The 58,581-nt window shown below is 34.1% G+C and overlaps 3 protein-coding genes across 5 annotated transcripts; all 3 read left to right on the top strand.

The window, feature by feature from the left end:
* Positions 1–1,123: 1,123 nt before the first annotated feature.
* LOC133857977 (putative E3 ubiquitin-protein ligase XBAT34) lies at positions 1,124–7,988 on the top strand. The gene is made up of 9 exons (XM_062293376.1): positions 1,124–1,354; positions 1,945–2,059; positions 2,377–2,457; positions 2,577–2,665; positions 2,770–2,861; positions 3,096–3,177; positions 3,654–3,756; positions 5,464–5,549; positions 7,087–7,988. The coding sequence occupies exons 1-9, from the start codon at positions 1,235–1,237 to the stop codon at positions 7,768–7,770; spliced, it is 1,452 nt and encodes a 483-aa protein (XP_062149360.1). The 5' UTR covers positions 1,124–1,234; the 3' UTR covers positions 7,771–7,988.
* A 12,101-nt stretch (positions 7,989–20,089) lies between these two features.
* LOC133857230 (U-box domain-containing protein 3) lies at positions 20,090–25,862 on the top strand. 3 transcript variants are annotated; one of them, XM_062292413.1, is made up of 5 exons: positions 20,090–20,321; positions 22,002–22,282; positions 22,695–22,811; positions 22,997–24,886; positions 25,395–25,862. In XM_062292413.1, exons 1-5 carry the CDS (start codon positions 20,312–20,314, stop codon positions 25,458–25,460), a joined length of 2,364 nt encoding a protein of 787 aa, XP_062148397.1. In that variant the 5' UTR covers positions 20,090–20,311; the 3' UTR covers positions 25,461–25,862. The 3 variants fall into 3 exon arrangements, with proteins under 3 accessions (XP_062148397.1, XP_062148398.1, XP_062148399.1); XM_062292414.1 differs by having other exon boundaries at positions 21,997–22,282; XM_062292415.1 differs by lacking the exon at positions 20,090–20,321 and adding an exon at positions 21,774–21,805.
* A 13,606-nt stretch (positions 25,863–39,468) lies between these two features.
* LOC133858064 (protein LIGHT-DEPENDENT SHORT HYPOCOTYLS 3-like) lies at positions 39,469–41,181 on the top strand. The gene is made up of 2 exons (XM_062293489.1): positions 39,469–40,341; positions 40,433–41,181. Exons 1-2 carry the CDS (start codon positions 40,094–40,096, stop codon positions 40,764–40,766), a joined length of 582 nt encoding a protein of 193 aa, XP_062149473.1. The 5' UTR covers positions 39,469–40,093; the 3' UTR covers positions 40,767–41,181.
* Positions 41,182–58,581: the final 17,400 nt, after the last annotated feature.

Genomic DNA, 58,581 nt, shown 5'->3' with positions numbered 1-58,581 from the left:
GTTTATAAATCACTATGCTGAATAAGAAGGGACTTTACTCTAAGATCAAACACCAACATAAAAGGTCCTTTAACTATGATACTACCTGCCATGAAGCCTATATAAATACAATAAGAAGAAAATATATGCAGATTTCTGAGAACAGTTTAGCATGATTCTTCAAATCATAAAGATTTTCATTGCTTTTGTTCCATTATAATGTCTTCTGTATACATATACTAATTACTTTAAGAACAGCATTCTCAATCAGCCAAACCAGAAAAACATAACCAAAACTCCAAAATCCCCCCTTCTTCCATTCACTGATTCTCTCTCCAATGAATAAAGCAAGAAAACAAATGCATCCCTTCTACAAACTAATTCTTCCACATAAAACACTACTTCAAAAAGTAATCTTTTTTTTCTTTTTTTAGAAACAAGAAAACTTCTAAAATGTTAATAAAAAAAAAAAAAAAAAAACCTAACCAGTTAGGGGCATTTTGGACAGGTTCTGATTCCAATCTTCCACACAATACACTATTTAAAAAAGTAATCTTTTTTTTTATTTCAGAAACAAGAAAAACTTCTACCAAAAAAAAAAAAAAAAAAACCAAAACCAAAACTAACCTGGCAGAGGCATCTTGGACGACGTCTACGGCGGGAAAAAAAGGTTCTGATTCACATTCATGCAAACTCGATCCCATATCTGCTTGTGTTCACAATAATGTTCAGAAATTCTTCCGCACAATATCTTCTGCTTGCACTTCTCTGTAACCTTAAATGTTTTGTTGGAATTTTGTTTTCTTTGTGATTAAGACTGAAGAGGAAGCCAGAACAGAGTATAAGCCAGTGGGATCAGTAAGCCAGGCGTATAAAATTCTCCTTCCCGCGTTGTTGAAAAGAGACGCTCCCGCTACCCTCCTTAACGGCTTAACGGCATCAAACAGTAAGGATGAGAAAGTTGGGTTTCATTTTTACCTTAGTTTAAAACGCCACCGTTTGCTTTAATGAAAGTCTGAATCAATCTTAGCCATCCATCAAATTACAGCACCCACAGAAGCCGGATCCTATTTTTTTAACAGAGGATCCAAATATTTGCCACAGAGACCATAGAAAAATGATAAATTCAATGATAGGGTGCCACGTCACCCTTTCTTCAAGGAATCCAAAACGTTCGAAGAACATCGGAAGTCTCCTCTCAGAAAGACATCCCTTCTTCGCTAAGTTTCTGAGAACACTGCTCGGTGAGAGAATTATGGGCCAAAATCATGGTTCCATGAGCCAACGATCCAGAGCCGAGTTGCTCTATGAAATGGTCTGCACTGGAAACGTGGAAGCCGTTAAAGCTCTATGCAGAGAAGGTGCTAGCCTTGAGGTAAAGCTGATTCATTCATGTTCGTTTTTCAGCACCTTCAAAGCCACTGATTTACATCTTGTTCTTGATTTTTGTTGTGTTTAGGACATTCTAGGATAATGGGTTTTCGCATAGTTATCAAGTGGAAGCATTAAGTCTGGTTATTGGGAATTGAGTGTACAAAAAGGCGACTATAACCAACAATTTTTGTGCAAGAATAAACCATAAATAGTAAATTTGTCAAGTCAGGATATGTTGTGGAAATGGGTCTTTGTATAGTCATCAATTGTGTTGCAATGTACGTTTAAATCTGGTTATTGAAAGTGAAGAACTGATGGACATGTCATGAATGTTAATCACATGAACCCACTGGCAAATTATGATGTGATTTGTAGGATAGTTCTTCCTCCATTCATAAGAAAACAAGTTGAGTGTATATAGTGAACTGCTTATTTCAATCACAAAGAAGCCAGTTATTAGCTTCGAGTCTTTGACATTTTTTTTTTTTTTTGATAAGAGCTTTGAGTCTTTGACATTGACAAGTATAACTGATGGAAGCAATCATCTTGATTTTATCTGTTTTGAAACTGAACACTTCTTCTTGGTCACAGTGGATTGACAGAGAAGGAAGGACCCCTCTCATTGTGGCGTGTATGAATCCTGAACTGGTTGATGTTGCCAAAACTCTGATTGAATTGGGTGCTAACGTCAATGCTTATCGTCCTGGTATGCTTGTGAAAGTCAGACGTTGTCCGCTGGGTCATTGATTGTTATCTTACAAATGGTAGTGGCTAATTGGCTATAAGTCATATTTTGGAAGTCAAACGCATATCTTGTGCATAACACAAAGTCGTTCATGTTTAATTTATTCCACATCTGTATCTTGAATCAGTAAGAAGTTATTTATAATAATACCAATAAAAATAATAAAAAATGTAGTAAATTAAAGTTTGTATGGAAGTTTAACCGATAACTGTACTATGAACATGCAAGCTTGATTCAATCTTCTTCATTATTTTTTGTAATTTATTAATTTCTGGCAGGGAGTCAAGCAGGTACTCCTTTACATCATGCAGCAAAAAGAGGCTTGGAACAGTCTGTTATGCTACTTCTTTCCAATGGAGGTTTGTCTTATACTCTTAATCTGGGTTGACTCTTTGTTACTGAGAATAAACCTTGAATCGTATTTTAGTATAACAATTACTTGGCCATGTCTGAAGAACTAGTTTGATTGCTGTTTCAGCAAATGCCCTGGTGAGGAATGATGATTGTCAAACTCCACTTGGTGTTGCTAGAACAAAGGGGCATGCCAATGTTGTTCGTGTCATTGAGGTATGCTTGACAAATTTAGAAATCAGAACTACTCAAAAAGTTCTCTATCTGTATCTGTATAGTTTAGCGTGGTCGAAGTTTTACTTTTCTTTTTTGCTCTTTAGAATCATGTTTGCTACTTCTCTGGCTGGCTGCGGGAATATTATGGTCCAGGCTTTCTTGAAGCATTAGTGCCTCAACTGTTATCAAGAAAAATGTATGTATAACATCCAGTTTCTCTATTATCAATGCATTCTCTTTTATGCCCTTCCCATAGAATCATTTTCCTCGCAAAAACGATATTATGTTATTAATATTTTCCTACAGCTCTGGGGCATCACAAATGCAAGTTATACATAGAAATTGAAGTGTTTTATCATTCAAAACAATGCATATATATGTGTGTGTGTGTGTGCGTGCGCGCGCGCTGATTCGAGTTCATTGCTTGCAGTTGGGTTGTTGTTATACCTTTTGGTTCCAGTAATTCAACAATGCCCCTCAAAATGGAGCTCATCACATATCCTACTTTGCAGGTATGGCAGAACATAATCGGTGAAGTTGTTTATGGAATTGTGATCTGAATTTCTCTGGTTGATGAAATATTCTTTTCTTTTTGGTTGCCATAACCTGTTATGAAACTGGATGATGAGAAAAGATAGAATGAGAGAGTACCAAAGAGAATGGCTGGCATTTCTCTCTCTATCTCTCTCTCTCTCTCTCTCTCTCTCTCTCTATCTATATATATATATATATATTATTGTTTATGAAGTGATAGTACAATATGGCATTGACTAATGCATAATTCTGTTAACATTCCCCCTAAAACTGGAGCATAGATGTCCATATGGCAGTTTGTTCCAAAAACTTGAGAAATAATTCTTGATTAACACCTAAGAATTGGGTAATATGACTTATAGTTTGTACTTTAAAATATTGAAACTGTTTACACTTTCATATCCTACACATTTATTTGTACATCTTTCGAACAGTAATTTTGGCCAATGAACAGGATGCACGGCCTCGTTCGGTCATTGCTCTTTGGAAGGCCAAAATTGAGGAACCCAAATTTCAGCAAACAGATCCAGTGCTTGGTATATTTGACCAGGCTACCAGTAAGTTCATCCTGATGAAACTGTTATCCTCTAGTAGAAACACCATTTTCGTTACATCTTACTCTGAAGCTTTTCTTGTTTTCTTTTTATGGATTTTTTTTTTTGGGGGGGGACGCATGTGAACAAGGCATGTATTGAGCCTTTAATGTCTCTAAATTTTGCTGTTTGAATCTTTCCTTTTAAGTAGACATAAATTTGTGTCTGCATTTTAGTTCTCTTCAAGGACCTAACTAGTTGAAGTGTCAGCTTGGTTTATTAAATTACTTTCTCTTGCTTTTCTCACTTGTTCATTGTGACATCTCAGAAAGTTAGTCCCTTTTCTGAGTCCCACATTAGGAAGATGAATTGCCCGCATTGAGTGGGTGAAATATAAAGGTGCTCATGTGTAAGTCCTATATTGGTTCCTTATTGGGTGAGACTAGACTTTATAAGTGATTTTAGGGAGCTTCAATTGCAACTTGATTAGTACTTTTGGAGTGATATCGCAGATGGGGCTTCCTTGGGTCGTTATAAATGGTATCAAAGAAACTTGGTAACTCCATGTGACTCTGAAGCACTGCATGACATAGACCTCGACAAGGGCGTTGGGGTTTTGAGTAGGGAAGATTGTGACACTCTAGAAAGTTAGTCCACATTGAGAAGATGGATTGCCCACATTGAGTGGGTGGATTATAAAGGTGTTCATAGATGCTAAGTCTCACATTGGTTCTTTACTAGGTGAAAGAGCTTTATAAGTGATTCTGGAGAGTTCCAATTGCAACTTTATTAGTCATTTTGGTGTGGTAACGCAGATGTGGCTAGCGTTTTTTTTGGGTCATTACACTTATGTTCCCATGACTAAAATACTAGTCATTAGATGTGCTTTAGGGATGGATACATTGGTACTTAAAATATTTGCCTTTTTTTTGGGAGGGGGGGGGGGGGGGTGTATTTGATATTATTTTATAGTGGAAAATCCAGTCCTTTGGAATGTATCTATCTCATTATGTGTCTTTTAAATTTTGCATTCCTGGTTTATACTTTTTAAGTCATTCCTATGACATTATTATATAATAAGAGTTATTCACAAACTGCCAGTATATTATATATTTGGTGGTGAGCATATGGGTCTGAAGCAAAACAGTGTTGTAGCCAACTGCACCAATACATGGAACTCTTAAATACTGAATTGGTAGTTTTTTTTTTTTTTTTGAGTGGTAATAATCATGTAAGTGCCATGTGACCTCTTTAGTGCAGTCGTAAACCTCACTTACCATTTGTGTCTAACTACTGTGTTTGCCACTCTGATGCGCTCTCTCTCTCTCTCTCTCTCTCTCTAATGTCAGCAAAGTTAGAAGTGATCAGCATGCAAAGAGTTAATCAACTATTTCATACTATGTTTGCACAAATGTTTTAATGTTCTTTGTCGACTCCTGATTTTACAGTCTCCTTTAACCATTGGTTTTCTTGAGTGGAAAAGTGGGTATCATGATAAGCTCATTTAGCAACTTTAAATTGATAGAATAGGCTTTACTAATTTACTTGTTTGAGGTGGATGTCCTAGATCATCGTTAGTTGAGTATGCAACGATTAAAATATGCACAGTAAAGAGACATGTTCTACTGAACACCATTTTACTCTTGTTTTGTAATACTATATATTTAATGTCTGTTCTCCTTGCTGTCTTGTTGGGCTGTTTCTGGCTAGTGATCATATCTTTCTTATCAGGAACTCGGTATAAGCTTGCGTCTGCCATCGAGGGTGATAAAGAGCAACTTCAACGGTTATATAATGCATGCATAGGAATTCCTCAGGTATGCCATCAAAAAGCGTTTACAGATTGTAGTTCAACTCTATGGTCTGTTCATGTTGCCACTATTCACATGTCATACAAGATAGGAAGCAATTTTTTTTGAAATTTGTTGGGTATGGATGACTGCATAGAGAATTGGAAACCATCTGCTTGCTTGCAATAAAATGTTTGTAGTGGCTTGTTAAGAATAATTTGTCCTGTATGGTATAAAAAATATTGTTATTTCTTTCAGGCACTTGTTTAACCAAGATAAGCATATATTGCATGAATGCGGATTTTGAAGTTGAAATGATAGGAAATGGAGTTCGTTTATTACCTATAAGAAAAAAAAAAAAAAAAAAAAAAAAAAAAAAAAAAAAAAAAAAAAACAATCTTCTGATACATAGTAATGACAAATTAATTTGAATACTGGAAATTGCTGTCAGCTTTAACTATGGGAGAATCTGCTTGCACATTAACAGTAGCTAATTTTATGGAAGGATGACGGGTTGGTTATAGATCGGTCAACTGGGCTGGCTGGAGGCTTGCCTAAGCTCAGCCCAAAATAAGTTCTGAAGTGTGCAGGGGAAACTTACCAGTGTTTGGAAATCTTCATCAAGCTCAGCCCCACCCAAAATAAGTTCTGAAGTGTACAGCCTGCGCTCAGCCCATTGTGTTTGGAAATGCTTCGGGCTGGGTTTGGGCTGGTCTATGATTAATACAATTAAAAGTTAATATAGATTTTATTATGAAGTAATGCTAGCAAGGTGTTTTAGATTTTCATCAAGGTTAGCAGAGCGTTTTGATCCCCAAGCAATTTAGGTTAGTATTATGTTTCTTGACCAGCAAACAAAAGCAATTTTTGAGATCCTAGGGACCAATTTAATGTTTATTAGATATCTGGAAGGATACTATATGTAGATATCCTTGATAAATCGGGTGGGCTTCCTCTTGGGTTAGCTAACCCCAGCCCAGGTTTGGAATGAACTCAAGTTCTGGCTCATCTTTTACCAAAATCAGCCCAGCGTGGAAAATAACAGTAAGCTTAGTCCAATCTCTTCTGAACCAAACAATGGGGCGTGGGGGCTAGCTCACCCCTAGTTGGTTATACTCAAATCTGAACAAGTACTTTATTTTTTGTTTGCACCATGATCATCTTCCTGTAAATAGAAATCTTGAAAGCACTGTATTAGACTTTCAATGGATTATGAAATTCACCTTTGGTTTACAATTTGTTCTAAAAGAACTTCAGGGTTTTCTTGGTTTAGACCTGTGGAACAGGGGAAACTTATGCTTTAGAAAAGTTATCCTGTATGTTGTGCTTTCTTAGTGTATTTTTCCAAGAGAATTGACAGCGATGCTATTCTTTTTTGTTAATTGAGCCTGGGGTTGGATATTTAGAAGATTGAAGTAAGTAAATGGAAGTGTACAAGTACTTGAAGAAGGAACCTTAAGCAATTTAATGATTTCTTTTGCTTCATCCTTTTCAAGATCCAATTGGAGCCTAAAGATCTCACGAGACACTGCTTAGTGTATGTTATAATTTCTTTACTTTTCAGGTTATGCCTCGCCCGGTGCCTTATAACACCTTAACCTCAACTCCAGAAGCTGCACCTCAAACTGCTGCAGCGGATAGACCACTTCCTCCAAATACTCACCAGAGCTCTGAACCAATTAGCACAAATGGTTGGGGAGATTCTGCTGGGAATGCCAGTCACAATGGGTGGAGCACGACTGTAGGAACTACAACTGTAGATGCAGGCAGCAGTGGATGGATGGATAATCCATCAGAAGAAGACTACAATGGATGGGGTTTGCCTGATTCAGGGCCAGTTGGCCATCCAACTCAACAGGCCCGAACCAACAACAATGTTTCCCCCGTTGTTCCCACAAACAATAACGTTTCTACACCCATTTCGTCAGCTTCGGTTCCATCTGCTCCACCTATTCCTGATGAGGTTTTGGACGAAGGGCCAATCCACTACCCACCCATTGATTTCAGCCCAGTGGAATGGTCCATTCCAGCCAGAGAGGATGGAGGTTCTGTAACAAATGATGTGAAAGATGAAGGCAGTTCTACCTCATGTGTGATATGTTGGGAAGCTCCAATAGAGGGAGCATGCATTCCCTGTGGTCATATGGCTGGTTGCATGTGTTGTTTGAATGAGATCAAAGCCAAGAAAGGTGCTTGCCCTGTATGCCGAGCCAAGATAAATCAAGTTGTAAGGCTTTATGCTGTCTGATAAGTGAACAATTACAAAAGGAGCTGGGATTGGTTCAAGATTCTGACATATTTGTCTTAATATTATTTTTGGTTTACGAGCTTGTGACATACGTGTATTGGTTTGTGGACATAATTGTACAGACTGCAACAAGGTGATTGTTTTGAATGTACAGTATAGCAAGGGGAACTGCTCAAACTACATTTATTTAACTCCTTTAATAAAGCTGTTTTTTTTCACTCTTACTGCAAGTACAAGGTACATAAAAGTAGCAATATGACAAGGAGCTATCCGATCTGTTGCCTTTATGAATCTGCTCAAGTGGTGTCGGTGGTGTGTAATCTCTCGCTTAGAGTGGAAGCAGAGGAACTTCATCCTTATATCTGACTATAAATGTTGCTCCCTCTCTGTCTCTCTTTCTCCACCTCAATAGTATGCTATGCACATGGTTGCTTATGTTCCAACCTTGGAGATAACAATTGATTATTGAACTTTTCTTTTTCCTTATTCTGGCCATAATTTATATGAAATGAGGGGTTATTAGTTCTTACAAATGATTATTTGCTATTTGAAAGTTGATGCTGAAGATAAACATTTTGTTCCCCGTACAAATTGTAGTCAACGCAAAGCTTATGTTTAATCGTTTGTTTTCTGTTCTCAAAACAAAAACATTAACAAACAGTTTAAAACATAAATTATCCAAAACTGTACGTGAGAACAATTTTTCAAACGAAAAACACCCCTCCACAAACATACGAAAGAAGTACTTAGATGTTTCATTTGGTGTCTTATTATGTGTCCAAAACTTTTGATGATGTCTGCTCATAGCTATAGAGCCCACAAATAACAATTGCAAGTCTGCAAGTGACCCTACTTTCCATTTATATGAAAACAGACCAGCACATGGCATGCTTCATAGAATCTCACAAAAATCTTGAAGTTGTCTTAACTTGCTCGAACATTTGCATGGGCACTAGTTCTGTAGACTTTAGTTGATCACATGAAGCAAATTGCTCTACTGCATTTCACTGTTCATAACTTTACTCAGCTGGAAAAGCTCAAGCTTAAACCTTGGCCTCAGAATTTCTGATTAGACTTCATAAGTCTTTTTGGTCTTTTCCTTTTTCCCCAAAGCTTCACCCCCCACATGGGAAACATATCTTTAATGAATCTGTCCTTTGAACCAGCAACATGACGTACACGGCAAAATTGGTATATGCTATCTAAAATTTATCAAATCAAGGAAAAAGATATTGTTTAAGTAATACTATATTGTAGTACCCAATTAATTAGGTTAGTTGACCTGAGAATATAAAACATTAAGAGCTTATCAAAGTTCAAAGGGATGAGGATTGATTGCAATTTCACTGGCATAGAGGGCGGTGTGTGAGGCCTCTTGTTCTGAATAGGTGAGTTCTGCACTTGTCCGAGACTAGCTAAATTTTACTCTAAACCAGTTTGGAGTGCAAGCACATTCTTTTAAGAAAGAATAATATTATTTAATAGACTATTATATAATTATCATATAATTAAAATATCATGACAGTAAAAATTAGTCATTTCTTTATTAATTCAATAGCTTTTAATTTTTATTGTCTTATTATTCAAAAAAATTGTACTTGAATAACGTTACTCTTTGAAAAATGAACATGAGGTCAAATTGTGGTTAAGGAATTTATAAACTAATTCAATTTTGAACTTTATCTTCATTAATATTTGACTAGACCTAGTGTAGAATTTTTTTTAGCCCTTTGCTTTGTTTTGCTGAAGGGGTAGGGGGCCTCCACCAGAAGAAAAAAGCCAAAACAAGAAAAAATAAAAATAAAAAATTGGGGCACTTTAATGATTCAGCTGCTTTATTTCAATGAAAATGGAAGGTGTGGGGTGCCATTGATGGAACTAGCTAGAGAGGAGTCAGGACACTAATCAGATTTCAGCTGGCAATGGATAATTTTTTTTTATATATTTTTTTTGTAAGCACAATTAAAGTTAATAGAAGGGTAGGTTGTGATCAAAAGTTAGGGAAGACACTCAACTTTGTCAGGCGTCAGAAATAATGCTTTGGTGTCATATATAAAACTTTATGTTACTTCTGCTTTGCCGATGGATTAAGACGTGTCATTATTATTATTATTATTATTATTATTATTATTATTATTTTTAAATTTATAATTTTGTACTTAATATAAATTTAGCCGAGCAACGTCGGGAGATTTAACAATTTAATTAAATGAGTCGAATTATGATTGATTAATATAATTTTATATTTATGTATAAATACGATTTGAATTTGACGCACGACATAAAAATTAATAATTTTTTACACGACTCGTGAATCCGATATGAACCCAACATAAAATTAGCTGGTTAAAGTTGATGGGTATAATACGTTTAATTAAATTGGACGATTTAAGGTTGACATGTATATTCTTATATCCATACTTCAATACGATCCAAACTCGACACGCGAACACAAATTTTCACCATTAGATTTTGTGCATAGATAACATATATATCTATTGCAGTAACGCTCCTTTACGACATGCAGTTTTGATATAATTATTATTAATGCTATCATTCCTACCGTGGCTTCTAAATTTTTTGGTAATTGCAGTAGGCATTTATTCAGACAACCCATCTTCTAGATTGCCTAAAAAACTGCCGTTTTAAACAACCATTTTCTTGAACTATATGCTAAGAAAGTTAAAGAAACTATTGGACCTGGACATTAATTTGGTCCATTTCAAAATAATATTAAGTTTTGTTTGTATTAAAGTCTGTATTGGGGTGCCTCACCTCCTCTTATTGTATTATCTTTTCTTTTATTAATGCAATCTCACTTGCCCACAAAAATAAAAAATAAAAATAAAAATGAAAGGCAAGAAAGCTTGAATGATGCTCCTTTTGATCGACTGGTATCTCATTTATATTATTTCTTTGGGATAATTTCACAAAAATGTATCGAATTATACATTGTTTTGAGATAAGGATACTGAACTAGCAAACGTCTCAAATTGGGGCATCCACGTTTCCAAACGTCTCACTTAAGAGTACTCTGTTAGGATTTGCTGTTAAATCCTACCAAAATTTTCAAAATACCCTAGTTTTTTTTAAAAAAAAAATTATAAAAATTTTCAAAGATTCAGACATTGGTATTTTTGCAAATTTCGTTAAATTTTGACCAACACTTAAATCCTAGCATTTTTTTTCTCTTTTTTTTTTCCCTAAAAAAAAAAAATATGAGTATTTTAGGTACTCTGTTAGAATTTAACAGCAAATCCTAACAGAGTACCCTTAAGTGAAATGTTTGGAAACGTGAATATCCCAGTTTGAGACGTTTGTTATTTTAATATTATTGTCTCAAAACCGCGTATAATTCAATACTCTTTTGTGAAGTTATCCCTATTTCTTTTTCAAAAAAACACCCTTACCCTTTTTTGGGAGTTCAGATAAGAGTTGAATTCACATAGACCATTCGGTGCTAGTTCCCAACAAATCTTCACCAATTCACCATGACCACTGGTTAAGGAAGCTGTTAATTAAGATGGACCTACCAATTTATTTGCTTTAGAGTAATTGAGAGACAGCCAGCACAGGGTAGGAATTGAGACATTCTAGTTTGACATCTTTCCGTGAGTAATTGGATCACAGTGCTGCGCCCAACCACCACATGGGGTGAGGTGAAATGAGATAAGCCTAGCTTGAAGAGAGTCAAAATAGTCACTCAATTGTCCAAATGATGTGGACTCTTATCTTAACTAAAGCAACAGTCTTTGGTGACCTAATTTTGCAACTTAATTGCTTTGAAATAAATACAAGTGATTTTGCAAGGTTATTTTATAGGTCATAGATCTCTTGTAATTTGGGACCCTTTCTCTTACCCATGATCCTTCTTTTTTGGGTCAAGGCTCTTCAGCCCGCGAGGGTAGAAGCTCGGATCTCATTATACAATGTATCATACAAACAACATCTAACTAGAGATGGTTTTGGCAGCCTCAAAATGTTATAATTGTAAGTGTCCCACATGATTTAAGTATAATCTTAACTGTGTATATATAAACTTTTTGACACTTTTTTCCTTAAAAGTCGGTTTTCAAATGTGAGTTTTATCCAAAATTTACGTTATTTGGGCCGAGTATTCTCAGCCCGCACAGGCAGGAGCTTGGATCCCATTTTACAATGTATCATACAAACAACGTCTAGCTAGAAATGGATTTAGCAGCCTCCAAATGTTAGAATGTTAAGATTTTAAGTGTCCTACATGATTTAAGTACAATCTTAACTGTATGTATATATAAACTTTTGGACACTTTTTCCTTGCAAGTCGGTTTTTGAGGATAAGTTCTATTCAAAAATTACATTATTTGGTATCAGAGCCTACCACCACATCGAGTATGCTTTTGAATGGGTTATAACTTTGTAGTCGAACCACATACATGGTGACTTATAGGCTAGATTAATGGTGGTATATATGTTATGATTTTAATGATGCGTTTGGTTCGAATATTATTCAATATTCGAATCGGGTTTTTATTCAAAAACCCAGCTGACTCTTGAATATTGTTTTGAATGCGATTTGAATTTCGAGGTGATGAAATTATGAAATTGACGCGTGAATTTCGAGCAGAATTTTCTTTCAACTAGCAAAAGCTGGCAAATAAAACTAAAAAAAAAAAAAAAAAAAAAAAAAATTCTAGAAAAATAGGAAAATGGGGTGGCCTACGAGCCACCCCCAGAGGTGGCCGGCGCCACCTCTGGTGGTGGCTCACATCCACCCCAAGGGTCGAGGGGTGGCCGCGCGCCACCTTGCGACCCCCTGGGGGTGGCTTTTGAGCCACCCGCGTGGATTTCGGGGTGGCCCGAAAGCCTTAGGAGTGGCTTTTGGGCCACCCCTAGGGCCGAGGGTGGCCGCACGACTACCCCCAGTGGTCTGGGGGTGGCACTCGGCCACCCCCCCTCCCAAGGGGTGGCTACCAGCTGTCCCAAAACCAATTATTATACACAACTTTTCATACAATCAAATCACTTTCTACCATTATAAAACACTTTTTTTCAATCTCAAAAATTCAACACCCAAACACATATTTGAAAAGAATCTGAATTATATTCAACATTCAAACACATTTTCATTGCCTTAAAATCTGCAATCAGATTCAGAATATTATTCATATTCGAAATATTCAATACCCAAATGGACCATAAATGTTTCACATAGTATAAGTATAATCTTAATTATATATATATATATATATATATATATATATATATATATATATATATATATATATATATATATATATATATATATATATATATATATAAATTTTTTATTACCTTCTCTTTACAAGTGTTTTTAAGAGTAAATTCTATCTAAAATTTCCATCACATAATCTCGAGCATTGACTTTGAGCCTAATTTGCCAAAAAATAATAATAATAATAATAATAATAATAATAATAATAATAAAAGAAGAAAAAGAGAGAGAGAGCATCGTTTTCGAACATGTTAATAGTGTGATGTAACGAGGGCTGCTTGTCCTTTTCTGCTTGAAGTTGTTCAGAGAGAATGTTTGCGATCATAAAACGTGCAGGAAATGGTCATTTGCAGTTGAAATTAAACGCAACTTTTGTTATTTGAGTGTTCTTAATTTGGGCTTTGACTCTTAATTTCTTCATGCGAGCTGTCTTTTTCTTTTGTCTTGCTATTTTCAATTAACACCATCATTGTACCTTTCGTCAAATCGGCTTATGGATAAAAGTTTTGATAATCGGATATAACACGTGCAATACATTGATTCTTTTTGGAAAATTGTCCCAACAATCCTTTGAATTTTGACTTCGTGAATAAGGATATGAATTTATAATTTTGACGATCAAAGTCATGAGCTTCGCCCGACTAACAAATAGGTCCATTTGTTAAATTTTTCGTCTACCTTTTAACATAAAACATGTTATATTGTCCACGACACATCAATAAAAACAAAGGCAATTATGAAGAGAAGGGTCGTGGAAGTGGCTTCAACTCTGTCCACTTCACAAAGGGCGATAGGAGTAGATATCCACCCCATAGACGAGTGTGAGGGTTGAGAGCTCCTCCCTTGTACATATCTACGAGGGTGGAGAACCATCTCCACCGAGCGGGAGATGGGGTGACTTCACTCTTGCTTACCTTTGCGGGGTTGAGAATTACGCCTTGAGGGGCAATGGAGGTAACTCCACCCTCAATGCCTTTGTGGGGTGGTTCAACCCCCACAAAAAGTGCGGTGGGGTCGTTCCCCACTCCTATATAAGTTCACAAACAAACAAAAAAAGAAAAAAAAAAATAATAATAAAAAAGAATTTGTCGGTCGACGCGTGGTCAAAACCTCACACGACTTTAACATTAGATCTCTATTTTTTAAATTAAACTAGAATGGATTAGATTGGATGGCCTATTATATTATATAATATATACAATTGTTAATTAATCATTTGAAAACTGTTGGGGTTTGGAAATATCTAAACAATCGATTATGCTCCGGAATCTTTATGACTTCATGGATTTTTAAAAGAGCAATGATTAAATGGTCCCCAATAAAAGTCAACAAAAAAAAAAAAAATTGTTTAGAAATCGGAAAAGTTGGAGAATTCATGCACACTGATTATGAAAATTAACATATGAGATAAGAGTACGGCCATAGAAGTATTACATTTATGGTCGATAGGTTTGGTGTGAGAGGTTATTTCTTACGGTTGGTTTAAATAAATTTTTATAATATTTAGCTACCTTGTCTTAGATCTTGTCTGCTCGGAGCAGATCTGCTCTTTAACTATTTTTATACATGAGTTAGCAGAAGATGAAAGTCATAAATATTACTTTATTGTAAGAATTTTGTTTATATCTATATGACTATGTAATCTCGTAGCATGTAGCTATGATTTTGCAAAGCTTTATACGTTGTGATGTAAGAGCTTTATGCTCGTGATATTTGATCAATGAACTACTCAAATCTTTCGTTAAAAAAGAAAAGAAAAGAAAAAAAAGTATACATTTATATCAATTTATAAAAATTGATTTGACAATTTACATAATAAATGGACTGTCACATGATAGGTAACATTACATTTAATGTTGGAACAAGTGTCTCATTTCTATTGAGCATAGAGAGTAATACGAGAGTATCAGTATAGTAGCCAGTTGGTGGAGCATCGCAGTACGGTACAGGGTATTTTAAGATTTTTCATATCTATCTGTACAATAGGGTTTTGTTATAAATATATTATATTATAACTCTAAATCATTATTGAATATAGTCGCACTCCTGTGGACGCAAGCACATTATCGAACCACATAAATCTGTGTCTTGATTTTCTCATACTCTCTCTTTTTTCATTTTATATTATTCATCATTGTTGTGCACGTTAACAACATTTATCATATTTATAATATGATGTTGCGCACTTTCATATGATATTTATCATATCAACTATTAAAAGATTAATTATCTCATATCAGTTCACGCAACACTTACTTTAATAAAACATAGATTACCATGTGAATTTATAAAAGAATTAAAATAAATATTGTAGTATTCCAAACATCATTCATGATAAATGAGAGATCGATGAGAGATAGGGATACTTTCTAACTAATGTTTAGGGTTTTGATTATTTGGGTAAGAAAATAAATTATTGATCGATGAGATTATATATATATATATATATATATATATATATATATATATATATATATATATATATAAATTAAAAGAATTCAAATACTGTACATGATGTCCCTTCATTGTTAAATTAACATATAAGCAAAAATAAAAAAGTATTATATTGATTCGATATAATCCTTCACAGTTAGATGTTAATGATTCAATGGTCCAACGCCATGAAGGTGCTATAACCTTTCATACTGGTTGGAGTGACGCAAATTGCCAACTTTTTGCCTGTCTTTTTATCTAGCTTTTCAGTAGAAGAAATAAATTATTATTATTATTATTATTATTATTATTATTATTATTATTATTATTATTATTATTATTTTGTTGTGGCTTTTAAGATAAAAAGAGAACATTAACCTGACGTAAATATAATATTTTCTCAAGCATTTGTGTTTGCAAATGATTAAAAATATTGTAGGATTTCTATAAATATTTATAAGATTTTCATGCTTGATTTACTCTAAGCATCATGTAATAATTATTTATTCTTTTTTAAAATATTTTTTATGAACCTTTTGTCCGTATTATTTATACAATTTGCACTTCTTACTATTAAAAAATAAACACATCTAAACATTAATTATCTTTATTGGCATTATCTTCGTTCGCATCCGCCTTATTTTTCGTATTTACATCTTCGTTCTTGATCTTCATTACCAGAAAATTGTGACAAGGCGATCGCCATCGTTGCAAATACTTTTTTTGAAAACTTGAATTGCTATATTGTATTTTCAATTTATTATGATGCCAAAATGTTTTCAAGCTCCACTATAACTTGGTGTGATAAATAAGTGCAAATATTAGCACATCTATAGTGTTACTATTATTAATTTATCTTTGCAGATACAATTATCAGAGTTATTATTAATTTAATTAATTCAAGAAAAAAAAATCCCCACGATTTCTAATTTTCTATATTATAATTTATGTTTGTCTTAATAATAGGAGTTCGGGTGGTGACATTGTGTGTCCCATTGGATCGAAAGAAAAGCTTTGGCATTTGTGGGAGAGAGGCTTTCTTGGTTGGGATTGGTAATTTGGACAAAGTTTTTTTTAGTGGATTTGAAGAAATTTATTTTTCAATATAGTATATTAAATTGACATAAAATACATATATCGATTTAATAGATTGAGTAGTGTAATTTTAGCTAGTTCAATTTAAAGATAAACTTTTTCCAACTGTAAATTTAGTAAAAAATTATAATGACATCTTTATCACTGAATAAATTTATTGAACCTGAAGAACCAACTTTTGTTGCATAGCTCATAAAAAAGTATTGCTCCTTATGTAATTATTTGATCCTAAAATCCATTTTAGAATTCATTTTTTCATAAACAGTAATGTTAATTTAGGAATCGGAGCGAGATTCTTGGAATTGTCTCTTGATTTTAGTTGTTTTGTAGTGATTGAGGAAGCGCGAAGAATATCGAAGAACGTGCAGTTCACACAGTACAAAAAAAATCCCAACAGTTTGGCGCCGTCTGTGAGAACGATTATTCGTTTCTCATATAAAAAAAAAAAAAAACCGATAGAGTAGAATCCGACCGGAGCCGGTTATTCAACCAAACTCGAATCCAAGAGTTCATAACAAACCACAACCTCCACCGTTCCCTCCCCCGGGCGGTAGAGACCAGGATCGCATAGCAGTATTGGAAGCCCAGATTGAAGCCTTAACACAATAGAATGCAGAATTGGTGCTCAGAATTCCGTGACAATCCCATCCTGAGGTAAACCGAGATGAGCATGAAGAAGAGTGCAATAGCCATGCCAACGGCCACGATCTTTCGGAGAAGGATTGTTAGGAGGACAATCACCAAGAAGATAATTTCCGGAAGGATAATCATCGGGAACAAAGGAACGGAAGGATCAATCGTCATGGAGATCGAAAGGAAGATGCAGAAGATCTGAGCAGAATTGTTGCTGAATTAGAGAGAATGTGCACGTACATGAATATGGAAAGGAAGGATAAAAGCAAATCCATAAAGGTGGACAAGCTCTTGTTGGGTACTGGTTCACCATTCACTAGAAGGGTAGCAAACTACCGACTACCTAAGAAGTTCAAAGTCCCTCAGATCCTGAATTATGCTGGAGGCGGGGATCATTTTGATCACTTGGATAATTTTTGAGCTCATCTAGATCTCCACGGGACACTCGATGAAATGGCGTGCCGGGCCTTCCCTCTTACTCTCTTTGGGACTAGTTCGGAAAGCTGCCCCCGAATTCAGTTGATAAGTTCAATGAGTTGTGCAAAATATTATTGACGGAGTTTTTGGCTTTGCGGATATGAAAGAGCCATCGGGATACTTGTTAACATTGTATCAATGCAACAATGAAACTCTTAAGGAGTTTATGGCCCAGTTCAACCAGAGAAGATGATGGTTGAAGATCAAACCGAGGATATAGTCTTTGCTGCCATCTATCAGGGAATTTCACCCGATGAGCCCCTTGTGAAGAAGTTGCCTCAGAAGCAACCAAGTACCCTGTAAGGCTTGATGGATAAGGTAGAAGAATTTATCAATAAGGAAAAGTCGCTGAAGGCTATGGCTAGTTCAAGGCTACCCAAAGAGATAGCCTCGGAAAAGAAAATTAAAGAGTTTAGGAAAGCCGATGGGGAAGAGCAGAGGCAGGCAAAGAAGTTTAAGGACTATGACTTTACATCTCTTAATGCCGGGATATCAGAAGTCCTCATGGAGATAAAAAAAGATCCAAAGTTTCCCTGACCACTAAAGATACCAAGTAATCCTCTTTACAATAATGAAGGCAAATGCTGTGATTTCCATGAACAAGCAGGTCATTACACCAAGGGGTGCATAGCCCTAAGGTTGCTAATCGAGGAGCTCATACAAAAATGGCAAGCTGGTTCAGTTTTTGGGAGAGCAAAGGTATCAACCACGGAATAACAAGCCCCATAATCGTTGGGACTAGCAGCATCAGGATTATTATCCATGAAACAATCCTCAACGAGATGAGAGGGATTGAGTGAATGATCCCCATCAGGATATAGATAGAATAGAGGACCGAAGAAGTAGTAGTTCACGACTTAGAGAAACAAGACAACATGAGATTATAGCCAAGATCAGATAGTGGGGACCGTCAGGAGTCCTGAGCAAGACTCTTATTTTTCGCATTTATATTTTCAAAGAACTAGATTATCATTTTTGAACTCAGGCTAATTATAATAAAGACAAAAGATTCCCTAGATTTTGGGAATATGTATATTCTAAATAAAAGAATATAGTTGACTTAAGCATCGGAGCGTTCTCGGTCTAGACATCGGGAAACGTTGATGTCACTTCTTTAACAGGAATGAGGTGCGGAGAAAACCCTACTAAAAAACAAGGAGACCAGGGCCCAGCCGAGAGACAGGGAGACAACCCTGCAGAGAAAACCATAAGACAAATCCAGAGAGACAACCCTGTGGAGAAAACAATGATGTGAGAAAACCTTAAGGCAAATCCAGTGAGACAACCCTGTAGAGAAAACAAAGAAATGAGACAACCATCGGTTGTCAAGTAACTCCCGATTTGCAGGTTAGCAAGTTTTCAGGAGGCACGAGCCATCTCCAAAGATAGGGAGAAAACCTTAAGGAAAAATAAAAAGGCAGGGGGGTAGGTCGGTATCCATAAAGATAAAAATGCGTGTCTTGAGTGTGATCACACGCCCAGTGTCCCCAGGAAGTGTAGCAGTTAAACCCGAGACATTCGAAGGTAGGAAGCTAAAGATTGTTCAAGCCTCGGAACAAGCCAAGGCTCGGATTTCCCGAAACATAAAATTTTCATTATCCGAGCATGCTTCGGATAAGGGAATTGGAGGTAATTGTTGGGAATAACCCTACTCCAAGTCGAATTGAAGTTGTAGTCATAATCCGGATCTAATAAGGATTCTTTGAATAATTTGATCAACAGTCAAACTTCTAGTTGAATGAGAATAGGACTCAAAGACTAAATCAAACTCCAGAAACTCAAAATTTAAGTGGAAGTACACCTCTTTGCTTATAACGGTCCGTTTGGGTTTGCGATTCAAAAAGTGCGATTTGAAAAAATGATTTTTAAAAATGTAGTTAAGTGTTTGGCAAAATCGCAGTTTGGCTTTTAAAATCGCAGATTAACCTTTAAAATTTCACGTTTTCTAAAATGTATCTTCTTGGCTGCGATTTGAAAAAACAATTTTCTACGTTTTTAAAGTGCAATTTTTTAAAAACGCAATTTTAAAACGATTCATTTTTTGTGATTTGGTTTAAAATTTCACTTTTTATCTACGAAGTCGCAATCCCAAACGCATCCTAAATAGGCCCATACTCTAGGTATAAACTAAAGACTGATTATTTTATGTATTGAATATACTTTTCTCTTAGAAGCTAATTTAGGCATCGGAGCGAGACTCCTGAAAGAATTTCTTAATTTTAGTTATTTTGTAGTGATCGGAAGGGTGTGAAGGGTGTAAAAAAAAAAAAAAAAAAAAAAAATGCCCTCCACACTGTACCGAAAACTATTCACACATTAATATTGTGCAATATAAAAGTATGGTATATATTAATCATCCCACTGTTTAATATTATCTTCTTGATTAAACTTTCCCCCACAAAGCCCAACAAATCTGCAACTACATTGGACCCCACCAATTTAACCTTTTTTAACTTTTCCCTAATTTTTTTCATTTCTAGTTATTGCACCTCTCTCTCTCCCTCTCTCTCCCTCTCTCATATTTAGCTTTGCGAGGAAAGCAGGGCTGAAGGCTTGTACTTGTTATCAAAGATTAATCTTAATCTGTTATATATAGATTTTCATGTTGAAGTTTCAAGCTTTGGGGTTCATCAAGATCTGTTCATGCTTTAACATGCAAGCTTGAGCCACATGCATAAAGGTATGCTTCAATTCAAACTTTCTGGTTTTTGTTGATGAAATGTTGCATTTTTCATAAATATGTGAGTGTTTCGTGAAATATGTTGATGGGTAGAATACCAAATGAGCTGGGGTTTCCTTTTGGTATTGGATTTAAGCCGTAAGGAGCTCTTCTGGGTCGTGTGTGAAATTTTGAGGGTGTGATTGAAGAAAGTCGGTGTTCTAACATTGACACTCCTTTGATGAGGATTTTTTTGGGTTGGTTTTACAATGTTATTGTTTTAGCTGTTTGAAGCAACAATTGTTGGTTTTGCAAATTTACATACCCTCTGGTTTGTTGCTGAAAAAAGTTGGAAGTAGAAATATGTAATATTTGGAATCTTATTATTTATATGACTTCCCATAAATGGGAGATTCTGTTCAATCTATCCAAATTATGGTTCTTATTTTTCTGGGGTAAAAAGTGAAAACTGTAAAAATTATATATAATTCTCCCCCAAAGAAGCTTTTCTCAGCTACTAAGGGTAGGGTGAACAAGATGTCAGTATAAGCTCCAAAGGCTTCGCTTAAGGCAGCAATGGGTGGGGAATATGTAAATCTTCAGGAAAGTTTGTCTTCTTATTTTTCAAATTTGCAAGAACAGTTAGACACTTTCTGCAAGCACCAATAATGAATGGTCTGGTCAATTTGAGTTTCCTCATTCTGTGCCAAAAACTCAACATTTTACTAGTAGCGAAGGCAAAATTTCAAATAAGCTTAGCTTCATGTCCCTGGGGTGCTGTATTTCAGGACTTGTGGCTCAAAGTCATCTTGTCATCAATGTCATGTGCACAAGTCCAGAAGCTCTGTGCCAAAAGGTTTAGGTCACCATATATCTTCCTCAGTTTAATATAAGATACACTTTCAAGCGATATGAGTAGTGATTATATGCTCTATGCTTGCTTCCATGGTTCCCCATATAAGAAAAAGTGGGACACGTAAATGGTATTGAGCAATTGCATTATTTAGTTCTGTGCAAGCTTCTGGTGTCTTTTCTTGTATATCAGTACTCAGTTCAAAAGCAACCAACAGTGGTACATGACGTAGTCAGGATGCCTCAAGATGCAGCATAGCACCTAGCAGGCTAGCACTAGATGATAGCTGTACTTGACATCAAGGTTGAAGTAGCTTTGTAAATGCTCTGTTCTATAAATAATCACTCATTTCAGCGCCATAGTGAATCTAGATATGGATTCTTCCTTTACTGTTTCGTGCTTTCATATTACAGTTGCTTGAGCTGCCAGGAAAAATTCTGTTTTTCTTCATCCTTAATGGTTTAAAACAATATTTATCGGTAAAATTTTCTTTAGCTCTTGTATGCTATGTATAAGGATAACCACTTGATAAGGTTTTTTTTTTTTTTTTTTTTTTTTTTTTTTTTCTTATCTCTCCAAAGGAAAAGAATACATAGCATGAAATGTTGGTCACTAGTCTAAGAAATTCTTCAAGCTCTGGAGTCTATAATAGGTAAGTGGACATTCTGTCCTCTAGAATCAGCAAACCCCTTGTTATAACAATGAAAACCTAGTCATTGTCAAAGTGAATTCTTATAATTGTAGACTACTTTTACCAAGATGTTCTAACAATGATTTTATGCTCACAAATTTGCTTTATTTTATTTTTATATTTGTTATTATTATTATTATTTTTTTAATCAGAACAGGTCAGATGGACACAACATCTGTAAAATGTCTTATCAACAGCATTTCTCGGTTCATTCTTCTAGTTTCATGCCAGACAATGAAACCTTTGCCTATTCAGAAAGATTACAGAGATCTAGTTGGTGTATTAAAGCCTTTGAAAGCAGTTCTTGATGAAGTCGTTGATTCCATAATTCCTTCAGATGAAATCCTATATAAACAGTGTGAAGAACTGGACATGGCTGTTAATGAGGCTAGGGAGTTCATTGAAAACTGGTCTCCAAAAATGAGCAAAATTTGCAGTGTAAGTAACCTCTTACTAACTTATTTTCCAGGATCAATTGTAAAACCCCACCCCCCCCCCCCCCCCCCCCCCCCTTTAAAAAAAAAAGTGCTACTTAAGACAGTATTCAACAGTAGTAGTATTACTGGTAACCTAGTTTCTGGCTCATGCTCAAGGAATGTCAGCTATGAATTTCATGAAATTATGTTCTGGTTTATTTGAATTATGAGAAATCATAGGGAATAGAAGCAATTTTAAAATATTGCAACAGCAGTTGAATCAGATCGCAAATGTCTATTTTCTATCCCTATGTGCTCTGGAAATGCAGTGGAGCATTATAAAGTATAGTGTAAGTTTTTGGGGGTTGGGAGGCAGGTGGTTTGATGACTTTCCATATGTATTTGTTTTAATTAGTTATGTGTTATATCTCCAGGTTCTGCAGAGTGAGCCGTTGCTGATGAAAGTTCGGAACTCATCTCTCGAGATTTGTCACATATTATGCAGATTAATACAGTCATCTCCATCTACTTTAAGTTTAACTAGTGTTCAGGTAGTATGTCTGCATATATTGTTTTTATATTGGTTTTAGTTGACAAACTTTCTGTTTGTTATTCTTTTTTTCGCAAATTTCATATTTCCTTTCAAAAAGTGTTTATGTACTGGCTTTAAATAGCTATCACTCAACTAGTTGTTCATGTAAGGCAATTGTGAGACTAATTTCTGGAACTGTTTCAGCACTGTATGCAGGAACTTCAATGTCTGAAGCCGGAAAGAATAACAGAATATATAGGAGAGGCTCTTAGAAGTCAAAGAGATGATATGGTTCCCTGCACCGAACATCTTATGGGGATTATTGAAATGCTTAGTTTGACATCAAACCAGGAACTCTTGAAAGAGAGTATTTCTGTGGAAAAAGAGAGAGTAAATGCCCAAGTCAACAAAGTGAAAAGGGAACTAGATCAAATCTACCAAATTGTGAATCTTGTCTCCCAGATTCGTGATTGCATGATGAAAACTCAGCGCTTTAAAGCCACGAGTGGTGTCCCAATCCCTTCATACTTCTGCTGCCCTCTATCGTTGGAACTCATGTTGGATCCTGTAATCGTGGCTTCCGGCCAAACCTACGAGAGGTCTTCTATCCAAAAGTGGCTTGATCATGGGCTTACTCTTTGCCCAAAGACTCATCAAACACTCGCACACACAAATCTCATCACCAATTATACAGTAAAAGCCATGATAGCAAATTGGTGTGATGAAAACAATATAAAGCTTCACAACTCTGAGTCCACTAATTTTGTCTCATTGCCATCCCCATCAGATCAAGTTTCTCCTCGAGGTTTAATCCACGCAGTTTGTTCCCCTTGTTCTTTACAAAATAGCAATTCAACATCAATATCAAATGGATTTGAGAAGAAAAAGAGTGGTGTCTCTCCTAGATTAAGTGGAGAAAAATCCAACGGATGCCAAAGCAGGGAGACAGAAAAGTTTGAACATACATCCCCAGAACAGTCTTATATTCATAGCAGGAGTGAATCAGCATCGAGTGCCATTTCCAGCATCGATTATATGCCTCCAGCAATGGATGAGGTGTCAAGAATATCTAATAAGCATGAAAATGTGAATGAGCTGTCTGGAGAAATCACAATTGAATGTCCTGCTGCTTCTCCTAAATATAAAGAACAAGCATTATCTCCCTGGTTATCAGGAAAGAAATTTGACAGCTCCCAAACAAAAGTGGAAGTAGCAGGGAATGGAAACCATAATTACTTCAGAGGAAACTCACTCCCATTTTCGGACTCGGGATCTGATGAGTTAACCACTACTTCCCATATCAAGAAATTGATTGAAGACCTTAAGAGTCATTCAAATGAAGTGCAAACTACGGCTGCAGAAGAATTGCGGCTTCTTGCAAAGCACAACATGGAGAATCGCATCCTTATAGGCCAGTGTGGGGCTATTGCACCTTTGATTTCACTGCTATATTCAGAAATGAGGCTAACACAAGAGCATGCTGTGACAGCCCTTTTAAATTTATCAATTAATGAAAATAATAAGGCCATGGTTGCAGAAGTGGGAGCTATAGAACCACTTATCCATGTTCTAGAAACGGGAAATGATGGAGCCAAAGAAAATTCTGCAGCAGCTCTATTCAGCCTCTCTGGATTAGAAGAATTCAAAGCAAAAATTGGTCGTTCTGGTGCGGTTAAAGCACTGGTGCATCTTCTAGCCTCTGGGACTCTTAGAGGGAAGAAAGATGCTGCTACTGCTTTGTTTAACCTATCAATTTTTCATGAAAATAAGGCTCGTATAGTTCAAGCAGGAGCTGTTAAGTGCCTTGTTGGGTTGATGGACCCTGCTACTGGGATGGTTGACAAGGCTGTCGCTCTCCTAGCAAACCTGTCTACAATTGGGGAGGGGCGTTTGGCAATTGGGCGGGAAGGGGGTATCCCATTACTAGTTGAGGTTGTTGAGTCAGGATCTCAGAGGGGAAAGGAAAATGCTGCTTCCATACTGTTGCAACTCTGCCTTCACAGTCCCAAGTATTGTACCCTGGTTCTGCAAGAAGGAGCTGTCCCTCCCTTGGTTGCCTTATCTCAGTCTGGCACACCAAGAGCAAAGGAAAAGGTACACAGCTCTTTCTATGCCCAGTCTTAGTATTTTTTATTTTATTTTTTGTTTCTTTTGATGATAGTATCAATATCGACCTAGGCCTTAATATTGATCTTCTTTCTACGACAAAAATTGAGAATTTTACAATCAAAATATTTTTGACCCCCTCCCAAATTTGATCAATTGCTGTTCTTCTTCTAGAAAGTAACTCCACTCCTTTTCTCATGTTTATAATTTCTCGATGGTGTAACCTCAGATGAGTGATCCATTTGTATAGCACAAGCTAGAAAGCTTGCATGTTGCATGCCCAAAAAATGTCTCAGAAGACTAGAATATTTTGAAGCTACTATTGATTTCTTGCTGCATATAGGAAACCTGGAAGTCGGCTGTGGCCAGTTATCATTGTATTTATATTAGCGACTGTATCTTGATACAAGATTTGTGTCCAAACTTTGTGATTGTGTGAGAATGATCTATATGTGTGGAACAAATATGATGATAGATTTTATTTTATATCATGCAGGCACAACAGCTTCTCAGTCACTTCCGGAATCAGCGAGAAGGGGCCACAGGGAAGGGAAAATCGTAAAGAGACAAATTTTGTTGGTTTATTGCTGCTCATATCTATTTCATTTTTCTCCTCCTTGTCAGTTGCTCTTCTCCAAGACGCTCCTTTAGGGTTCTTTTTCTTACATTCTTTCTCGTTCTCAATTATATCCATTTGCAGCCTAGTCTTGATTTTTTCTTTTCCTCCATTATGGTGGAGAGTGATGGGTTTCTTATGAAGTGCATAATGGGATTGGATTTTAAACTTAGGACTGTTAGTTTCCCTGAGAACATAGCTTGGCCACGTATAATGTAGTCAGCAAGGTGTTTATGCTGTTTTTAGGTCTTCACTGTTGTACATATTGTTTATATCCTACAGCATTTATGCTTTATATATAGACTCTCTTGTAAATCTGCTGCAGAACCACAGTATCGATTTATGCTATTTGTTGTGCCAAAGTTCCAGTTTTAGTGGTATGCAACTGGGTTATCCGCTATTTGTAGCTTACTACAGGTACCTAGCATGTGGAGTTTACTCCTAGTTAAAGGGTATGCATATATGAAGCTCTACAGCCCTACACTAAATAACATTATCAAATATAGTCTTCCATCGGAAATTATTAGTTTATTTGTTGTGGTAGTATTCCATAATGTCATGTTGATGGTCCGTTGTTCCCGTAAATGTGAGACAGAAAACAAACTTTTGGAATAATTGGAGATCGTATGGGTTGTTAAATCATAGGAGCGTAGCTAGGTAGAATTTCATGTGCTTATTAAAGGCGGATTATCATACTAAAAGTCATTGCCTCCAAGGGGGAAATGGAATGAAATGGAAAGGAGCCGGTTCTTTACTTTTAGAGGAATAAAATTGTCATTTTACTTTTTCGTCTCCGTACCGTGATGATGTGACTAGTTGGGTTTTTCTTTTTTGTTTAAAAAATAGTTGCAAACTTTTTTTCCTTTTCATGACGCAAACTTTGGTCCACAACGTGGTGGAGAGGCTCAAAGTCGGGGACTTTTTCTTATGGTCATAAGCCCAAAACCAACATCAAGTTCACTTTTTGGGTACGATGATGCCTCTGGTCGAACAGGCTTAATCGGTTCTTTTTCCCATTGACAATCAATGTTTCCCTTTCTTTTTTCATCTTCTTTTTTTTTTTTTTTTTTTTTAATTTCTTTTTTGTTGAACGTATGCACTTAATATTTAGTTATCTATCATGTTAAATTATTAATTATCTTAAAAACTTAAATTAATAGGACGATGAATTTAATTACTTGAATTAGTAAGAAAAAAAATACAAAATTAATTCTTATGGTTATATTGATTTACAATAAGAGCTTCTTGTGGTATGTAAAAATAACAAAAAAGTCCCTGCATCCAAGTTTCCTCTTCTTTCTTTTTTTTAACGAAAATGGTTAAATATCACGTCAACACCATTAAGATTATGACATGTGTCACCTAGAATTAATTTTTAAAAAATATATATATAAAAAAAAAAGAATAGGAGGTGATCGAGCCACCCCTTAGGCCCTTAGCCAAATGGGGGTGGCTGAAGCAGTGGTTCGGCCACCTCAGGCTGGCCACCTAGGGAACTGAGGACCTCCATGCTTGATGCTTACATGATCTTTTTGTTGATCTAGATTTAAATTTTTTAATTCGGACCCGAGTTAATGTTGTTGATCAAAGACTTCTTTCAATCTTTGTTGGCACTTTACAATCTTGATTTTTAAATAGGCTGGCCACCACCACACCCAATGCCCCACCCCCAAATGGCCAAAGTTGTTTTAATGGTTTTTTTTATTTTTATAAATCTGATTAGTGCTAACGTGGTATTTAACGGTTTTCGTAAATAAAAAAAAAAAGAAGAAAAAAAAGATGGAAGTTGGGTGCAAAGAAGCTTATTGCAAATCGGTATCCACGATGACTTATTTTGCATTTTTTTTTTTATAAATTAATATTTGGAAAATTCAAATTTAATCTTTAGGTTTTCATGTGATTTCAATTGAGCGCCACTTATGTCCGGTCAAGGCAGAAAGGCAGAAAACTGGTTTTCTGTCACCAATAAGAGATTGACACATCAGCCTATAATAATAAAAACTATTGTTTGTAAAACACTGAATCTAATCATTTTTTTCTTTTTTTTTTTTACTTTTTTAGTTTGAAAAAAAAAAAAAAAAAAACTCCCAACCACCGCCCCACCCAAACGTAGCGGCCGCCACTGCTCCACGCCGAAAACCACCGCGAGGCCACTTTCCAGACCCCGGGGGTGGCCCCTTAGCCGCCCCATGGACCGGGGGTGGGGGTGGTCGCGCAGCCTGGTGGCAGCCACCCCCAATTTCGGCTTAGGGCTGTGGCGGCTAGTGGCTAGGATGATTTTTTGTTTTAAGACTAAAATAGTGAAATTGAGGGTTTTGATCCAGTGTTTTGCTAGGTTTTGTCATTGCTTGATTGAAGTTAGGTTTTCATGTGATTTCAATTTACTCTTGATGTTTTCAATTTTAACAATTAGATCATTAGGTTTTACTCTAGTTTTAAATAGGTCCCTCCATCAACTTATCATCTAATTAATTAACGGTATGCCACGTAGACCAATAAATTAATATCAAGTGGCTCTCGCTTAACATTTCATGTACCAACTGTACATGTCATGTGGCACAATTACTTTAAATTATAAAAAAAAAATAAAAAATAAAAAATTATTTACAATGTAATTGTAATTTAAAGTAATTGTATATTTATAATTTAAAATAATAGTGGCACATGGTACATACAGTTAACACATAATGTGTTAAACAAGAGCCACGTAACATTAATTTATTGGTCTAATGTAGCACACTCTTTTAATTAATTGGACAATAAGTTGGTGAATGAACCTATTTAAAACCAGAAAAAAAAAAAAAAAAAAAAAAAAAAAAACCAAAAAACCTAATTATCAAAATTAAAAATATAAGTATAAAATTGAAATCACAAGAAAACTTAAGGACTAAATTTAATTTTTTTTCTTTAACATTTTAATAATGAGCAAGTCTAGACCACATATCTAGCCCAAGATAACGATAAAAACGATGATTGATTTTTTTTTTTTTTTTTTTTTTTTTTTTTTTGGGGCATATGAGATAATACTTAAATTTAGGCATTAGGGCAAGTGATCTTGAGATGCATATTGGCCCGTTTGTCAACCTTTTTTACCTATATTTGATGTGATTTATTTTGTTTTAGTAGTAATAAGAAGTGATTGATGTGATATAAAGTAAAAAAAAGAAAAATTAAAAAATTAAAAAAAATTGTGTTATAGTGAGTTTTTTTTTTTAAAATAATAATAAAAAATTGTTAAAGTCATATAAAAAGTAAAAAAAAAAATGAAAATATTTTGAAATTGATTTTTTTTTTAAAAAAAGAAGTGAAAATAATAATAAAAAATAAAAAAGAAAAAAGAAAAAAGAAAAAAAGAAGGGAAGCGATTGTCTAACGGGGACGACGGGGTTATGGGGCCATTATGTTTGAAACTCGGAGGTGGCGAGGTGAAAGGAAAGGGACGTCCTTAATTAAATTTTGTTTAACATTTTTTTTTTTATTATTTTTTTGGATCTTTAGTCTTTTACCTTGATCTTTACGATATTCAAATGGAGGAATTTTTCATCAAAGACAAGTAATTGTGATGCCATATGTTCCAAATGGTGACATGAGTACAAACTTTTTGGACCGTCCTTCCAATATCATTACCAATTCGACTATATAGCATTTCATTAATTAAGGGATTAGAATGATTACATTGGTGCCTACACTGCAAAACATTATTTACGTTACAATATTAATTAAATAATTAAATTTATTTATTTTATATTAGTTTAATTTTTTGGGACAATTAATTATTTAATATGGTATTAAAACAAATATTTTAAATTTAAACCTTATTTTCGTAATTTACATTTAATTTCAATTGAATACTCTACAAGTTAGGTTATTGATCGGAAAGGATCACCCACACTTGAAGAAAAGTGTTAGCATAATGATCATTACGTAATTAAATTTTTACGATAAGTGTTCTACATATATGGTTTAAGTACAATCTTAATCATGGATATATAGACTCATGGACACCTTCCCCTTGGAAGCCAATTTCTAAGGTTGAGTTCTGCCTGAGGAATTTGTATTATTTGATATTAAAGCTAACTACTATGTCGAGTATGAGATCGGACGCAACTCGTTGAATATGAAATCGAATGGATTGCCGCTCTCTGGTCGAGTCACAGAGGGGGCAACCCTACCTAGATTAAAATATTTTGATACTATGTATGAGCATATATAGTATTAAGCCATTAAATATTGCCGCCGTAGACGTCAGCTACAAAGCGTGGTGGTATATTACTAAGTGTAATTTTAATCATGTGGTATATATATAAGTTTTTGAACACCCTTTCCTTACAAGCCAATTTTCAAAAATAAGTTACATCTATTATTTTATTTTATTTTATTTAATAAATAAGTAGAACTATTATTAACAAAAAAAATCAACTGTACAACCAAGTCTTTCAAATACATCAAAACACATTACAATAGGAGAGTAACTCTGAAACCAACTAGAACCAAACAACAAACCAAACACAACTAAACCAGAATGTTTACATCAATATTCTAGTTTAAATACAGCATAACATTCTTCAAAGTCTTCTTGAATTTTCATTTCAAAAAATCTAGAAATCAATTACTTTTTAGTAGTAAACATTGATTGATTTGATATAAAATAAAAATAATTTATATAGAAAAGTAAAAAAAAAAATTGTGTTAATATTGAGGTTTTTTTATTTTATTTAAATAGTAATAAAAAATTGTTGATATGATATAAAAAGTGAAAAATATTTTGAAATTAATATTTGTTTGAAAAAAGTAAAAAATAAGAGAAGGTGAAGAAAATAAATTGTCTAACGGGGCCATTATGTTTGAAACTTGGAGGTGGGGCGAGGTGAAAGGAAAGGGACGTCCATAATTAAATTTTGTTTAACATTTTTTTTTTTTTTTTTTTTGGATCTTTAGTCTTTTACCTTGATCTTTACGATATTCAAATGGAGGAAAACAATTGTTTTTTTCATTAAAGACAAGTAAATGTGATGCCGTATGTTCCAAATGGTGACACGAGTACAAACTTTTTGGACCGTCCTTCCAATATCATTACCAGGTCGACTATATCGCATTTCATTAATTAAGGGATTAGAATGATTATTTTGGGTGGTTAAACTTGTACGGCTTACTCTGCAAAACATTATTTGCGTTAGAATATTAATTAAATTATATATATATATATATATATATATATATATATATATATATATATATATATATTTTTATATATTTACTTAATTTTTTGGGATAATTAATTATGGTATCAAAACAAATATTCTAGTTTGAATCTTATTTTTGTAATTTACATCTAATTTCAATCGAATACTTTACATGTTAAGTATCATTTATTGATCGGGAATATTCGCCCACACTTGAATAAAAGTATTAGCATATTGATTATATGATTAAATTTTTACGATAAGTGTATTACATATATAATTTAAGTACAATCTTAACTATGCATAGATATATAGACTCGTGGACATCCTCTCCTTGCAAATTAATTTCTAAAGGTGAGTTATACCTGAAGAATATATATCATTTGATATTAGAGCTAGCTACGATGTCGAATATGGAATCGGACGCAACTTGTCGAGTATGAGATCAAACAAGTTGTGGCTCTGTGGTCGAGTCACGAAGGGGGCTACCTAAGCTGAATTAAAATATCTTAGTACTAAGCATAGTATTAAGTCACTTTTATAAAAAAAAAAAAAAGTGATTATCTAGCTAGCTAAGTTTCCTTACTACGAATTAGGTTGGCATAGAGAGTAGATCGATTAAATAGTCAAGCTATATATCCTTTTCTAACCAGAAATATGAGAATAATCTTCTTCTTTCTTTCTTTTTTTACTCCTTTTTCCTGTACTTTCCTTGGGTCTAATGATAGGACCTAAAATTTGTGCATATTGATCCCCACATCTATGATGTGATGCCGCCGAGTTAATGCAGTGAATGTGGAAAGTTGTTGCCGGGCATTGTGGGGTTTAGGCTTCGGTTAGGGTTTCTTCATGGTGGTCAGCCAGACATTAATTGGGTCATCCAAAAAGTCTCAACACTCATGCATATATAATGTGCCAGCCACTGAGTGACACTGTGCATGGCACACGTCCATTTAATATAAGACTTAAAAAGTTAAGTCCGAATTTTCTGCAATTGTCTGTAATTCCCTCTCTCTGTAATTGAACAGATAATTGTGAGACATCTCGATAAAACTGCATAAAATCTTCTGCAATTTGCATGTTAAAAATTGCAAGGAATCCTGATCCTCCAAAAGCTACATGCTTTTAGTATGAAATATTATACTAATCTTATATTGAAGTGTGTTTCTCTCTTTTGGCAAATAGAATCTAATTTTAGAACAAAGACTTTGTTAAAATAATCAGCCAAAGTAGCCAACAGTTGAAAAGCTCGAGACAAGATATCTGCAATATGCTTTGCTTTTCTCAAGGTAAGAGAAAAGATAAATGCGGGTAGGGTTGTCGCTCTTGCCCGCTGTGACCGGACTTTGATTAGGGAGGAGTACCTAGCTTGCACAAAATTGCCTCTACGTTGGGGAATTGATCAAACAATTAATAAATAGGACCCGCATATCTAATTAATTAGTATTGACGAATTAATATTTAAGCGCGTAATCCTTAGAGGGGGTAGGTTTTACTTCTTGACAAAGTTTTCGTATACTTTTGTAACAACAAAGACAACCTGTACGTATGCAGATAAACTCCTCATTTGCCTCTGCCTGCAACGGTTCCAACTCTTTACTGGCCGGCCAATATTTCTTCTTGATCTTCTTACCAACCTATTGGTAGACTCCAAACGAATTGTTGATGTAGAAAATTAAACCTTGTAAATTGATTACTCCAAGAGACATGGTCTTCTAAGCACATACCATCAATTTCTCTTGGCATAGAAATCAATGCTAAGCTCATAGTGTATGAAAACACTCTATAACAGCATGGAAGAACAATGCTTAATTAGCTCCCTGAAAATCGTGCCTTCAAAGTACTTGTATAGACTTGTAACAGCCAGCCTTTAAACCTATAAATCGTATAAGATTTTCTGTGGCAGCATTCGAACAGTTTAAGGAGGACGTTAGGCGTCCGAACGTCTTTAGGGTTTCATGTCTTAAAACAACTTCTTGTATAGATACCAGCACACGGGACTCTTTGTTCCTCCTTATCGTCTGGACATGTGCGGACGAACCAGTGCACAAGACTCTTTGCCAAAGACCCCCTCAAACATCAACAGACGAGGCTTCTTGTACTTGATTTTCTTGAGTAATCTTCAACATCCTAAGTACAAATCTATACTATGTCACAAATTATCCATTTCAATCCGTCTTTGAGCAATTCCCTACTCTCCATGTTAATCTGTCTTTGAGTAATTTTCTACCTAACCATATACTCCTCCAAGCATAAGAGGATCTGCCACCCAATTGTGACTCGAAGAGAGAGCTAGCTAGACAGATGATATATATAAATATATGTATATATTAATTATCCTTGCAAGCCAAAGATTTTAATTTGGTTATGAAGCAATTTTCAACACTGTTTCGCGAGAAGGGTTTGTTGAAAGACATTACAAATCACGAAAGTCCAAACCATTTTGAGATTTTGAGAAACCCATTTTTACCAACTCATCAAATAAATCTTCAACTCTTGCTCTTGCCACCCCACCAAAACCTCTGCATCATAGAATTAATATCCCTTGTACATAGAGTCCTAGCTAGGGGGCCAAAAGACATTCATGCTATACGTAAGGATGGCTTGAATAACTGCTTTGAAAATAATTTATTTCCATACCTATGACAGAAAATTCACCTAGCTGCCAAGTTATCAGTCTGTTCCTCTAATCCATTGTCGGCCAAAATTAATGGTAAAAGAAAGTTGCATATCCTTCTGGACTCGGAGCATTCAACGGTGGCATTCGAGATAATGCAGTGCTAACCTCCTTTACCAGCTGCTCATTTAGTATGGTTGTTACCCGTACCTCCATTCCAGCTAAGAAATATTCCTCTAATATCCCTACTTTAGTTTAGCAGTAGAAAACAAATTCTAGCTAATATCCTCTTCAGTGGTGCACATGTTGCATCTTTCATCTAATATTTCACCAAATATAATTCACATTCTTCCTTTGATTTGCACATTCTTCAGCAAATTTTCCTTCTCTCTCTCTGCTTCCATTAAAACATTGAGCTCACCTTGGATTTGTGAAATGACATTCAAATTATCATGCCCTTGCCCTTCGACCCTTTGTAGCTCCTCCAATTGTTGTCTTCTTCTTAATCATCATTTTTGTCTTCCCAAATTTTCCTCAACTCCATTTGGATAACGATTGTTGGCAGCTTTTGAGCTAATTACTTTGTATTGTGCGCAATTTATTTCCAGTTTTTTCACCCACTCTCCTCCACTTTGACTTAATTATTTCACCATATTGGGACAACTACCCTCCTTTTTTCTTTTTTTCCTCTGTCTCTTTGAGGACTTTTTTCAAACACCTTCTCTACACTCTATCATGGCCAATAAACAACCCCTCGACAGCCTGTTGCATTTAGTCTCCACTCTTAGAATTACAATCTGCAGCCTGAGGTTGTGTGACTTGTGTCGCATTAATGTCTCTGTTTAAATATATATTTTTTCTGTAATTGGGCTTTACAATGATATACAAATAGATCCAATAATATTAAGTAATTTCTAAGTTTATTAAAACATGTGTCCCTTAGGAATATAGGAAAATAACTTCTATTAGATATAGTACATTGTATGCGTCGATTTCCTATTAGGTATGACGTGGCAAACTAACGAAATCTGTTAACTTGATGGACGGAAAACAAGTTTAGAGAATGATTCGTAATTGTAGTTTACCACATGAACATTCCATGAACTTTTTGTACCACAGCCCACAGGAAGTGATTTGTAATTTAGGCAATCTTCAGGGACCAATAGTGCAATTATCCCTAAAATCTAAGTTCTCTTTGTATGTATGTGTTAAAATATTAATTAAATAATTAAATTTATTATTTATTATCCGTTTAAGTTTTTGGGATAAGTGACGTTTTAATATAATATCATAGCGGAGATCAAAAGTTTGAATTTTAAATTTAAGTTTCTTTTTTTTAAACGAAAGATTTGAGTATTTCATTGATCAAATATCACGTGTTGACTTCGCTTGTTGAGGGTGAGTTTGAAGCCACACCTGAGAGAAAGTATTAAAGTATTAATTGAATGATTAAATTTATTATTTCTTATGATCAGCTTAAACTTTTGAGATAAGTAACAATTTAACACTATTTTTCAAGCATTATTATTATTATTGTTTAAAAAAAAAAACACATTTTCGTATTGCTAAGAGAATAATCAAGGTCTGCTCTATTGATGGCCATGCATCAAATTAAAACAGGAGAATAAGAAGAGAAAGATCTAGATGCTAATAATATTTGTTGCTAGTTTTTTTTTTTTTTGCTAGTATTTAGCATCGTCCATATATAATCGATCGTCCTTGCTCTATCTAAAGTAATAAACTGTTATGATTTCTCTTAGTTACATGGTACGTAGGTAGATGGTACAATATATATGTTACATGTAGCTACATATTAATTAGCTATGTCTACCTAGTGATCATCTCATTAATAGGAATTAGTTATGTAGTCTTGTTTTTCTACGTTTTTAATTATTACTTGAGGAGATGAATTTTATAGGGTAATTAAATTTTAATAGTCTTTTCATTGGTATTAATTAATACTTCTTTTTAAATAATTAGTAACAGATTTCCAGATTCATTTAATTTATTAAATCATTTGCCCTGGGAAACTTGACTTAGCAGAAGTTAAAAGATATAGACCAGGGTGCACCCAAATCTAAAAAATAATTAATGGGGGCTTTTTCAACTTTTTGTTGTATCATTGTATGGTTAATTATTCAAAGCGTTCTTAAAGCATATTTTATATTTTATAATGAATAATATTATATATTATATTTTTATTTTACAATTATTTGACACTATTACTAGCGTATATGTAGTGGTCTAACTCAAATTTTTGGTTTTTTTTTTTTTTTTTAAATAAATGACTAATATTTCAAAATATGGTTAGGACTGTCTTAGTAAGATTGCAAGATAATTATAAAATAAAAATATAATTTATAATTGACGGTGGCATTGGTTAAAATAAATAACTACTAAATTGTAATTAATTCCTTCAGTACTTCTCTTTTTACTTGTCTCACGTTTTGACTTCTTATTGTTGTAGGACTTCATTAGTTATCCTACTCTTCCTTTTTGGCTGTATTTTTCTTCAACAAGTAAGAATTTATCGAACAAAGTCAACAACAACAAAAATGATCCATAAACAACCCCTCAACAAGACGTCTTAACAAACAAAAGATACCTACAAAGAGGTAAAAATGGGAAGCAAAACTAGAAGGTTAGCTTTGTTAGAGATAGAATATTAATTACATTATTAACGTCAATAATTTTTATTATTTTTAACTTTTGAAATCAATTTTGATTTAATATAGTATCAGAGTAATAGTCTTCCTTAAGTTTTTTAGGCAAGTTGTGATTTAATATGGTATCGGAGCGAAGGTCCTGCTTAAGTTTTTGACACAAATGATGATTTAATATAGTATTGGAGTCAAGGTCATGATTTTGAATCTTGCTTCCATCATTCACCTCCCATTTCAATTAAATATTTCACGTGTTGGGCCTCACTTATTAACAGGGAGTTCGAGTTTCACACGTGAGAGAAAATGTAAAAATATTAATTAAATGATTAAAATTAATCATTTTCTATCAGGTCAAACTTTTAGGCTTTTGGAAGAAATTTACATTTCTGGACGGTTTGTTTAAAACTGTATAGAATTATTAATATTAATGATATTAATATATATAAAAATAAATAAATAGAAACAGAAATTGCATGGATAAAAAAAAAATTATTAATTCTGGGCAAACCATCCAGAATTAGTTCTAGACGATTTGGCCCAAACCGTTTATAACCCAAATTTTTTACCCATATTTCTGGATGGTCAAGAATAAATCGTCTAGATTTTGTTTCAGACAATTTTTTGCCAAATCTTAAATTTTTTGTAGTGTTCTTTTTCCCCTTCCTCAAATAAATTAATAAGGGAAAAGTTTCATGGACAACAGGTTGTGCATAATCACTCACATTTGTAAAACTCTATATGAATATATGAATCCCACCAATACGAGTAGTTGTACGCAACATGTTGTTGTGCATGAATTAGTCCCCGATTAATAATAACACTCCATCTACCTCGTCAAATCAATTTATGTTGTCTGTAAGGCTTAGCGACGAGGCATCAAAATGAACAGATAAAGACATAAAAATTGATGAAATCGTGGACCAATGAGTCAAGAAAATTGACTTGATTTTTTAAAATATTGTTGGAGAGCATAAAAGGAAGCAAGCAATGAGTGAAGAAATTAAATTGAACGCGAATACAGAATTCAACAAAGAGTAGGCCATCATATTTGGCAGATTAATTGATTCAGATTAATTATTTAAATAGTTGTAAAAGATAAATTTTAAAGAGAGGTAATATCAAAAGGATATATATATATATATATATATATATATATATACATATATATATATATATATATATATATATAGCAAATAAAAGAGTACGTTTTTTAAGACATACAATTTTAGAGACGAAATCACTATTTTATTAAACGCTTTAATATATTTTAAATATTGCGTTTTCAAGTTATATATTTTAAATTACATTTTTTAAAACTTCGAAACTAAACACACCCTTAAAATACAATAGCAACATGTGAGCAAAGGTGAAAACTATCATGAGAAAGAGTTGATCGACTAGCCATGCTATCATGATGGATCTTCCTTTTAATTTGTAAATTTTTTTTCAATTTGACGTACTCAAGATTAAGAGACATGTGCGCTAGTTACATATGCTATCATTTTAAAATGATTAGTCAATTTGAAACTTCTCTATAATCTCTTATAAATTTCAATTTCACATAGTAACTAAGTAATATGAAACTTAACACCTAGAGCATCTCTTATAAACCACTCATTCTGTGTGGGCTACTCGTCATCTTCCTAATATGGGACATGAGTGTTAAATATGCAATGTTATAGGATGAATTAAAATATTAATTAAACTATTATATTTTTGGGAAAATTACCTGTTTCCCCTATCAACTACCAGCCATTATCAACATGGCCCCATGAACTGATACTTCGACCAAAAGATAGCATCCAACTACCAGCTTTACATACTTTGTCCCCTTCCGTCAGTTTAATTCATAAAAAGACTAAAATACCCAAACTCAAATTCAAAAATGACATAAATGCCCTCAACTTTTTTAAACACATTAATTTTAATATTTTTTATTAATTACTGTTGGAGGGCATTTTGGTCTTTAAACCAAAATTAAAGCCCAAAAATAGAATATTCCGTCCAAGTTAACAGGATTCCCTGACGGAGGGGGGCAAAGTATGTAAAGTTGGTAGTTGGATGCTATCTTTTGGTCGAGGTGTCAGTTCATGGGGGCATGTTGACAATGGTTGGTAGTTGATGGGGGGAAAATGTAATTACCCCTATATTTTTTTTTATCAACTTAAGTTTTTAAAATAAGTAACAATTTAACAGAGAATGAATATGGAAATAGAGAGGATCCAGTTAGTGTATTTAAGAGGGGTAAAATGGTCCAAACAATAAATGACCATTTTACCTTCCTAAATGCACTAACCGGCTCCTCTACGTTTCAAATGAAATGAAGACAATCCGTTTTCCGATTTAACATTGTATCATGGCATAAGTAGTGAGTTTAAAACCTTACTCTCACAATTTAATTACCCTCATTTTTATTAAGATATTTCATGTATTGTCTAGACTCTAATACTCCTACATATTGAGAAAAATATTAATATATTAATTAAATGATTAAATAGGATATTCCATTTTACCCTTGAATTTAAGAGTGCGTGTTAAAATACTATCTGTTTAAACTTATTGGAATAAGTTATGATTTACCAAGACGTGATTCACTTAAAAATTAAAATATATTTTTTACCTTATTCTCCTTTGATTCGGTTTAAGGTGATAGTACTTCTTCAACGATGCATTGCAGACTCCAACAGCAGTACTACTGCCAATTGCGTCTCCCAAGTCCAGGGAAACAAGCACAGTTTTACATTTTTATACCCTCTTTGTTTCTTAGTAGGTTGAAAAACAGAAAATTGGCATATATATATTATTTAGAAGAATATATTATACGATTATCATAAATTTAATGATATAGTAGTAAAAATTAGTCTTTAGATCAATATTTATAAAAAAATTAAAAAATAAAAAATTGATCTTTGTTAACACGTAGTTTCAATTGTATAATAGTGATAAATCAGTGTACTTAATAACATTATTAAAAATAAATAAAAATGAATCATGTGTAATAGGGTATAGGTTGTCTTATTGTACTGTAATAAAACAACCTCATACCAGAAGTTACTCTTTTGTCCGGATAGATGTTCAGACAGTTGAAATAAAATGAGGCGAATTTATGTTTAATTTTGACAAAAAATAGAAAAGTGAAAAATAAAAAATTTCCCAGGGGTATTCTGGTCACTAAGAAAGGAACTGTCATTCAATACTACAGTATCAATAAACAAAATCATGTTATTCCCTTAAATTTTACCCTACAGACCTTTTCTCCTGTCTCCGTCTCAACCTACTGTCCAACCCCTTTCCATTACCATAAAAAGCCCTAACACATTCCCCCCCCCCCCCCCCCCCCCCCCCCCCCCCCCTCTCTCTCTCTCTCTACAAAAACAAAAAAGAATAGTTATAATAACCCATTAAATGGTAAGAGATGAATAATTGAAAAAAAGAAAAAAGAAAAACAAAGAGATAAGTTGCTCCACCTTTTCTTAGAAAAAAACCAATCTTTCAACATTTCCAGAAACCAAAGCTACCACACAAAAATTTCCACCAGTGGAAACATCCTTCCAAGCTTTTCTAGTATTAGTATTGCTCACAGAGAGAGAGAGAGAGAGAGAGAGCAAAGAGGAGCAGTCCTCTCACTCTCCAATCAATCTCATCACATATATTCCCCCCCCCCCTCCCCCCCTTTCACATATTCACTTCTTCATCGATATCAAAATCTTCTTTTGCTTCACCATTTGCAGCCCCATCTCCTCTCTCTCTCCCTCTCTTCAAAAATAGAATTTGTGTAATATCAATCATTACTCAGAGCTCGTGTCTTTCTTTCTTCTATATTCTTTTCCTCTTTCTTGGCTATTGTTGTTTCCAATAACAGTAACATCTGAATACAATAGATTGATCCACTTCTTGCACACAGAATATTATAAGAAACCAAAACATGCTTCCCCTCCTCAACTAACACTCTCTCTCTCTCTCTCTCTCCCCAGCTCTAGCAGCTCTAAGAAGCAAAACCCTAGAAGCAGAAAGCTTGAATGTAAGAGCAAAAGCAAGAAATACAATTTCCAACAACAAAAGCTATTTCATTTGTTTGTCTAAGATCCGAGAAAAATCAAAGACACGGACGGACCCATGGATTCACTCACAGAATTAATGGAGAGCTCCAACTCTGAGAACACCAGCATCACTGACACTAGTACCAACAATAACAGCTTGGCTGGAGCCGCAAGCTCTTCTTCATCAGCTTCAGCTCCTCCTAGCAGCCGCTACGAAAACCAGAAGCGCCGTGACTGGAACACCTTCGGCCAATACCTGAAGAACCACCGCCCCCCTCTTTCCCTTTCTAGATGCAGCGGTGCCCACGTTCTTGAATTTCTCCGGTATAATATAAATCTAAAAATTCTTAATTCACATAAAAAAAAAGAGAGGCGATGTTGTTGTTATTATTAGTATCATTATTTTTATCAACAGGTACCTTGACCAATTTGGCAAGACGAAGGTTCACACTCCAATCTGCCCCTTCTATGGCCACCCTAACCCTCCGGCGCCTTGCCCGTGCCCGCTGCGCCAGGCGTGGGGTAGCCTTGACGCGCTCATCGGCCGCCTCCGAGCCGCCTTCGAAGAGAACGGGGGAAAGCCGGAAGCCAACCCGTTTGGGGCTCGAGCAGTTAGACTCTATCTTCGAGAGGTTCGTGATTTGCAGTCAAAAGCAAGGGGGATCAGCTATGAGAAAAAGAAGCGGAAGCGCCCCCGGCAACAGTTGCCGCCATCGCAGCTGCCGCCGCCACCAGGTGCAAGTCTATGAAAATTCTACTGATCGATCTCCACCAGCCACCAGGCCTCTTATATTGCAAAGTCTCAAAATGGGTACTCCCTTTTTTCTCTTTATGATCAGACAATTATGGTTTCCTGGTGTATTTAGGGTTAGTTAATTTTCTCAACGTTGTTAGCTATTATATATAGACAGACTGTATGTCTGTATATTCTGTTGCCTTTTACAGAAGCAATGGCGTGGATCTGGTATATCATGAGTATGCTTTTGATGGCAAACAGTGTTAGCCATTACTATTAGTAGACTAGTCGTCATGGTGGTACTGGAAAAAGTGGTAGAGGAGAGTAAAATTGTACTGTTATGGTCTATGTGGAACTGAGCATATATATTGCTCATAGTTAATCTTATGCATGTACTTGAATGCCAAGCCAAAGATTTGCAGATTATATGTCTTTCGTCTCTCTTTTCTGATTAATGGGTGCTGCTGCCTGCTGGAAATTCATCAGTTTCATAATTTTTTTAAAGCTTGAAAAAAAAAAAAAAAAAAGGTTGGAAGGACTTTTCATAAGGATCACATATATGTCAGATATGTCTAACTAGAGATACTTTGTTTACTCGTTGTGTTCCAGTGTTGGTCGTCAGTTAAGTCATTTCTGCAAGAGTCTCATGCATATTTCTGACTTCCCCTTGTCTCCCTCTTCTGTGTAGCCACTTTTGCTACTTTACTGTCTGAGAACTAATAGATCAGATGATTGTGTAAAAGGAAGTAACATATATATATATATATATATATATATATATATATATATATATATATATATATATATATATATATAAAACCTTTAAAGATCAATCATAATTAACAAGAGTATTTCTTTTAGGCCAATTATATTGGGCTTTTGGGAATGAAATCGTGTGATCAGTGGCTATGCCTTATATATATATATATATATATTTAATTAATGTGGATTTGGTTCTGTTAGTGCTGTCATTTCCTTTGCCCGCTAGAAGCAGTAATGAAATTAATGGCAGACAAACGTAACTTCGTCAAAGCTTAGAACAGTTTTTATTAATTAACCATTCGTTTGATCTCATGTTTTAATAAACTTTAACCTATCTACTTGTAAAGTTTCATGGTAATTTGCCCCCCCATAAAGGGCGAGAGACACAAAGCACTTTGAAGAGTGAAATTACACCCACATGATTCATGAACATTGAAATGGTGGAATCTAGTAAGAATTCCAATCATGGGAAATATGCTTTATATATATATATATATATACTTAGGAGAAAAGACAGACAAAGGGTTACATCCAACATACTGCCATTACTGATCTTAACTGGGGAACCATATGCACTAAAAAAGTAACAATTAAAATACAAAATGAGCTATAGGGTACGTGGTTAGAGAAACAACCCTAAAGAGATTTCAGGAAAAATTTTGTAAATCAACTTGGCCGACAACCCATGGAGTGGATCATGTTGGTTCATGCATGCTCTCTCTTTGATTTTCTCATTAATCCTATTTGGCTTGAAGAGGAAATTAAAGTGCTTAATTTATAGCATATCTTACCTAATAGGGAAACAAATTAAAAAGACACAAGCTATTAGCTAGTATACGTAGGCTATAGCGAATCTTAATTTTCTTTTGGTGATTATAGTGTGGGTATGAAACTAGCTATTGGCGCCTCTAATCATTTGAGTTTATCAAGGATATTTAGCAGCAACTTGCATGTTTTCAATTAACTGAAGCGACCCTTTATATATATATATATATATATTAAGATAAGATAAACACTTTTAAAAACTTGCCTTTTTAATGTCAACACGTATTTACAAGTAGGATGTGCCTAAATTTAGTGACAAGATCAAATATTTTATTAGGGTTGATTATAGCTTCCCAGGGATTCCTTGCTTCATATATAATAAGAACAATAATGTTTAATCCCCTTGTTTATTTTCATTTTAATAGACTAATCTAACAATCTTTCCAGATCAAAAACTGCATTTATATTGTTAATATTATTCGATGTGCTAAAGAATTTGACAGTGACTTGATAATAAATTACTCGATCGAGCAACCATCTACTTGGGTTAATGCTAATGACACAAATTAAGCACACAGTTTTTCCTTGATCATTAGTCTGTGCTTCTTCATCAGTTTGGTACCTGACGTTCTCTCTCAACCGTATTAGCTTTGGCTCTGTTTTATCATCCTCATTTAAGTAGGTATATATACTCGATCTTTTCTGTGATTTTTTTAATTTTGTTCTATTCAAATGAGGGAAGGATTACAAGGGATTTTCTGTGATAATTTACCATACAAATTAACGTCATTGTGTTTCAGTCAAAATGAAAGTTCAATGTCTTTTTATTGTTAGAATATAGGGTTACCATATTAGGATTAAATTATTTTCCTTATTGAACCATTTACTATAGTTAAACGATTGTATTAATTAAATCTCTATGATTTGATTACATTTTTTTTTTGTATTCTCTCCGCCGAACCCATTTTTCCTATAAATATGGACATTTGTATTGTATATATATCTATCTAAGTGAATAAGAGAAAAATTTAGCTCTTCAGCCTCTTTCGGTCCGGTGGTGGGCGTAGGCCTCTAAGGCCGAACCACCTCAAAATCTCGTCTTACTTTTTCTTTTTTCTTTTTCTTTTTTTTGCTTCCGCTATTTTCCTCTATTTATATTTCATTACAAATTTTAATTTTATATGCATTTTTTTTCATGGCTGTCTTTTATATCAAGTTTTTCTATTTGATTTAAATCATGTCATTCCTTTACTGATTGTTTGGCTCGCATAATCTTGTTTAAAATCTCTAAGATCAACATTAGTGCAAAGCGAATAAATATCTTCAGCTGGCTTCTAGCTTGTTAGATACCAATATTCATTTTTAACTTTGAAATTGTCTACTTTAGTGATCTTTTACCCCTCATAAACTAGCTTGTAAAACTTAAGTTCCATTTGTTCAAATTATGCATTTCTCGATCAATTTCATTTGTCAGGTCCTTTACTAGTTTTTATTTCAACGATTTGTTGTTAGAGTACCTAGCTACTTCCATACTGATGCATGGGTACGTAATCTAGGTCTTCTTTTGATGCAGTTTCCAATTTCATTTGTAATAGCTAGTAAATTTTTCTGCTATATATGTAGGTAGTATATATATATATGCATGCCTGTTTATTTGTAGTCATTATTCGAAAGCATAATATATACTAGCTAGTGAGAGGATTTTATATATACGGCAAATTAACACAATCAAGTGCTGTATATAGGAAGCAAAATAGAATCTTCCCCGGCCCATCTTTCTTCGTAGACATGCATGTCAGAAATTGACCATCTATGTCTTAAAAATGATGTTGTGTGCAATCTTTCCCATTTTTCTTCATTGACATGTCAGAAGTGGATCATCTTAATTTGTCTTAAACGATATTGTGTGTGCATGTGTGAGAGAGTGAGAGAGTGAGAGAAACAGACGCAGAGAGAGAGAGAGGAGAGTCGACATTGTTTAATTATAAGTTTGTAAAAGTTATCGACTCTTTACACTTATTTAAGTGGTTTTCTTTATGTTTTTTTTTTGTTTAAATAACTATCATAAAAAGTCACTTAAAACACGTTACGTTAGTCAATGCGAAACGAGTGTGATAAATAGATACGAGGAGTAGCATTAATTAGTCATCGGGAAAAACATAAAGATTTAAGTGTGAACCTTGGTGCTTAAACCATGCAATATTGATTCATCTCTGGAACTCTACTTGAACATATTCAACATTGAGAAAGATAGTCAAATTTGTTCTATGTTCTTGTTACATCAATGCCTCTTAACACTTCTTCTGTGTACGTACGACATATATACAAATTATGAAATTCTGAATATATATATATATATATTGAGGCATAAAATACATTATGATATGTGATGTATATATGTTGTTCACTGAATTAGATCGAGCACATAATTAAACGAAAGGTTTTATTACTATTGTTATAATTATTCTCATTATCATCATCACCACCATGATCATCGTGGTTAATGGTCAATGGACAAGAACTTCTACTTTTCATGAAATAGTAGTGACCAATTGCTAGTTGTTCACGGGTGAAATCATTGCCCCAATTTAGTGAAGCCAATTAAGTGCATATCCACCAAGAAGGATTTGTCAGTATTAGAAGCTCGTGGCGGTGCTTGAAATGATAGATACAAGTTGTAGAAACAAAGACGAAGAAAGAAAGGAAGCTGGACAAGAATGTATATATAAGTCTTTGCATTTCTAAGCAATCTGATCATCGAGTAGAACAAAAACGATAGATGATATCTTTTCCTTTTCAGGGTAAAAGCAATTGATCTTAAAGGAATCAGACACTTACTGAAATCAAGCAGTAAAGCATAATACCCGTGATAATCGTGATGAGTGATTGATGTAGACAAACACCCATATTTGCTGCTAAAGCAATATAATGACCTTCACAATTTTCTCCTTAGTACATGTAACAATCACATACAGTTCTCCTTTAAAGTTGCGTATATCTCCAAAGCTTGAAAGATGGTATATACCACAAAGTGAAATAGAAACGTGTATATCGGTCGAGTAATGCTACTCTTCGTACTTATTTTATATTGGTGGGCACTGTTATATTCCGTGGAGACTATTCAAATAGTAGGTTGTCTTGTCTAGACAGGAATTTCAGAGAGTGGGTATCAGCCAAGCCCTTCTGGAGCCCTTCCGGACAAGCAACAGGGCCAATCCAAACAGGAGTTCTAGAGAGTGCTATTTTTGAGGCATGTCGGGACAATGCATTAGGATGTTTGGACACGCGGGGCTGAAACTATGGAACCCTAGTCACGTCCGGACACAACCGCCTGAAAACTCCAGTTTTCTATTCAAAGACCTCTTATGAGACTGTTGTCATGAGAGAATTGTGGAAACACTTAGATGTATTTTTTATGTTTTCTATAGGGGGTTTGAGAGTTGATTACTTTAATCAACGTTTGTGAATTGTAAAAGTCTCTTGTATTATTTACCCATCATAGTGAAATCTGCTGCAACTCTGTGGACGTATCCCTTAGTGGTTAACCACGTAAGTCTTGTGTTCTTGTGTGATTGTCTGAAAGTTTTTCATTCTGCTTTCTTCTTATTTTTCGCATATCACGGGTCTTGAAATAGAATTAATTTCCTAACAGGTATGACGTGTTTTAAATTGCTTTCCATGTTAGTCACTTCAAAAAAATAAAAATAAAACTACTTAAAATACGTCATGTCAGCCAGTATAAAATGAGCATGATAAATGTGCGTGAAAAATAGCATTACGTACTCATGGTGACCTCTACCAAAGTTTGTGAGTTTTCAAAACCAACAAAGATTCCATCTATATATCATAAATTGCCATTGAGCCATTGTAAATCAAAGCACATTTCAAGTCCACCACAACCCGTAATTAATAATAGAAGAAAAATGTTTAGAGTGTTATAATTTTTATTATAAATTCCTAACAAACTCATGTCAAACAACATGGGTAAAAAAAATTAAGCAATAAAACTTGAATAGTAAATTTAATCATTTAGTGGTTGATGATAGAAGAATCACATAAACTGTCATGTCAATTTGCAAAATATTTGTAGTAAAAATTGTAGTATTCGGCCTTGCAGCACTCATGATAGAAAGCAAATATTTCTACAATTAAAATCATAGGCATCCTTCCTAATACACGAGGCCAAAAATTATGAGTCGTGATTAATTAGGAAAGTTAAGTCTGATTCAGTCTAAAAGTATGTTTAATATATTAATTAATTAGCATGCTGTGAGTTTGATTCAATTTATCTCCACCATATCAACTTTGTACTAGGGTTTGGTGATTGTAAAGTTTAATTGAGTGAGAATATTCCCTCTCTTGATGGTTAAAATGTAATTAACTTGGTCAACAATCACTTAAATTAGTGATCCTACAATTGGTACAAAAGGTTTCATGACATATATACAAACATTAATTTGATTAATTACAAAACATTTTGTGGTTTCTACTGAGAAACCAAGATAGTGATGGATCCCAACAAACCCAGAAGATCCTTATGATCACCATATATAAGGACATATATCAAAGAGACAAACTGTATATATGCCACAAGAGAGAGAGAGAGAGAGAGAGAGAGAGAGAGAGAGAGAGAGAGAGAGAGAGAGAGAGAGAAGGCTTGAAGCCTATATATATATAGGCCGTATGAATAATATATATGGTAGAGTTGAATGCTCTCTCTCACGTACTACTTGTTATAAGAAATAAATAAAGAAATATATATATATATATATATTTATATATGAAGCTTTTACGTTTTTCTTGTTTTTTCTTTTACTTGTGTAGTCTTCGAGAGCAGCGGAACAGATCGGGCAATAGAAGCCAAAATTGGCAGAAAGGCTGCCGAAGATTTACGTTCCCCATAAGTGCATGATTTAAGCTTGTCCCTGAAATTTCTCTGAAGAAAAAGTTCTTACAAAGGACTACCCCACTTCCCCACTGCCCCCTCCCACGTTATCTGCAGTAAGTACTGCAACTTCACAATAATTGTTGCTCCAGAAATTAAACTCTCACTCTCTCATAAATTAAATAGAGACCATCAATCAAATTTATCGTCATGCTTTTGCTCCTTTCTTTTTCCTTTACTTTTAAAAAAAAAAAAATGTTGGGAAGAGTACTTCTTCTAATCTCGCTTCTAGCTGAACGTTCAAGTGGGAAAAGGAAAAAAAAAATGTGGAAGGCATAAGCTAATGAGTCTAGCTCATATATCATTATTTACGAATTAGGATTGATTAGCAAAGTTTCATTAATAGTGCATGATTCTGTCGGGGAAAGGCTTCTAATAAGCATCACTCTATGAGCTAGCTAGCGAGCGTTTTAGTTTATTCTATAGGACAAGAGAGGTTGTGATGCAGGAAAAAAATAAATAATATGAGAGTTTTAGTTTTATTTAGGTTATTAGTATTTAATTTTATATTTTATTTAAATTTTAAGAGTTGGTGTTATTTTGTAATTCAATAATTAATAAGCTTGGTTCGAAATTAATCAAATTAAATTTTGGATTTTTGTGTGATGAATGAAGTGAGATTTACCAAATTCTGCGTCACGTACAATATAATTATGATTAACTTAAAAGAATTAGGTTACAGCTTGAAGATTGAACTCCCAAGACGTGACACTATAATAATTACGAAGATATGACAACATATATATATATATATATATATATATATATATATATATATCATGTCGATGACGTACAAGAGATTTTAATGAAACGTACACATAAAATAATAAGATGTTGTTTATTTTTGACTTTTTGAAATCAAATTTTTTAGGAGCTCGCTCATCACGCAATTACATATTCTTACAAAGGTACGTTTAATTGCAGAGTTTTGATAAGCTCATGATTATCAAAGCTTTAAAACTTGTTATTTCAAGAATGATGTGAATATACATATAATTACATTCACATTCACATACTCAGGCAATGTGAGACGTCACACTCACCTTCTTTTAGGACCTAGCATTTCCGTTGGTAATTCTCATGAGATTACCCAATTTTTGGTATCCCAGCGAGTGTCCACTGGCGACCCTTATGGACTTGTGCACGCTCCCACATCTTAGATTGAACAATGGTTTAGATATATACCATTTGTAACGACTCACTCCTAATGACACAATATTATTTGTTTTTTGCTCCCCTGAACCAAACTTTTCCGAAGGTCACCTATCCCAGTATTACTGATCTCGTAAAAGCCCTCTTAACTGCAGAATTCTGATAGACTAATGGTCATCACGGTTTTAAAACACATTGTTTCGAAAAGGGTTTGAATATACATAAAGGTAAAAATTAATTTTATTATTCTTTAGAGTATTTCATGTTTGAATTATTATTTGTTAATATTTTTGATTTAAGAAAACTTTGAACAAATGCAGCCTTATTTTTGTGAGTTGAGACATCCTGGTGAATGCCTTGGGCACGAGGAAAGCTGTTGAACTTGAAATGTCTTGCTCATGAGAAGTTCAATTCAAATGGAGGATTCTTGCAATGACTATTCCTTGTCGTTTGTTCTTTTCTTCTCCCTGGCCTTCATAATAAATACAACATCCTTTGCGCTCGTGGGATTTAAGGAGAAACCATAAATTGAATGACTATAAGCTAGCTCTAAAGATAGTTATAAAGATACATCTTTTTAAAAATAAAAAAAATGTATATAAGAATATTAAAAATATTATTTTAAAGAGTAGAAAGTTTTAGAAAGTGGATGTGGCCGTGTTCTTTAAAAAAAGAAAAAAAAAACACGAGGTTGAGAAGAACAAAAATTTATAAACATAATTAATTTTAAAGGAGACAATTGATAAGTAAAGGAAAATTGAAAATCGTGACTCTAAGGAGGGGTTATCCATAATTTGTATAAGATTGATTGTGAAAATCAGGACTATAATATAAAGGTAGGGATTGAAAAATTAACTAAAACATTTTATTAGATTAATTTAGGCCGAAATAAATGGATTACGATTTTCAAGTGAAATGGAGAATATCTAGCTATTTCATGGTTCATATTAGATTTCACAAATCTAATGGTGTAGATATTGCCAAATTATTTAAAATTTTTAAATGATATAACACTATGTACATCGTTAGAGACAACAAAACAAAATTTTAACGTACGGTAAAATTATTTTCGTTTCACTTGAAATGAAAAAATCCTACCCATTCCGAAAGGAATGAAAAAATCATTTCTGATTCCCTTTAGATTCAGCCTATAAGCTCCTATTAGTTTCTTGTAGATTAATTTAGGGGCCATCTTATTAGTTGCTTGTAGTTCAACACGCCTTGATTACATAAAACGTATTAATCAGATTATATTTTATAAATTTAATAGTGTATATGTTGTTGCATTATTTAAAATTTTAAATTATATAACATTATGTACACGTACCATTTGATGCAACAAAACAAAATTTTAACCATAAAATCTTATCCATTTCACTTGAATTAGAATTTCGAGTTGAACCGACTCTAACATGCACAGGTAGGAAATTAGGTCGAAATGTTAGAAAATGTCCTTTTCCAATGTGCATTTTCCTCTTATATATTACTAACATGATAACATAGAAATGAAATCATAAAGCACAATACCATAATCACTACATTCAGTGAAAGCCATATTTAGAGAGATCAAGAACTTTCTTTTCTTTTACTTTCTCCTCTTTATTTTTCTTGTGGTCTTACGGAACCAAATTAGTCGAGACTATAATTCTATTAAATAAAGTTGGCACGACACTTACAACTAACTTTTGGATTAATTATTGTTAAATAATAATAATAATAATAAATTAATAGTTAATTTGAAGTGCCATGTCAATATTGTTGGATAATTGTATGATAAAAATATACTCATTTTTTAATATATACTTGCACTTTTTTTTTTTTAATAAAGACGTGCGTGAAAAGAAAAAAGAACAAAAAATTTCTATATACCATGCCTCACATGGGCAACTCCAACGGAAGCCTTAGTGTTGTTATTCCTCGAGGTCTTGTATTCGAGTTCGAGCTAAGAGATACATGTGGTTTGTGGACGATTGCATGTATCCGGGGTTTACACCATAGAGGTGGGTTCGAAGGACCCTGCTTTAATTTGGATTGGTTCCCCGTTATATATATAAACATCATTATCTCAATTCATTTCGTTAGACTTACGTGGTACTATTAGGGATGGCAATTCGTGTTTGCGTGCTGATGCATGGGTAAAAGACTATATAAGTTAACTCTACTTGACTAATTTATTAAACGAGTCAAATATATTAACTCTTTCCCTTTAATTTTTTATTGGGTTTATGTTTGGTTTATTGGTCATGTTAAAAAATTTTGACCATTATGTCGTGTGTTGAGTTTAAATTATATTAAGGCATATATATAAGATTATATAATTTAACATTAACCCGACTTATTTAATTACGTATACTCATAGCTTTTAATTTCTTATTCGGTTGATGAAATTTTACTTATCTTATCAAAAAAAATTGTTAATCCTAAATACTACTACATAAAATCTGTAAAAACTGATAGGTACTTACATTAGCTCAATAGACGAAGTTGGGACTATGTAGTCTATGTGTATATATAGGCATACAGCTTTAAAAAATAAAAATAAAAATAAAAATAAATAAATAAATAAATTATGGGACACACGTCAAGAAAACACTCTCGCGTACGAGAATCCCGGATTCTACGGTCAATCCGAAGGGACGTTGAATTTGATCGAAAATTCAAAAAATAAAAAATAAGGAAAGTGGGACCGAACCAGGACCCCACAACCGTGCAAGTCCCACGTGCGCTCCTGTCTCTCATGTCGGCTACAGTGATGTGCCCAAAGAGACAGTCCCATCGCCTCCGTCCATAAAACCGGACCCGCTCACACACCCCACGTGGCGTCCTCTCGAGGCCGCTTTCACTCGGGCCTCGGTGAACGTGAGACGTACGAACTCGCTGTGGCGTCCACATCGAGGCCCTTATGCTTTACCTGTCTTTTTCACGGACGTTGGGACCGTTGGGTCCCTCGCCCTTTTACTTTTTACGGTACGGTCACTCCTCGGCTTCGATCCAAGATGGGTAATTATTTTTTAAGGATTTATTTATTTATTTTTAAAAATATAATATTTTGATGGAATTTGCTTTTTCCAAATCAAGGCATGTCATGTCACATAGAAAGCGACTGTAGTGCGGTAAGAACTGGAGAGTGGAGATTCTGCAAGGGGCAAGGTGCCTCTCTCTCTTTTTCTCGCTTACAAGTGCCAACACTTTTTATTTTATTTTTGTTTATTTATTTTTTATTATTATATATACATAAGACAATAATACATACGATTTAAGAGACGATGATATTAAAAATGTTAAAGTATTAATTAAGTGATTGAATTTATTTTTTTAATGAGTTTAAGCTTTTAAAATAAACAGTGATTTAACATAATATCAGAATCAAAAGTCTTGAATTTAAACATTGACTCCATCATTTACTTCATTTCAATTAAATATTTTACGTGTTTAGCCTCACATATTCAAATGTAGTTTGAGCTCATACGTGGAGATGCTCTCCTGTTCTAGGGTGGGTTGTGAGCGACCTACACCTTCAAGACCATCTCCACGAGGCAAAGGGTGGGTGCGGGAGTCCTCCTCGGCCACCTTAATACGCAAGAAGGAAGTCGTGGTAGGGTGCCACTGCGATCCACTCTCTCCTATACAACGGTGGGTCATGGGGGACCAACACCCTTCTAACCACCTTTGTGAAGCAAAAGGGGGGTGTGAGAGACCTCTGCGACCCACCTTTGTTGGTAAGCGTTCTCTACAAGCCACCTCTCTGGGGTGGAGGTGGGTGTGAATCATCATAGAATCCCACCATCACCTATGAAGGGAATTCTTTTCACCATCGATATCTCTTCATTCGTTCTTTTTTATTTTTTTGTTTAAGAGATATGCTGATTTGTCAAAGATGCATGTACACATGGTAAAGTTTAATAAGGATTCGTTTGGTTTGCGGATATATAGACCACTAGAATGACTATTCCTTTTGAATAAATATTCTTTTGTTTGGTAGCACACAATTTCAAAGAATATATATTCCAACGGGAATAACTATTTTTTTATGAAGAGGAATAGACTATGTTTTCAAAAAAAAAAAAAAAAATACCAACATTATATTTTATTTATTTCAAACCCTAATATTATAAAAAATTAATAATAAAACAAAATGAAATCTATTTATTTATTTCATACCCTAATATTATTTTTTATTTATTTTAAGATTGAGCAAAATTGTATTAGGAAAAATTAAGTTGGAAAAAACTATATGATTAATATATAATAAGATAAATAAATTATTTTGTAAGCTTAGCTAATTCTTTTGTGCTCTAATTAGTCTCAAATAGTTTAAATCTTAATTTGAATTTCTTGTCACTCAGGCTCCATTGTATCACAAACTAGCTAATTCTATACATAAACCATTTCAAGAGTGAGCAAAATTTAGTAAACTATGATTAACAATAAGATAAATAAATTCATTTTATAAACTTCATAGATTCATGAAATCCGTTAGGATTCCTTAATAGCACAAAAGAAATACAACTAGCTATAGTGGTATTATGTGATTAGTTGATATGATGATATATATATATATATATATATATATAATTCAAGTAGCTAGCTAGCTAGGCAAGTTGAAAAGTAGATGCTCGGATTAATGAATCAAACTACTTCTTTTATAGAGTTGGGAATTTTCAAAGACAGTATGGATGTTCTATATATATGCATGTGTCCTATCAACAGACAAAATGGATTAACATTTCTATCGGCAGAAAGGAGGTATTCAAGTAATTATTCTCTTGTTGGGTTATAATTGCTGAAGCTATATTATTAATAATGTTCAAGCATTATAGCCGCTAGCACTGCACATCCATAATTCATTATTTGGTCAATATTCTAGGGTTATTAATTATTGGAAGTTTGAAACACCATTATTGAAAACTCGTAATGGCATTACTTACAATAAATAGAAAAAAGAAAAAGAAAAAAAAAAACTCGTAATGGCATAGGTACATGCATGCATTGAAAGGGTTGGAAAAGACTCGAGAACAATAAATATAAGAATTAATATCTGTTTAAATAAATTTTGATAATTTGTTCGGACAATTCAAATCCGGCCGGAAAGAGGGAGGGGTTTAGATTCCCCTTCCGGCCAGTCGAACCGTTTATTATGCCTGGGTGTGATGAACAACAATTTATAACTCGAAAGGTCTCTGTCTGTTCAATTGAATTACCCTTCAGTTTGAATGCTGCAGGTTTAAAAGCCAACTGGACAGATTGTGACTCTTCTTCATTTGTCGTATTTTATAAAAGCAAGGCTATAATAAGAGCTAACATAAGTAGGGTGGCATTCTCAGTGTATTACGACGGTGCGTACGTACGTACGTACGTACGTGTTGAAAAGGAATCATGCAAGCAAGCAGGTCTAAACAGTGGACTCCAACGAGGCCAATTTGTCAGCTCATAAGGATAATTTTTATATATCTTTCATTCATTCTTTCAATATTTTTTTTTTAATTTTTAATTTTTATTAAAAAAGTTTAGCCGAAGAGATTAATTGTAACTATTCTACTTGACTGTGATCATATTAATACTTATTTGCTGAGAGCCGCATATGAGGGGTATAGACGGTGAGAACCGTAGGCACTCCCTCAAATCCAACTGAGTCATAGCATAACCCATCCCACCAAAGCATCAGTAAGACCTAATGCAGCTAATACTAATACAATTGAGAATTCTTATTTTAGGAGTCGAACTCTCACTATAATACATGCCCAATCACTTTAAGAATTTTCTTGAGGCCAATTAACAACTATCACCGACAATATCTTCTTCTTCTTCTTCTTCTTCTTCTTCTTCTTTTTTTTTTTTTTTTTTTTTTTTTTTTTTTTTTTTCAATTGAATAGAAAACAAAAAAATAAAATTAAATAAAATTGGCAAGTTGTTATTATCAACTAATATGTTGGGGAAATTTCATTCCCAAAGTCAAGTGGGCCTACGACCGAGCCTTGTTCTCATTCGATCAAATCTACCCGGTGAGACCGGCTAAGTCATCAGGGTCTCGGATACCCATTACAAAATCTTATGAATTTCCTACGTCACAAGTACTGGGAATAAGAACACCCGAACAATTCCGCAACATCATCGTCTTGATCGGGAAGGCTATAAGAATATACGGTACATACCGAAGGCCCATATCTAGTTGGTCCAAGGAAGCGACTTTCCCGAGATCACCAGGAGGCAATATGGATGACACGTGTTGAGATGTTTCTCTAGGTATTACGGCCGGGATTTACGGGATAAGTTTTGATCTTATAATCCTTAGTGAGATGCAAAAGAATTCTATCCCGGATTTTCTGAGATAAGCCATTATCACATAAGATATGAGATAAGACACCTAATATCTATATGAAATCAACTGACAATGAGAATCCCACACGAACTAAACTCTTAGAAAGATAAGTCTATCCCATTCAATCTCCTAATTAAATTATATCATAGCACTCCAGTTATCTTAGAACCGTGTGCCTAAAAATGTTGTATTTGTTACAAATATTATTTCTTTTTTGAAGTATTTTTAAAACATATTACCATTTCTCAAAATGTTTATGAGTTTTTATGAATAAGAAAAATCAGTTTTATAATTTGGTATTAAAGTGTTTTGACCGTTTATTTTTTTTTCTTTTTAAAGAATTATTACGGTTACTCATAAAATCTCAAAATATAACCGTTTAGTGTTCACAAATCATTAAATCTTGCTTTGACCGTTTGGTCATTAAGATGCATTAACATTTTAAACGTTTTTTTGACTATGAGTCATTAAACCCATTGATTTTTTATTTATTTTATCACCACCTCACTTATTTATAAATTGGAGTTCACCAAAGAGCACTAGGCCGTAAGATCATTTTTTATTCTAACCTCTTACGTACAGTATATGTATTTGTTGTCATTTGCCAAAAACTTTGTTCAAAACATAAAGCTATATATTATAATATTAGCTTGTCTACAAAATATTCTGAAGTCCTCTATCCACTTTGATCAAATGATTATTCTATTTGATATTCGTTATTGGAAGTGTGTTTTTAACGAAGATAGACGCTATAGTCTAATCCTGGGAGGTTGCGTGTCAAGAGATCCAATCACATCGAGTTTTATACTCTGGGAGGCATGAATCAACCTTTAAGGGCAATACTTTTGCTTGATTCTATAGCATTGTGAGATATTTCCTTGCATTAATTTTAATCTCTTGTACTGTATTTATTTTTTGTTATTTTGGATTAATATGGTCTAGTATCAACAAGAATATTTTCAACCAATTATTTATTTAATTGTTAATTTCCAGATTGTTATTCTTTTATTTCAATAAGAATTTTGTACACCATCCAAAATTATTTCCAACAATAAAAAGGTTGGTACCCAGGTACGAAAATTAACTATAATCTCTCTGATTTTATTCTGCTCTTGTTACTTCCTGAAATTGTCTACAGAATTTGATTTAGGCATTGGAGTGAGATCAGTCGGCACCCCTGACAAGTTAAAGCAAATCAAAAGGTGACACATCATCAATAATAATTTAAGATAAAATATTTAAGATAAAATTAACGAGTTATGATTGAGGGGTCTAACCCATTTAATTAAATAGTTCACGTTATAATTGACATATATATTCTTCTGCCTGGACACGTGATATTTAGAGCTGACAATTTTTAACACAATCTGTGAATCCGACACGAAATTAGCAGGTTATAGTTGACGGGTTTAACTCATTTAATTAAATGGATTATGTTAGGATTTACCTATACAATCTTATATTCATATTTCGACACATAACACAAATTATTAATTTAACGAAGAAGCGTCCACAAGAAATTTGAAGATATTATTACTCTTTAGTAAATTTTTTTTTTTCCGAGCTTATTAATCCTGTTCAAATGTGATGGATCATTACCCAAAAATAGGGCCGATAAATGGATTTTATTTTATTATTATTTTTTTTTTTTATCATTTAAACACAAACCCTAGGGTTAGTAGACGTAATAATTGGTGAGGAACACTTATTTATGAAGCTTTTTTTCTCCTGCCCCAAAAAGGGGGTGGGGAGGAACAGCAAGCAGTGAAACAGTTAGTTGTCGGTACCGAAAACTTTGGGGGTGAATTTCAGTAAAGTGGTAAAGATGCCTCAAATTCATCGCGACGAATTGAAGGGAGAGGTGATAGATAGCTGGTGAAATATTATTCGACAGTCATTTATTAGAGTTTAATTAAATTAATTATTATTGTATTTATGAACCCTATAATTTCGCAAGTTTAATTCCTTTAAGTCATTTACAACGGTAAAGATTTATTTTTTCCTTTTTATTTTTTTATTTTATTTTATTTTATAAATAGTAACAAGAGAGATTTGATTGGCATAAATACATGTACAGTAGAATTTAGTGGAGATTTTATCCACACATCTCAACTAGTAAGATGAGCAATAGATTAGCTTTATCTAGATCGAGACCTCCATTTGAGCATAATTGGGTTATTACCACTCAGGTTGAAAATGATTTTTGTTGGCTGTGAGAAAGGTGAATTGAAATATAGCGATAGATGCAATAAAAAAGAAGATGAGGATAGAAGTGATCACGAGGGAAGCGTTTTGACATTCATGTGTTCCACCAAACCATATATATCAAACTCGACAGTAGTTAAAACTTTGGTAGCTTGGACTACACGGAGATGGGTTGAAAATTGTGCATGCTTTACGGAGAGTAGGCCAGAGTTGGAACCGGTATGGGCAATCAATTAAAGGTGCCAAAACTATATTGGATACTTTACAATTTTGATATTTGCGCGCGGCACATCAAAAGGGAAGTAAATTCGGTAGCTTAATGTCTGGCGAAGGCGACCGTAAATTATTCTTTAGAGCAATCTATCAAACTGCTACCGAATTTACTTTCCTTTTGATACATGGGGAACATCAAAAGGAAAGTAAATTTGATAGCTCAATGTCTAGTGAAAGCAGCTGTAGACCAATCTTTAGAGCAAATCTAAATGGAAGCCTATTATTTGTTAATGCTTACATTTTTTTGGTAGAAAGCAAAAGGCTTAGACAAAAAGTGCTGCCAAACAACTCAATGTCCACCCTCAGGAAGTTTTCCATGAAAATACAAGAGGGCTAAAAGCATATTTTTCTTTGTTTGTTAATTTCATTTTATTTTACTTTTTATTTTTATTTTTTTATATTTTGAAACAGTATATCTGATTTCATTCATCAAACCAATAGAGCAAACATACTCTACAGAAAACTGAGTCATAGATTCTGCGGATACAGTTTCCTGGAAACACGACAGGAAACAAACTAGCCATACACTAAAAAATTCTCCATAACATTCTCTATGTTTGGAAGTTTACAATAACCGTTTTGTCCCCAAAACTCGAGAAGAAACTGCTCATGTATGCTCACGTCTTCTGCAATTACGCCCAATCTTCCCGAGGAAGTTAGAGCAGTTTCCTTTGCCACATAACCGTTGCTGCCTCTTCTGCCTGTCGTCACGGGCTTGACCAGCCTGCCGTCGTTGCTCCATGCCACCATAGTAGGAATACTCTCTAGACAAACCTTGAATTACACCACAAAGGAACAAAACCGATTTGTCTTAGGACTGTGAAAGCATTCATCCTATATTGATTTTCATTCTCGGATCAGGGTAGGCTTTATGACAATCATACCCACAAAAAGAACTACAAACGTAAAAATAAACTCCAAATGAGAAAAACCACAACAAAGACAGAAATCTACTTCACAATCCTAGAATAAGACGAGAAAAACCACAACAAAGATAGAAATCTATTTCTCAATCCCAGAACAGGATGAGAAAAACCACAACAAAGATATAAATCTACTTCTCAATCCCAGAATAGGATGAGAAAAAAACTACCAGATTCTAAAAGCAAGTACTCAAAACACCATGGGAGATGGAAGCATTGTGCTTCCCTCCTCAAACACGAGGCTTATTGTCTCTCTCTATGGCAGTTTCTATTCGCTCTGTGGCAGTTTTCTTTTTGTTTGATAATTAATACACGAGTAATGTTATTTAGTAGATTGTTACACAATTGAAATGACGAAACAGTGAAACTCAGTCATTAGATTAACAAGGGCTTGTAAGAAGAAAAATTAAAGGCAAATTTTTATTGTCATATCATCTCAATTGTATGGTCGTACGTGATAGAACAGTCTATTGAATAACATTTT

This window comes from Alnus glutinosa, chromosome 14, assembly GCF_958979055.1.
Source record: "Alnus glutinosa chromosome 14, dhAlnGlut1.1, whole genome shotgun sequence".
In the NCBI taxonomy this organism is placed as follows: Eukaryota; Viridiplantae; Streptophyta; class Magnoliopsida; order Fagales; family Betulaceae; genus Alnus; species Alnus glutinosa.
This window is presented reverse-complemented; position numbering and strand designations above follow the sequence as displayed.

Excerpts from the sequence above, each read along its gene's own strand:
- LOC133857977 (XM_062293376.1), top strand. The coding sequence starts at position 1,235 with ATGGGCCAAAATCATGGTTCCATGAGCCAACGATCCAGAGCCGAGTTG. Across the intron at positions 2,666-2,769 it reads ATGTTGTTCGTGTCATTGAG|AATCATGTTTGCTACTTCTC; the intron begins GTATGCTTGACA and ends TTTGCTCTTTAG. Across the intron at positions 3,178-3,653 it reads TCACATATCCTACTTTGCAG|GATGCACGGCCTCGTTCGGT; the intron begins GTATGGCAGAAC and ends GCCAATGAACAG.
- LOC133858064 (XM_062293489.1), top strand. The coding sequence starts at position 40,094 with ATGGATTCACTCACAGAATTAATGGAGAGCTCCAACTCTGAGAACACC. Across the intron at positions 40,342-40,432 it reads CACGTTCTTGAATTTCTCCG|GTACCTTGACCAATTTGGCA; the intron begins GTATAATATAAA and ends TTTTATCAACAG.
- LOC133857230 (XM_062292413.1), top strand. Across the intron at positions 22,283-22,694 it reads AAATGAGCAAAATTTGCAGT|GTTCTGCAGAGTGAGCCGTT; the intron begins GTAAGTAACCTC and ends TTATATCTCCAG. Across the intron at positions 22,812-22,996 it reads TAAGTTTAACTAGTGTTCAG|CACTGTATGCAGGAACTTCA; the intron begins GTAGTATGTCTG and ends GAACTGTTTCAG.